General features: G+C 43.9%; 3 protein-coding genes across 7 annotated transcripts in view; 1 reads left to right on the forward strand and 2 right to left on the reverse strand.

Annotated features, from left to right (window-relative positions):
* Positions 1–1,987: 1,987 nt before the first annotated feature.
* LOC134056220 (uncharacterized) lies at positions 1,988–35,191 on the reverse strand. Of its 2 annotated transcripts, none has more exons than XM_062512874.1 (8): positions 35,105–35,191; positions 18,416–18,709; positions 17,546–17,800; positions 15,507–15,590; positions 13,181–13,243; positions 12,906–12,962; positions 9,237–9,317; positions 1,988–3,415 (listed from the first exon to the last, which is right to left on the reverse strand). In XM_062512874.1, exons 1-7 carry the CDS (start codon positions 35,145–35,147, stop codon positions 9,247–9,249), a joined length of 867 nt encoding a protein of 288 aa, XP_062368858.1. In that variant the 5' UTR covers positions 35,148–35,191; the 3' UTR covers positions 1,988–3,415; positions 9,237–9,246. The 2 variants fall into 2 exon arrangements, with proteins under 2 accessions (XP_062368858.1, XP_062368866.1); XM_062512882.1 differs by lacking the exon at positions 1,988–3,415 and adding an exon at positions 5,546–5,618.
* A 9,643-nt stretch (positions 35,192–44,834) lies between these two features.
* PLA1A (phospholipase A1 member A) lies at positions 44,835–61,972 on the forward strand. The gene is made up of 11 exons (XM_062515509.1): positions 44,835–44,910; positions 46,529–46,730; positions 48,006–48,183; positions 48,895–49,003; positions 52,152–52,253; positions 53,067–53,156; positions 54,000–54,167; positions 55,184–55,273; positions 55,729–55,837; positions 59,637–59,801; positions 61,092–61,972. Exons 1-11 carry the CDS (start codon positions 44,838–44,840, stop codon positions 61,174–61,176), a joined length of 1,371 nt encoding a protein of 456 aa, XP_062371493.1. The 5' UTR covers positions 44,835–44,837; the 3' UTR covers positions 61,177–61,972.
* POPDC2 (popeye domain containing 2) overlaps positions 61,966–71,367 on the reverse strand; it is a 12,320-nt gene continuing 2,918 nt past the window's right edge. The window contains exons 2-5 of one of the 4 annotated variants that reach the window (XM_062515506.1): positions 71,361–71,367; positions 67,639–68,084; positions 65,107–65,132; positions 61,966–64,093 (exon numbers count right to left, since the gene is read on the reverse strand). The exon at positions 71,361–71,367 is cut by the window's right edge and continues 102 nt beyond it. In XM_062515506.1, coding sequence (XP_062371490.1) covers positions 64,041–64,093; positions 65,107–65,132; positions 67,639–68,084; positions 71,361–71,367 — 532 coding nt within the window. In that variant the 3' untranslated portion in view covers positions 61,966–64,040. Of the gene's footprint in view, positions 64,124–65,106; positions 65,133–67,506; positions 68,085–71,360 lie in introns of those variants that run through there. The other 3 variants (XM_062515507.1, XM_062515505.1, XM_062515508.1) reach the window with 3 other exon arrangements.

The raw sequence follows: 71,367 nt of genomic DNA on the forward strand, positions 1-71,367 counted from the left end.
CCTAAAATTTAATATAAAAAGAAACACTTTCCAGTTTGCTCTGTTTGATATTTTTATATACTACCACCTTATGTGAGCCAAACATTTTCAAACATGCTTTTTCTTTTGAGGTGCACTTCTCTAGTAAGAAGATATAGAAAAATCTCATATTCCACACTAGACTATTACTTTCTTAATTTTTTTTCTCTAGGAAGGGAAAATCCCGTCCTCATGGCCATTTAGTAATACTGACCAAAGGTTGAATTATAAGAATTTTTAAACACAAAAATGTTCAAAAGGGACCAAAGTCCATCAAATCTGGTCACCAGTCTCTGAGAATGGTCCATAGATTCAACTCAACCCTTTTGCCATTTTCTGATGCATTCCAAACACTGTTACTTTTTTTTTTTTGAGACAAAGACCAGAACCAAAACCAGTTGTTGATGTTAATACAACATTGATTTATACTTCAGCATAATGCTGGGGTTTTTTTCTCAGTTTATTTCTTAATGATTTCTGAGAAGCACTTTGCTTTTTGAATCATTGCATAGCACCGATCTGAGACTACCACAGAAGAGTCCCAATGAATGTAATTCCAAATACCTTGAGTGGTGGGTGATGTCAGCTTTTTTTCCATCTGCTCTGTTGCTGCATCTGTGAGCACTGTATTCCTTCTCCCACTTTTTAACTATGGCTCTTCACAACTCTGCACAGTCTGTCTTTAATACTCGAAAGAGCTTTGTTTCATCATCAGATATAATCACCATGCTACTCATGGACTTTCCAGGTCTTGACAGTCCAAGTAATTGCATCAGTAGGCTTCATTCCCTCCATAAGCTTATCAGTTTTTTAAAATTAATTAACATATTGGTGAAGCATATCTTCCTTTAACAGTGTCAGAACTTTACTGATGCTTACCCAAATCACCGTATTTACGATGTGTAAAACAATACATTGTTTTTTGTAATTTCTGCTAACTGGCTCTAGGTACAGATTTCAGATTATGGCTCAGCAGTTGCCTGGAGGTCTTTGGGAAGTAGGATGGCTGTCTTGCAACTGACAGGTGCAAAGGGAGTTGAAGTAGAGGCTGATCCCTGCTGCTGCTACCATCACACTTCAAGTTACACAGAACTCTCAAGCTGAGCACTGTCTGATAGTAAAATTTAGTTGTTGTTCCCTTTGGCCAGAAATAATAGTTCCACTTGTAAATAATCCCTGATTTATCTTTAGTGAATAGAGATGCTGAAGTTAATCGTGCTTCTCTAAGAGAATTTTTTTTACCATACCTTTGCCACACCTTTAATTCTCTAATTAGTAATGGCTAACACAGTAACGGCTCGCTTCAGAACTCTCACTTTTAGGGATTAAGAAATCTTTTACCTGAAATAATAGGCTGACTGCACATCCCACACAGGAGAAAATCTAAGCTAAAAGCACCAAACAGACTTAGTAGCACTATTAAAGACTGTTAAATGGCAGTATTAACTAAAAACCAAAGCCAAAGCCAACCCTGATGTCAGTTGTCACTGAAAAAAAATATATACCAAGCCTTTCCCATATACTGTATCAGCTTTTTCTCTGTGTTACAACATTCCAGTAACACGAACTAAAGTGACTTCACCTCACCTACCTGTACACGAACAAACCTATTAGTAGGCCTATTGCTTCCAACAGTTTGCAGTCACTGTGGGGAAAAAGCAAATTGATGTGAAACATGATGTTTGCAGTCCAATGAACTAGTCTAGAGTGCAAATGAATTCTAAATCTTCAACACACCAGTAAATAAGCAACCCAACACTAGAAGAAAGTTGTAGTGAGACCACACATGTACTTAGTTACTGAATTTTTATAAATAACTTTTTCCTCTAATGTGATCACCAAAGGAAAAGAACCAGCATTCCACAAGAATGCTCTAAGTCCGTACATTATTATTTATCATGTACTCAGGAAGACTTACCACGTAGACAAAATGAACATATTCCAAATAATTTAGTATTTCAATTAAGTTACCATTTACTCAAGAAAATAAAGATGAATAAAAGTTAATTACTTTCCAGTTAAAAAGAGAAAGAAATTAAGTTTCTGTAAATTACAGATACCAAAGAAGAATAATATTAAATGACAAGCCATCACTTAATTAAGTCAACAACAAAGTCATATGCATGACTGTCTCTTGAGGAAAGCAGAGCACAAACACATAGACATTACATGTCCTGAAACACCAGAGCCCAAGAGTAGGAAGTAGCCATTTAGCATGTTTCCCGAGAGCACAGGGACATGCTGCCCATGGAGGATGCACATGGTCTCTGGAGCATGAGGAGCACTGGGCACAACCTGGGTGTCAAGGAGTATGTTTAGTGCCAGTAGCTCATAGTGCACCTACAGTGCCAGCTGCAGGTTGAACTCTTGTAGATGATAGCTTCTTCAAGACATCTCAGACTCTGCCACAGGAAACCTTGTGTTGAGCTAGTGAGAAAACCAGGTGTGACTGTGAGTGTAGGGGTGAAGGGGTTTTGATGGTGCAAGAGTGACTGCCAGAGTGGCTCCTTGAGGGTCAGACAGGGAAGCTTCCTTAATGCTTGTGATGTTATCACCTCTAGATAAGATAGCTGTGGCACTCGAAGGCTGTGTGGATGAGTGTGGTAGCAGTGCAGCCTACAGGCAGCTGAGTGCATGGCGTGGGAGGCACTGCCCCATGATAACCGCACCCAGCAGGGCATGGCAGACTTGTCACACTGATTTGTCACACTTTACAAGACAGGAATCATCTCAGGTGCCTTGGCATCACCACTGTACTTGGTCCATCTTTCCTTGGACTTCAACTTAGTGCTCTTGGCCATTGTCTTTAAGCTTTTAAATGGAGACATAATTCCAGACACTGCAGTGCTATTTAACTTAGCAGAAAGCTTAGCGCAGGGTCTGAAGGTGAAGCAAGGTCACGTGTGATCTGAAAAAAGAACACACTTAAGCTGCTGGTGATAACCCTGGCACTGCTTCATAGTCCAAGGTCCTCCCTTAAAACCAGATACTCAGGAAAAGGGGCTTTATGTTCCAGCTCTGCAGTTCAACTCAGAAAGGAAGTGCAAGGTGGAAGGGATGGGTCTCTTTGAGGAAAAACCAAGCACCAGGTGTGCCAAGGCAGGTACGCTGGCAGGCAGAAGGCTGGGTAGCTCCAGAAGCTCCTCAGTGTCATCACTGACAAAGGTTCAGTCATCACTAACCAAGTGTCATCATGTAGGCTCTGGAACTGCAGAGGTTGCCCAGGTGATCAGACCCAAGCATAAAGTTCCAATACATTTCCGTTCCTTCTGGAGTACAGTGTGTACTGGAGAGTAGGGCAAGTCCTGCAGACAGTAATTTCATGGTGCAGCTGACACAATTTCTGAGGATGCTGGGCTGGAAGGAGCAGGCTTTAATGTGCCCCTGCAGAGCTAGGCTGGAGTGGAATAAATAATGTATACAAAATAGGTATGTTAAGATAATAATACAGAATTTACTCTTTCACTAAATAGAACAGAAAAAAAGGAAAATGAGATAAAATATCCTTTAAGGAAGCTGTACATTTCCTTTAGGTTTACTCTGAAGTTAGAGGAATTAGGGAATTAATTTTCTTCTCTTGAAGCTGGAGAATTGCAAAGGGACCATTGAGAACAGAGCTAATGTTCAGCAAACCGCTGAAAATTGATTTTGTAACTGTTTCTCACTTTTCATTTAAATGTAGAATTCACTACATAGACCAGGTCTAATCTGTTATGCTGAAAGCTTCACTGCTTCCAGTGAGAGCCAACAGGAGGTAGCCAGAAGGCAGGACAGGAGGTGGCACTGGCCAACAGGAACCCCTATGAACGCTCATTTCAGAGCAGAACATAAAAGGGGGAGCAAGTTCTGAATAAGTTCTTGTGTATTTGGGACAATTTACTTAAGCATGCATCACAGCATGGGTATGGAGCCCAACCTAAAGACAAAAGCGCTGTTCAAACAATGTGAAATACATTTAGTATTAGCTCTAGGAGTCTGCCCATCTAGAGATCACAACCAAAGATGGATGCAGCTCCTGGGAGAAAACTAGGCAATGCTACAGCGTGTTGCACTGAAAAAAAATCAAAGGTACAGTCTATGCAAATTTACTTTGCATCTGAACTTCTGGTAAAGCCCAGCAGCAGCTGGGCCTTTAGGGCTGAGCATCTCTCTTCACAGCCAAGGAGGGGAGCTAATAGAGAAGACTTCATGATTATAGGAAATTATATTTGACTCCGAAAGTGTTCACTCCAGCATGGTACATGCAGCATGGGTAGATGTCTAATCTGCCAAGATCATTGTGACTATTTTCAAGTAAATCAGGCATTCCTATTTAGTTTGATACAGAGAACGGCATTTTATATGAGAAACCATAAGCAAAACACCTCTCATTTCAAAAAAAAGGAACTATAATAATTAGCAAGCAAATATTAGCAATATTTAACACCTTTATCTCTTCTCTCCACCTTCTGTTTTTGCTAAGCTTTTATGAAATTACAGGCATTTTTCCTTTCTTACCTTTACACACCCTCAATAAGTATTAGTTATCCAACCCATTTATAATTACCAAGTTATAATTGCTGTTACATGTTTTACAACTTACAAACTAAGTATTACTTATCAAAAAAGAAAGTCTGGGATTTAATGGGCAGTGATTCTCATAAATACTACACTACAAAACCAGACTCCACAATATGCTACCAATAAGATCTTCAGAGGGAGTAGGGGCTGGAGCACTTAGCTCTCAGCCATAAAGCCTCCGATGACAAACATCCACCACAAAAAATCTCCAATTAACTTTTTCCTTCTCACATTTTTTCTGCCATTATTACTCAGTGTCACGTAATCATGTAAAATTGGAATTTTAAGGGTCAAAGAAATACAGTGGGCTGTGAGATTGTAAAGCCAGCTGTGTGCATGAGCTAGCAAGGTGGGATTAGGAACAAGTAGAATGACACTGACTCTGATCTGGCTGAGCTAAGTGATATAGATGTGTCAGATCAAAGTTTCTAAGTGGCAGTTCACCTCAGACTCCATTCTATGGAAATTACTTTCGCCTTCTGGTCTAGGAGTTGTTTAGTGGTGCCCATGTATTTCCAGTTTCTGACAAGGACACTGTCCTGGTTTGAAAAACAGGTGTTTGCTAAGGAAAGCAGAAGCCTCCCTTTGAACTGAAAAATGTGATCCTTCCTTCCTACAGATTATTATTATTATTTTGAAATTAAGGGAGCTCTCAGGCAAAGATATGGAGGTAGGAATAACAGTTCTTTACTATTATCACTAACAAGACAAACAGTAACTCAGTCCCAGTCCCTTTCTGGCTGCAGGCGCCTTTTCCCTGAGCTGCAGTTCCCGGTGCTGGGGGCGGGCGGGTCCCACAGAGCTGCAGGAGGGCTGGGGGTGATGGCAGAGCTGTCCCAGGGGGAGAGAGAGATGGAGAGAGAGCTCTCCGCTCACGGTGTCAGTCCCGATGCTCAGCAGAGTGCTGGATGGTGGTAGTTCACAGCGAGAAGGCAGCAGGGCAGGGTCCGACAGCAGTGAGGATGGCTCCCGGAGCTGGGATGGCAGAGATGGGACAGAGGTGGCGATCGTCCTTCTCGATCGTCCTTCTCGTCCAAACTCTGCGGGGGAAATGGGGCCGAGCCAGAGCCTTCCGTCTACTCTTCTGGATGTCTGAATATCGAGGGGTTTCCCTCTTCCCTCCCGTCCCCTCCCCCTTGCCACCAGGGCCCAGTCAACAGGTATCTTAGCATGACAATGGGGAAAATTCCACAGAGGGAAAAGGGAAAGAACCAACCCCCAACAGACACCTGGAATGACACCAGCATGTAAAAGCGCAACTTGAGTTTATCAGCCTTCCTGGATGTCTGGAAGCAATCACAGATAGCAGGAGAGCAGCTGGAGCAGGGACAGGACAGCAGGTAGGGTCTCGCAAGTACCTGTCACACAGTACTAGAAAGAATGGGGAATTGCTGTTACAAATTCCTACATAGTACCTCTAGACTGTTTTCTGGCCTGGGAACTTTTCCAGGAGTTTAATGGTGTTTAAATAACTTTATTCTTAAGTCAACAAAATGTTATCATACATTCAAGGAAGCAAAAGAAATAAGGCTCATACTGAGTACTCTGGAAAAGGCCAAGCACATTCAGAGTCCTCAGCACTCAAACTTTCAAATTTTTAAAATCAGCTGGAATCTATAATGATAAATGCTAGAGAGACCTACAAACAAGAAAAAGTTCTTGCAAGTCTCATCCCCATCATCCTTGCTTGGTTCAGCACTTCACTGTGCTCTGTGGCTCTTCTACTGACACCTTACTGAATTCTATTTCAGTATGCATGGCCACTCCCATGGGACTTTACCCAGGAGCACAGTTTAAGGCCTATCCATACACACAGAGTTTCACTTTGATGCTTTGGTCATTATTCTTTGCCTGACATTTTTGTCCAGACCAGAAGTCAAGAATTACATTCTTTCTAGAAAGGATCTCAAAAGGTTGCCTGCAAAATACAAGCTGTGATTATAGATCATAATCGGTCTGCCTAACTACAGAAACTGAATTAGAGTGTAGTCCTGATTGCCAACAATGAAGGTGAGAGGGCTTCATAAGGCTCCTCCTGCAGCACTTCCTCACATAACAAATTAATGAACTTTTGAGAAACGTGATTTACACTTCTTGGAAGTAGCATCCTGGACCCTTTTACCCTCTGTCCTGAAGACAATACAGGAAAAAACTGGTAACAGTTTCTGCCTGAATGACCCTCAGCTGCAGGAAGTGTGTGAAGGAACTTACAGGGATTTTTATCTAGACACAAGCAGGATTAAACCTATTCTACCATATAATTCTACAATTCTACTAGCAATTGTAGTGTGATAGGAATGAGGAGGCCCAGTAGTAGGTATTCTCAGTAATGCATTAGCTCAGTAATGCTAATGATTAAGTAGATTGTGTGCTTAGCCAGTGGAATGACACTGATGGAGTTCCAGCCCACAACACTAGGGAACAGGATTAAGGTTGAAGTTGAGTTTAATGACAATTGCAAGGTGTTTAGTTCAGGTAGAAATGAGCAGTTCCCCTGTTGTTTGATGGAGAATAACCAGCTCAGCAAAAGCTCTGCACAGTGTTAGATCAATGTGCATTGTCAGCAGAGCCAGTGACATTGTACCAGGACAAAGCACCAAACACCAAAAGCACTTGCACCTTGGCAAGTGCATAACTGGTAATAAGGCCTTGAATAGATCTTGTTCTGTTCATTTTGGGCAAGACCAAATGACAGCCTGGCATTCAGCTTTAGGCACTGTTCTCAAGAAGATACAAACCACACATCAAGAAATCAGAAGATAGCCAGCAGGAATCATCAGGAAATAAAATATAGAGAAATAAACTGCACACAAACAGGGATGTCAGGGTTGAAAGAGCACACCTGAAGAAGATGTTCAACTGTATTTCTTTGCATGAAAGCCTGCAGAAAAGGAAGAAATAGTCTGTTTCCTGTGGCTGTGACTAATATCACTGAAAGGAGAGGGACTGAACTACAGCAAGGAAGACTGAGCCGTTGGGAAAACTGCATATAGTAGGAGCAGTGAAACAAAGTATTGCTTAGAGACACTGCAACATCTCAGCCATGGAAAGTCACAAGGACACATCACAATCTTTTTGGAGTGTGATTTCCTAAAAAAAATGAAGCATCAACTGAATTAGTCTAATTCACTGTGTAAAATGGTGAAAACCATATTTTTTTGACTGCAATACAGTGTAAAATTAGCAAATTCAAAAGGAACAAAAAACCCCAAGAAAGTGAAAGTTTTGCAGAACTTCACAGTTCAGGTCTGGACATAGCTCAAGACTCAGCTTTGTGGTGCTCTGGTGTTTTCCACATGGGAAGAGGAACACAGAATTCCTACAGCTTTCAAGAAAGTACTGGTGAGGAATGACACAGTTGCTTATAACAACTGTAAGTGGATGTCATTGGGGCACCAGAGCCTCCAGGCTCTGCCATTTCAGACCATGAACACAAGGAACGAACTCCTTATGACTGTGGCAGGTAAGAGGACAGAATGTTCTCCTGACAGACTAGTCCCTCAGGCCCATGAACATTTCTCACATGCCTCTGGCTCTCTAAGCATTGTACCCTAATAGCTCTCTGCCCTTCTCTCTTGCTGCACTCTGACCTTTGACATAGTCCTCTACTTTCAGCTTTAGTTTCTAGGATTCAAACACAGGGTGCTCTGACATAAAATGCTTGATCTTTTGGTCCCTGAACATTTGAAATGTACTATGAAGAATCACTCCTCTCTATGACTCTTCAGCTCTAGCAAAGAAGCTGAACAGTTGTTGCTCTGACCTCTGTCTTTATGGCCAGGGTGCTGTTTTTTTTCTGTGGCTTCAAATCAACTTCCCTAGCCATCCCAATTTCATGGAGCTCAGGGATGGGAAAATATCTAAATTCCTTCTGCACAATATCTCCGTGCTCATACAGGGCCAGGAACAGGCAGGCTAGGAGTAGGCAGGGAAGAGCACCCTGACTGAGTTCTGCACTGCACCTCTGGGGATCACAGAGGATAGATTATGGCTTGTGTGCACACTGAGGGATGTCTTCTTTTACATATTCCTGAGTGCATCACCAAGAGACAGAAAAAAACTCTTTACTCACAAGACAGAGGAAAATCCAGACATTTTTTATGCTAACTTTGGAGATCTGGACAGTTTCCTTCAGAGCTCTATGTAGGACAGTTCTATCCAGGCAAACAGCTGCAAGACAACTGCATTGTCCTGCTGTGTACATGCCAGAAGGGAGTGATACTTGTCAGTATGTTCTGTTATGCATTTAGGTGAGGACAGTATACTGCCATCATGCATACTCTGTGGTAAGACACTGAAAGACAGGTATGATCTCTTCACTTTCATAACCAGTGACAGGACTTGAGGAAATGGCATGAAGCTGTGTCAGGGGAGGTTTAGGCTGTATATTGTAAAAAGGATTTTCACCCAGAGGGTGGTTGGACACTGGAACGGGCTCCTCAGGAAAGTGGTCACAGCACCAAGCCTGACAGAGTTAAAGAAGCATCTGAAAAACACTCTCAGGGATATGCTGTGATTTTTGGGGCATCATCTGCAGGGCCAGGTTTTGGAGTCAATCCTGATGTGTCACTTCCAACTCACCAGATTCTATGAAGGGATCATGGTCAATTCACCTACTGGATCACTAGCACTGACTGCTCCATAGAACAGGCACTTACCTTCCTGATTTTATCCTGATTTAGAATTCTTAACTATCTGCTTGTCTTTCAGGGCACTGGCATCCTCATTCAGTGCAGTAGCTGGAAAGAGATAAGAGAACAACTGCAGTCTCTCAGGAACACACTCCATTGCTTCTGCCCCTCCCCAGCACAGGCCACTGCTCTGCACAGCCCAGGGCTCAGAGCACACCTTCTCCACAAATGCAGCTGTGCTATCAGCAAGAGTCCAACTTGAAATTGCTTTGTACATACATTTCAGAGAACATCACAGCCTTGCCTACTTCTCCATCTATATAGCAGCGACTGCCTGTTCTCTAGGTGCTGCTTGGTATAATGCACAGAGGTGCACTAACTCCCTTTCCTGATGCATCCATTCTATTCTGCAGCAAAGGATTTTATTTTCTGCATCTTATGTCCAAACTGACAACCTTTATCTATGGACCTGATTTCTCTCTTGCCTGAACTGTGTGATTCCTTCCTTTCTACTTTAGGATGGGCATAAAACAAGACTCTTTTTCCTATACCCCTGTATATTTATATGGAAATAGTTGCACAAGTGATAATACAATCCCACAGTACACCACACCTTCACCATCAGGTACACAATCCCTATTTCTTCGATGAAAGAAAGTTGTTCTATACTGTCCTAGGTTACAAACCAGGATGTGCCCAAAAATCTATTCTATCAGCACCTACATGAACTGTTAATGGGTCCATCAATGCCTTGTCATGACTCATAGATAGCTCCTGGAGGGAGTTATCTCTGTTAATGGGCAATCAAGGACCTAGTGCATCCCATTGTGATATGCTCCGCCCAGAGGGAGGAGCCAAGGATCCTCACGTGGATATAATGTGGGATTTGGGCCCTTACCCACTAGATCTTTCACAGAGGACAAAGGCCACTAGACCTTCTCTATGAGATCACTGCTTCAACTAGGATGCTTCATCTGGACTGCTACCACCAGCCCAGGATTTTCCACCGCTCCAGCTTGGTGCTCTCGGATTTCCACACCGGAATCAGACTGTCCCAGGTTTTGTAAAACAAAGCCCCTCAAGGTCCCTAGCTCTGTTTACTTTTAATGCTGTAGTTATTATTGTTGTTTGTTTGTCTTGCTAAACGTATTAATAAAGAACTGTTATTCCTATTCCCAGACCTCTGCCTGAAAGTCCCTTTAATTTTCTAAATTACAGTAATTTGGAGGGAGGGGATTCAAATTCTCCATTTCAAAGGGAGGCTCTGCCCTCCCTGGCAGATACCTGTCTTTCAAACTAAGACATATACCCATTACAATATGTGCAGGATGAATAAGCAGCAAACCGCAGGGGCTTCCAAATTTTTCTGAGTTCCCTTTCCTAATTGTCAGCATTGGTGATTTTTTTCATTTATATGAAAGACTTCTGACTTTTCCAACCCCTTATGATCAGCCACTTGTGAAAAATGATGGAAGAGTTAATGAGTGAATAAACCTCTAGTGCAACAAGACTAGGGAAAAAAATGACAACAATAATGTTCAATTTCACTAGCCCTTTGGAGTTAAAAAACTTCTAGGAAAAAATATAGGTCCCAGAACCTCCTTGAAATTTACACTGACTGGACTAAGGAAACAAAACTGGAGCTTTGCTTAACTGCCTGATGAATGCAGTCAAAAGACTTCCCTAAAGCATAAAGCAAATGGAAGGTACAGCAGGCTTTGTTCCTTATAGAAGCACATTTTTAGATGAATTGTCTCCCAAATATAAATTTTGCAAGCTGGTAAGCATTCCATCTCTAAATTGGTGTGCCGAGGCTCTTATCTTTCCTCCATGCTTAGCTATTTCTCCCACTGATGATAAAAAGGTTTGCAAACCCAGCAAAAGCAGCATCATTCTCATCATATCAAGAGGGAAGGTGAAGCCCTAAGGTTTTTGCTCTGTGTTCTTTACCAAACACAGCCTCCAGGTCTGTCTGATTTCTCTTCTAGAGATCTACCCATCAACATTTACTGTTCCTAAGGCAACAGGTTCTTCTAGGCCAACAGGGGAATGGTAAACTCCGTACTCATGAACATGCTAATATGGCTTAGACTACAAAAGGCCATGTGCAAAATTACTTTCCCCCTTCACCTTCCTCTGTTTTTAGGGCTCCATTTCACTTGGTACTTTCTTTGGGCTCTTCATTCTCATCATGAACAGTATATAAAAGTGCAGCTGCAAGAAAACAGAAATCCTATTCCAGAAACATGTATGGAGGTAGCACAATAGTCTGCAAAATATGCAACTCAGTGCTAAAAGTGATAACTTCATTACCAAATATTCCTGAGAACCACTGTTATGCCACTTTAAGGACTCACAACTAACTTCAACTTTTTTTCTAGCAACCACTTAAGGTCCTAGATCATGAACAACATTTTTTATATTTATGCCTACAATTTTACAAATGTCTTGCTGATGTAGATTTATTGGTAAAGCTGCACAGATTTGCCATAAAAAGACAGAAATAGCTGAGAGGAGAATCTACATCTCTTTTTTTTGACTTCATCTTTGTGTTGTACTAACACTACAACTTTAAACCTTCCTCTTTGCAGACCTTAAAGAATCTTTAATAGAAACACTCTAAAGCAAACTTAAGTGCAATACCACAATGAGGGGTTTTGGGATGTTTATTGGCTCTTTTGTCCTACCCATCCTTCTCCTTTTCTCACTTTCAGATTCATCCATAATCTTGACTTCAGCAGTCTCTGAACCATGGGCTAGAACCACAGCTTTAACAAACGTAAGGTACCAGACTGAGCACTCCACTTGAATGAAAGCACTGTGAGCTCAACACCAGAACACTCCAAAAGAGCACTGAGCCTGTCACCTGACGGCAGGAGCTTTGGCCATTCCCCACTGAAACACTGCTTGGTCTGGTAACAGAACATCTTTTAAGAATCTTCCCCTGCTCTCCCCAGTCTGCTTGACTGCCTTGGGGTTTAATTTCATTTGGTTCCTAAAAACAGACCACAGTCCTGGCAACAAAGTTCATATATGTTAAAGCAAGAACATGCTAGCCAAATTCACCCTTATGAAAGGGGCACAAACTAAAGGAGTTGTCCCTTTCCTTAGCTGCTCAGTATCTAGATGGATTTCCACACCCCAACACACAAGAAGCCAGAGAACAGTGCAATCTTGCTGCAAATTAAGGAAGTAAAAAAACCCCAAAACACTAAGAAAAAAAAACAAAACAAAAAAACAAAAAAAGCCACAAACAAATAAACAAAAAAGCCAAAAGCAAAGGAAACCTTAGTGCTGATTAGAATAGACAGCAGAAACCTAGGCAGAGTTCTGGACAGGAAAAGAGGAATGACAGATTGCCCTACAGTATGCACTTTTCCAGCCCTCATCCTGAGGCCAGACCCAATTCTCCACTATTAGAAAGTTAATTCACCTCCAAACACAGCTGTTGACCAGGAAAATCTCAGGCCATTCACTGCCAGTAACTTTGCCAGCCCCACTAACACATTCTTTAAGTGCAGATCCCTATAATCATCCAATACTGGACCTCAACTGAGACTGAGTCTGTATGTGCACAGTTTGAAAACCAATTCAAAAGCTCAGTCCCTGTAAAAAAAGGAAAGAGCAAATCAGACTCCCTGCTCCAACCAAGAGCAGGTGTTTAGAGACATTAATACCCCAATACAGGTTTCTTACCTCCCTCTGAGTTAGGCTGTTGTTGGCTGCTCCCAGAAAAAAGTTGCTCATTGTCTCCTATAAAGAAATGTATTTGTTTTAGGAAGTATGTATTAATGACCTAGAAAAAAATAACTACACTTAAAGAAAACTTTGTATCTCCAATGAAAGACTACACCGACTCAGGAAAACAAAAAAAAAAAAAAAAAAAAAAAAAAAAAAAAAAAAAAAAAAAAAAAAGACAAGCCCAGACCAAGCAAAAGTTTGATTTCCACACATTTATTATACCATCTTACCTAAGCCATTCACTGGATTGTTAAGGTGAGCTGTCATCCTTCTTGTTCCATGTTTATTTCTGTCTGCACACAAATAGAATATTTGGAGAAATTATTCAAAAAATAAAGTTCCGTTCCTTTGGAAACGTGTTGAAAGCTTCCATCCATTCCATCCCCCTCTTCAAACCCCAAACCAAATAGAAAAACAGACTTCACTGAGAACACCCAACTGAATACTTGACTTTGAGGAAGCACAAAGAATGAAATACTTTTTTAAGGGAAAGGTAGTCAGTGAGAGATCAACAGAACAGGTCTCCTACAACAGCAAGTCAGCGTACATCTAATCAAATCTAAGGTGGAGCTTAATAATAATTTCTGATTATATGTCTGTACACAAAACAGCCAACTTCTGCTGTTTGAAGAAGTTATATACCTGTGCAACGTTTATCCCACCAAGGTATAACAGGTTTGTTTTCTTGCATGTTCAAACCCTCACTGTTTCAAGCGAAGTTTCTGAATTGCTTTGATTCTAGCTGATGGTCAGTTTTGAGTGACATTCTTTGCATGTTATCCCCAAGAGCAGTGTTGTTTAACACCACCAACATGAACAAGGACATAGAAGTCAATTTCAGAAAGTTTGCAGATGACATCAAACTGGAGAGAGTAGGGGACATGCTGGAAAGATGGGTTTTCATTCAAACTGACTTCAACAACCCAGAGAAAAGCACTGGCAGAAAAGATGTGATATTCAAAGGCAAACAAAGTCCTGAATCTCTTGAAGTCACCCCATGGACCACTACAGGCTGGGCTATGCCTGGCTAGGAAACCGCTCTGCAGGAAAGGACCTGAAAGCACAAACAAGCTCAACATTACTCAGAAAAATGTGCCCTTGCAGTAGAAGTCTTCCAAATACTGGGCTGTGTTAGCAGAACTGCAGTCAGCCCACCAACACAAATAATTCCTCCTCTCTATTCAATATTTAGAACCCCACATGTGGAATACTCTCTCTAGTTTTAGTCTCCCAGTAAAGTAAAAATACCATCTTCCTGAAGTTTGTCCAGCAAATGTTCATCATGATGTCTAGGGGCAGGAGCTGTGCAAGGAGAAGCTGACAGAACTGGGTTTGTTCAGCCTCAAGAGGATGATGGCTAACAACTACAGAAAACAAAGAAAACTCAGAAGTCAGAACAAAAAGCCAAGAACAAATGACTACCAGTTGCCAAAGGGCAAGCCCTAACACAATAAGAAAATCCTTCCCTACGTGAGTGATAAACGTGCTGAAATCGGCTGGGAAATTCCCACCCTTGGAACTACTCAAAATTTTTCTGGACAAGGCCTTAAGCAACCTGATCTAGCTTTGAGCCTGGTCATGCTTTGGGCAGCAAGATAGATTAAACTTCCAGAGATGTCTTCCCACCTAGTTTATTTTATGATTCCGTGCCAACAGAAACTAACAGTTTCTGACAATGAACAGGAAAGTAAAAGGTCCACATGCAATATATATCTATTTATGTCCTGATCAGAATATCATCAGTTAGTCCTTCCCAGATGGGAAACAGATCCAGCACTCTTCACCCTTCAGCCACCTCCAAGCAGTGGCCCCATATGGAAAACAACATCAAGCTTCCATGCAGACCATGCATAGGATGAAGAAATGTATTCCTGTTTGGGACTCTCCAATACAAAGAAAAGATGGTGTGCCTCTCTTTTTCAAATCGGAAGACAATTTAACACAGAAATAAAAAAATGTGGCAGAAAAAATATACACAGGGATAGCCTATAATTACTATTTCTGATTAAACTGTCAGATTTACAAAAGTCAGTGTAGGGATGGATCGAAAAACAAATACAGAACTTCAAGACGATGACAATGCAGGATACTGGGTGGTACAGAATGTCCCATTTATCAGTTTTCCACACTGAGTTGTCAGATTAGACTCTGCATATGATATTTAGATCTAGTGTAATCCTGTCACAACAGTAAATGTGATCTTGAGGGCAGCTTTATTATGCCCTCAAAAAAAAGGCTATGAAAACACTCAGGTAGGAATGGGAGAAGCTACAAATAATTAGTAAGTAGAAACACACTGTAAATCAAACACCCAGTCTGAATGAGAGGTATGCAAATGCAAACTGCAATGTTTCCTAGGACTCAGAGCCCAGTGTCAGAATGCAAGTTCAGTGCATTATTTCCTGCAGATCTATTCATTTTTGCCTAAATTGGACTTGCTTCTTCGACTGTTTTTACAAAACACTTGATGGTCAGAAATTTTCACACATTCTACAGAACCTTAGAGGAGTATAATCTGGAAGCACATAAAGCTCTGTTAGAAAGTGCTATACATACCTTTCCTGCACAGGAATACTAGGATTCCTGCTATGGTAATTGCAGTAATAACAGCTCCAATAAGAGCACCTCTGTTTCTGTCTCCTTTTAAAAAAAAAACAGAAAAACTGGTTAGTTAAAAGCAGTTGTATGATACACTAGCGTCAGTAGAAATACAGCCCCAAATATGTTTCATAACTGTTTTTTAAAAAGTAACCTTAATAAATTAATGCACCAGAGTCAGTTATTAGCAGAACCCTAAGCCATATCCAGGACAGTTACATGTTAAGTACCTCATTTCAGTGAAGGCACATCAGCACTTGAAAGGCAATGGCTATTCCAGTTTTTGGCCAATGAAAGGCTGAGCCAGATTTCAAATAAATGAAATTTCAGCAAATATTCTGTAACAGGTTTGCACTGCAAGGTTTTGCTGTTTTCTGTGAGAAGACACCAGAAGCTGCCTCTATGACAGATGGAGCTAATGCCAGGTGACTCCAAGCTGGATCTGCTGCTGGCCAAGGCAGAGCCCATCAGCAGCTGTGGCAGAATCCCTGGGATAACACTTCTAAGAAAGGGGAAAAACTGCTGGACAATAACAACGAGGGTGAGAGGGGAGAGACAGTATGTGAGAGAATATGCCCAAGAGACACCAAGGTCATTGCAGAAGGAGGTACAGGTGCTGGAGCACAGATTCACCTGCAGCCCATGGAGGACCCCACATCAGAACAGGTGCATGCCTGAAGGAGGCTGTCACCCCATGGGCAGCCCACACTGGAGCAGAGTCCTGGCAGGACCTGTGGCCCTGAGGAGAGAGGAGCCCATGCTGGAGCAGGTCTGCTGGCAGGACTTGAGACCCTGTGGGGAACCCACATTGGGGCAGTTCATGAAGAACTGTGGCCTGTGGGAACGACTCAAGTTGAAGTTCCTGGAGGCTCCCTCCTGTGGAAGGGACCCCACACTGGTTCAGGAGAGAGTATGAGTCCTGCCCCTGAGGAGGAAAGACAATGTGTAATGAGCTGACTGCAAGCCTCATTCCCCGTCCCCCTGTTCTGCTCAGGGAGACCAGGTAACGATATCAGGAAGCAAGCTGAGTCTGGGAAGAAAGGAGGGGTTTCAGGGAGGTGTTTTAGATTTGCTCTTGTTTCTCATAATCCTGCTCTGACTTTAATTGTCAATAAATTAAATTCATTGTCCCAAAGTAGAGTCTGTTTTGCTGGTGACAGTAATGCCTGAATGACCTCTCTCCATCCTTACCTCAACCCATGAGGCTTTTTCATATTTTCTCTTCCCTGCCCTTCAGAGGAGTGGAAGTGGCACATCAGCCTGAAGGGCATCTGGCAGCCAGCCAAGGTCAACCCACCACATGCCTCATTTCTAGCAAGTTTCTCCAGTAAAGGAAGAATCCTACACTACTAAATCATGACAATTACTTATAGAAATGAGAAATTTTGTCAGTTAGGGACTACCTTACACACCCCACAAACCAGGTGGTTCTAAACATTCTCACTGTGTTTAAAAATCCCTAAAAATGCAAGCTTCAAGCTGAAGGCTGTCCCAAAGTAGTAAGCAGTAGGAAGAAAACTCTTTTCTATTTTATATCTCTCTATGAAGGAGGAAGGAACTATACTCATTGGCTCAGTCACATGCTAGATGAGAAATTATTTTGTCTTATGGGTGCTAGATGAAATGCCTGAATAGTTTCACTCCAATCCATGGAGAGCAGTACAAAAAGGACAAGTAGTTAGCATTAATTACATAAGGACAGAAGGTTCAGAAGAGATCTTCTAAAACCTTCTAATCTTTATTATTACTCAATGAAGTAACACCTAAAGGTTTTATACTGTGGAGATCGCTGCAAGAAGTACTTTTCCAGGGGGATCACACAGTCATCCTCATACTTTTGACAAACTTTAGACATACTTTTGGCAGACAAATCACTTCTGATGCTTTTTACTCTTTAAATTCAACTTCCTGGGAAGTCAGGAGAAATCTAGAAAAGGCCATGCTGCTTCCCAAACAAGTCTCTCAGACCTGTATTTGCAACATGATGCATTGATTACCTTTTTCTTCTGGAAGGCATTGAATCAAAGAGACTTCAGAACTCCTTTCGGTTTGTGAAAATTTAATGATACATGTAGCTTTGGTGGTAGTACCAACATGCTTCAAAGGGATGGAAAGCTCCTGGTTCAGGTAACTGTGTGGCTTGTTACTGAGCTTCCAAGCATAACTCAGAGACCCCTGGAAACGTGCTGTACAGTTTAATACAAGCTCATCATTACTGGTGCTGCAATTTATATTAGGTTCTGGAAGGGAATCTAGAAGGAGAAAAAACATTCTGCATTACTTTAGTTGTTATAAACTATACAGAATTTCAGCACAGGATAAGGGCTGGAGCAACAAAAGCAGCAAAGGAGTCCATAGACAAAAGTGTGGGAGTGTGTGCACATATGCATGAGGGAGAAATGTGTTTCTGAAAGTGACCTATAAACCACCTGGTTGTGGTTCTCCTAGTCCAAGAGGTTCACCATCCACAGGACAAATAGACACTGGTCACGCATATTTCCCAAAGACTACTAGTAAGGCTGAGTAGATCTGCACAGGATGATGCAACAGATATTCCTGCATGCCTGCAGGAATATATTTAATAGATACATAATGCCTGGGATTACCTGGTGATTCTTGCTCAAAAGTTTGGCCGTCTACCTGAAAGTGCAGTGTGCCATCTACACACATTCTAGAAGTCATCCCAAGATGAGTAATTATGGGCACACAAATGATACCACCTTTGAAAATTTGTTTGAAGTGCCTAAGCAACTTAAAAAATAGAACAGCCCCCTCTGTTTCTGTTTGCTTCCCTAACAAATGCCCTGTCTAAACATTCTAAAGTGAATAGTGGTTCACGTTCTTTATGCAGTTCTTCCAGTACTTACCAAACACATCAAGCTCAAAGTCTAAGTAGTGATCATTCAAAGAATCCATGTACTGTAATACATATGTGCCAGCATCATCCTTCTCCAAGTTAAATATAGTCAAGGATCCATTCTCCATAAGTACACTCCTGTTACGGAGAGGATCAAAATATGTCGGTTTGTTTTGCTCTTCCCATTCAGCCACTATATCCTTGTTTTTCTTCCAGACAGGTTCCATTATTTTTTGGTCTATTTTTACTGGAAAAGTAAAATTTTCTCCCACGATACCAACTACATTCATACAGTCGATATGTGCTATAGGGGGAGGGAAAAAAGAAAAAATTACTTCAACAATTGTTTTATAAAACACCACTTGATTAATGCCATATGCAATATCAGATACATTCAAATTTAGGTTAGAAGCACATCAAAGTTGCAAACTAAGGTACCCATCAGTTAAGAATTACCAAAACCCAGGCTGTCAGCACAACTGTATGACAGACACAGCAAAGGAATACAGTTTCCACATTCTGGTCCCAGGCAGAATAACTGTCCTGATGATCTTCCCTGTCCTAAGCCCCTCTATCCTCAGTACTTTCCTTCTGTCCACTTGAATTAGGCCTCCTGCCCATGATCTGATGAAACGTACTAAATGAAGAACTGTCACCACAAAAATCTGTTTTAGCATCTTACTGCAGAACACCCAGACTGAAGTTCCTGCTGATCATATAAAGGGCAATTTTTCAAGTATGTATATTCACAGTTAGTAAAAAGCACACTTTTGATACAAAACTGATTTCAAAGCACCTGCTCTGAAGGCATGGGGGTATAAGGGACTTCCCTTGAAATATCACTTAAATAAGTTTATTTCACAGGCAATATGTATGAAACAGCATCCCACCCTGTGAGATCTAGCAGAGCTGTCAGCAAGAATGAAGCTGTTTAGAAACCTCCACTGCTTTCAGTTTTGAGTCAATTACATTCTGGAAAAAATGTCCAGGCATTCAATATAAGTAAATAAACCACAACAGAAGAGATATAAGAGATTTTTCCTAATTTTAATTGAAAACAGAAGAGATTTTTCCCTAATTTTCACTGAAAACAGCTACACTTGTGAGGTGAAAAGAAAACGACTACTGATCTAACAGACAAAATCCTACTGTGGGGAAGGAACCACAACATTTAAACCATCAGTATCTCAGTGTCTCTGCTTCAGTCTTCAGCACTTGCCTCCCACTTCCAAATAGCTCCAAATGGTTTTAAAACAATTGCAAGATCACTGTCCTAGCAGACAGGAACATAGACAAAAGCACTTTGGTATTGACCTCAAGTTAGCTCAAGCAATTACATTTAGGAGTTGATTTTGGTCCACAGTAGCTGGTAACTTTTTATTTCTAAGTCGAAGGAAGGGCATGTGTAACAAACAATTGAGGTCTCATATTACGGCAGGATTCCCAATGTGCACCATGTAAAACCTCCCTTTAAACAGCAGCTATGCATGGTGAAACAAATATTTCAGACAACTACTCCTCAGGCCAACAGGCTCCAGGTGACAGCTAGTATTCTGGGTTTTATCATTTTTTATTTATTCCTAAATGGCATCCATTTAAAGACCCACCAATTTCTATATCCTGACAGACAGAATGCCAGATAGGCCTTCCTTTCCCACTGGCAAAGGACAGTGCTCATCAGCTCTTCTGCCACACCACAGAAACACAGACTTTCTCTGACAGCGCTGTGAGCAAAAGCAGTAGAAACATGCTTCCATGTGTTTAGCAAGAGAACAGCACCCACACCTTCTCCATGTCTTACTTTTTATGGAATATCCCATTTGTTTGCAATTTACCCATGAAAGCACTCTTCTCTGGCCACTGAAGTTGCAGTTTCTCATTGTCTGCATTTACACGGTCACCTTTTCCAGGCATAGGAATTGTAAAAGTAATCAGGGTAAGCTTTCAACTCCCACATCTTGTCAACACAACCTACCTGCTTTCTTTGTAATCTACCCTGTTCAGGCAGATTTAAACATTTTGGTTGAGCATCTCTTTCCACCCATCTCAATTAATGATTTCCAGAAGAAAAAAAAATGCAAAAACCCCAGACTTTGTGTCTGGAGACCACAAGATTGCAGGATGCTGGGTAGGGTGGGATGCTGTTTTGATCTGATAAAGCTTGGAGTCTTTTTAGAGATGTTTGTTTCATAAAGACAATTTTCAGAAGCACATATTCCTCAAGAAGTCATCCCTCATCGCCTAAGGACCTATGGTACTCCTAGTATGGAGAACAATACTGCTCTTCCCACTGTGAAATTCTACCTCTAGCTCTGGCTCACAGACACAACCAGGCTGCGGTGGCTTGACATCAGCAGCAGCTAAACCACAGTGGCTGTTGACAAGAGCCTTCAGCAAGGACAGCAGCTGTTTGCTGGGCACTAAGAACACAAGCAAGGACAGCCACCACTGCTCAGCCAACCACTTATAACTTCCTACATTTGGGTGTTGATCCAGGTAAATGCTCCATGTCCTTACTCTTTCCTTTCAGCTAGTCGTAAGTGCCAGGCTGGAGTTATAAGAACAAAATTGATGCTTCTTCAAGCCCAGGAGTGAGACTGAAGGAAAGCAGAGCTGAAAAAAACCCACATTTTCTCTCCACAGGTTCTACATGGCATAGGGGGGCACTGCTGTCTTCAGCTCTGACTGGTGGCAAAAAGGTTTGGGAACAAGGAACTGATGAGTTCCTGCCCAAGGGCATTCAGGGCTCCCGGTTATTCTTCAAGGATAACAGTCATCTACTCCCTCCTTAAAACATCCAATCTCTGAATTTATTTCCCTGCTTCACTGGTCTAGTGAAAATGTGAAGAAGTCTCCCATTCGGTGTCGTCAACTTCCTTTTTTCAAAGAAATAATACAGAAATGTTGCATAAGGCATAACCATGCATCTTTGAGCTTCTGGGAAAAGCATGTGTCATCATGTCTTCTAAATTCCTAAGAAACCCTTCCCCATCCTTTCTACTTCATTTTATATGGAAACATATTTCCTATTTCACTGTGGTGAGCAAAGAAAGAGAAGTGACAACCAAACATTCTCTCACAACTCTTTTTGGAAGGCTAGAACTGCCTTTTCTTTAATTTCTCTGTTTTCTCCCTCTCTTCTTATTATAGTCTATTATTCCAAGATAAAGTTCACACAACAAAATAACCCTGTGCTAAGGCCTCCAGAATCCATCAGACTACCTTCTCCTGTACCTCCTCATCCACACTCTAAATTCCTTCTTGAGCCAAGTCTTGATGCTCTTTCCTTTCAGTTAAATTAAATGCTCAAAGTGGCACAGACAAAGAGGAGCTAACATTGTGTAGGCAAAGCCTATTCTGCAAAACCGCTACCTCACCTTTTCTACATCAACTTCTGCTCCCACTTCTCCAGCAGCCAGACCCACACAGATCAGTGCTGTACTCAAGTTTTAATGCTCCCCAGACTGATTCTGACTCTTTCAGCATTTTAGCAGACTAAAGGTAGCCATATTCAATTCAGACTAAGCAGAACTTAATACTCCATTTATCAGCAATAAATGCTTCATTACTGTATTTGTCTACCTGATTTGACTTTCTTCATAATTTTTCTTGGAGCTGACGTAAAGCCTAGTTATTTTGGAGAACATCTGTAAACTAAGCCCTTTTAAATGCTGTCATTAATATCTTTGGTCTCAAATACCTATTTGAAATGCATATAGGTGTATGTTAGGTCTATATAGGCAGCAGCTAGCTTGTCCTATTACATTAACATTCCTCCTGCTGAAACAGGGTGGAAAAGTCTTACTAATTTATGGAAAGGAACTATTTACTTCAGGAGTAGGGCTTTCTGAAAGGAAGATATTTCTTTTACTTTTTCTAACTTCCCAACTGCCTTTCTCTTCAGGTTTTTTTTTGTTTTTATTTTTAATTCCCCCAGCAACTGTAACCAGCAGACAATTCTTTTCCCTCCTAACCCTCAAAATCACCAGGTGCAGAAAACCCTGAAATGAATGTTCAGTCCAGGAGGACTAGGAGAAAATTCCCCAACCATAGTCTTCTTAGTTCCCCCATAGGCCACAAATACTACTCAGTTCCCAAACTCCAGCAAGAAAGCACTTAAACCCATGGTGTAAAAGCACAGGCAAAAGCTACAGCTGGGAGAGAGAGAACACAGATGACAATAAGCTGTAGCAGCAGCCCAGACTGTTGCAAAATCAGATTTTTGCAGGAATGAATGCAAATCCTACATGGACCATCCAAAGCAGAGGTGTTCTCCTGCATACTATGGCACACTCACAGATATGTGTGTTGCTCCCCTGGACAATAGGGGGCTACATTTCCAGAGCTCTACAGATCAGCAAAGGCAGGACCCAAGAGTGCCACCTACCAATAGGCCTGGGTCCCTCCCCACCACAAAATCCATACCTTCAGTCATACCCCTCAACAAGGGCCCAACAACAGGCAGCATTCCCATGTAGAAGCTACACAGTCATTTTTTAATTATGCTGGAGACCAAAAGCATGGGGATGACTTGGTCCTCTTTCTCTCTTTTTTGTCTGCCTGTCCCTGCAGGGAAATAGGCATGCAGACAGCACAATCTGCTGACAGATTGTACTTGACACACAACCCTGCTCCAACTAGAGAAACAACAAAAAAACCCACAGAAAGACTAATTTCCAGATGTGACTCACTGTGGAGACAGCAGTGCTCATGCATGGAACAGAGCAGAAGAGAGCTAAATGCAGAAGAACAAGAGTAAGAGCATAGAGGAGGGGCAGGCATTGATCTCTTTTCTGTGGTGAGCAGTGACAGAACCCAAGAGAACAGCCTGCAGTTGTGTCAGGGAAGGTTTAGGCTGGATATTAGAAAACAGTTCTTCACTCAGAGGGTGGTTCGGGCACTGACACAGGCAAGGGAGGGAGAGGACTGAGAATCACCACTTTTAGCAGCGGTAAACTACTACAGAGGATCATTGTGTCCTGCAGATTATTGAATTTTTAGTCTCTGGGCTTTGCTTAGGGACAGAACTGACTTGCATCTAAGTCTGCCTTGGCCTATGAAAAAAAGCAGCAGTTTAAAAGCAGTCCAGAGACACTGGAAAAGGTTACCCAGAGAATGCATGCCCCATTCCTGAAGTGTTCAAGGCCAGTCTGGATGAGGCTCTGAGCTATTTGGTCTAGTGGAAGGTGTCCCTGCCCATGGCAGAAGGTCGGAACTGGATGATCATTAAGGTCTCCTCCAACCCAAACCATTCTATGATTCCAAATCCTCTGGTCACTTACTCCCAGCATCCAGACAGCAGCACCTCCTATGCCGTACAAGCAGTCTTCATGCAGGCTCTGTGATCAACAGCACTGAGAAGATCATCTGTCTTGGCAACTCTTTCCTTCAATCAGATTCATTTTCAGCCAGATCATCTTTGCAGTTCTACTTATAAAGGATGGCACAAACTGATACCATAGACATGGACTCTTCCCAACCTGTGGCAGCACCAGCTTAAACAGACTCCGAATTACAACCTGTCTCCTACAAACCCTGTATCAGCCAGCCAGCCCACAGTCACACTACCCTGAACACAGCCAGTAGGCTCTCCTGAGGCTCTAAACAGATAGGAGGACTGTCACAGTTATGTCAAGACAGATGGGGTTGGTATCACCACTAGCCCTTTAACTGGCATTCCCACCAGCCCTTTATTCACAAACTCTACGTGCCTTCTTTTACAGATCTTTTTCTCACACAACTCTGACTTCTTCTTTCATAGACCCCTCTCTGATAACTCTGACTCCTTCTCTTATTAGCAGCTTCACACTGTACTGATTCTTTTCCTTATAGACAGTTGCACATAGCTGACTCCTTCTTTCATTCTGCATGACTGGCTAAACCAAAGCTGTCCCTTTCCCAGATGCCTAACCCTGACTGTCCCTCACACATCTTCTCAGCATACATGACCCTTACACAACCACGTCACTTACCTCCTCACAGCACAGCCGAAAGACTCCTTCTCTTACTCCAGCAGATTCTCAGTCTCATGCTCTAACTCAAACCGCAAGTGCCTGTAAGGGGTGACAACCTATCTCACTCCTTCCTACCATCCAAACCAATTGGCTGGACACAGACGTTGCCACTCCTTGGTAATCAGTACAGTTGCAAATCATTGAGGAAGATTCCCTCCTGCACTATCCTTTCAGGCTAGCTCTCCACAGAGGGCCAGTAAGGAAAAAACCAAACATAAACAAACCTACACCCACTAACCCACTTTTCTTTTTTCTTGTCTCTTTTCTATTTTCTCTTTTCTTTCCTTTCCTTTAACACACCCAGGATCAACTGAGTCTGTGTATGCAATCCAGAGATGATCTTGGCTTTCTAAAGTCTAAGATCATTAATTACATTAAGGAGCAAAATTTACAGAAAAATTTTTCACTGTGTTCATCCCATAGTGTTAAACTGCAATAGCAAAAATATTGTTTCATTTTGGTTTTAATATGACATAACAACCTCAGCTCTTATCAAGAATTTTTATGCAGAGGGTGGAGGTTTGGTTTGATTTTTTTTCTCTGTAAGGAATTTATAACTTCCTCTGCTTATTCAAGAAGATTCAAGAGTAAGGGGACAGGATGACACAAGCAGGTGTCAGCTTCACAATGCTAATAACTCATTTTTTCCAATTTAAACCATTAAAACTGTGTTTGACATTTCTATTAGCAACACACAAAATAACCACATTCCACAAACAACCTGAATTTCTTAGGAGTCCAGATTTTCCCACATTCATCAAAATGCCTTGTAGGGTAGCTCCTATGACACGTCTCATGAAGTGAAGAGACACAAAAGAAACACTGAGCAATCCTAGTGTTTTTCTGATCAATACAAATGTAGAAAGTGTTGGGGGTTGGTTCTCCCTTTTCCCTCTGTGGAATTTTCCCCATTGTCATGCTAAGATACCTGTTGACTGGGCCCTGGTGACAAGGGCAGGAGAGAGAAGACAGAAACTCCGAGAGATTCAAACAGCCAGAAGAGGAAGCGGAAGGCTGGGCCTCAGCCCATTTCCCCCGCGGAGTTTGGACGAGAAGGACGATCGCCGCCTCTCCCCCCCCCCCCCCCCCCCCCCCCCCCCGCCATCCCAGCATCGGGAAACCACTATCGGACCCTGCCCTGCTGCCTTCTCGCTGTGAACTACCACCATCCAGCACTCTGCTGAGCATCGGGACCCACACCATGAGCGGAGGGCTCTCTCTCTCCATCTCTCTCTCTCCCCCTGGGACAGCGCTGCCATCACCCCCAGCCCTCCTGCAGCTCTGCGGGACCCGCCCGCCCCCAGCACCGGGAACTGCAGCTCAGGGAAAAGGTGCCTGCAGCCAAAAAACACTGGGACTGAGTTACTGTTCTGTTTGTGGGTAATTTCATAGCTGTTGTTGTTCTTGTTTGTCTTGTTAAATATACTAGTAAAGAACTGTTATTCCTACCCCCATATCTTTGCCTGAGAGCTCTCTTAATTCCAAAATTATAATAATCGGAAGAATCACGGTTTTTTTCAGTCCCAAGGGAAGCTTCTGCTTTCCTTAGCAAACACCTGTCTTTCAAACCAAGACAGATTTTGGCCACCCAACGTGGGGCCCAAGGGCATTGAGAGAAAAGGGTGAAAAAGGAATAACAGCTCTTGAGTTACCTCAGTTTTGTGTTAGGTGGCATCATGTTGTCCAGCTTACCGTGGTTTGGGCTCCATGTGGCCACAGCTTTATCTCTCCCATTTGCAATCCCTTACTTGAACATGGGTCCTATAACTCAGGCTGCTGTAACTATTATCCAGTTCCTTTTGTGGGCTGATAACATGAGAAATTAATGGATTTTTAACTTCCTCTGGAAGGTGGGCACATGGATTCGGAGCTATCACACTCTAACTGTATGTTTTTGGGGTTACTTTAATAATGGCACATACTGTGAGGATATGACACCAGGAAAAATTTTGTCCCAACCCCTTACACAGTTTTTTGGGTCTGCTCCACCAGCTTTTGAGGGGTTCAAATCTCTTCTAAGCAATAATGATGTCATACAGTGGCTGACATTGCTAATAGGCCTTGTAAACCTGTTCTATTTAACATTCCAAGATGAGGGGAGATTGACTTGGATGACAACCCTGATACGTCCCCTAAGAAATAGGGATTCTTCCCCAGAGCCTGGCTCTGCCCCAGAGACTAAGGATTCTGCCCCAGAGCCTGACCCTGCCCCTGCCCCAGAGACTAAGGATTCTGCCCCAGAGACTAAGGATTCTGCCCTAGAGGTTAAGGATGTTGCCCCTGAGCCTGACTCTGCCCCAGAGCTCACCTCAGAAAGGAACCATCCAGAGTGGGTGGGGTTTCTAGTGAAGGAGATGGCCCAGATGCTGAAGGAGTACCTTTCCCCAGCTCTTGAGAAACTCTCCCCCTGCCTTAAAGAGGGAGAACCTGATGGTGCAGCAGTGGAACCCACAGATGTTACATCTCGCCAGGTTCCAGCTGAACTGCAAGGGCACTCACAGCCAGCAGCAGTTGCCCCTGTGGAAACTAAAAAGTCTAAGGTGAAAACAAAGCACCTGGATAATAAGGATAAGAATGCAGGGCCCTCACAACCAGCAGGGGAGCCAGAGGTTGAGATTGTCACAGAGTCCCTGTCATACGAGAGCCTCCGTAATCTGCGTAAAGATGTTGTATGAAGGGGCCGTGAGGCTTTTACAACGTGGTTACTGCGGATCTGGGACCTTATGGGTACAGGTGTGCAACTGGATGGTACTGAGGCAAGGAATTTGGGACCCCTGACCCAGGACTCAGGCGTGGATCACATATTTGTAAGGGAACCAGGCCCCCTTTCCCTCTGGGAGCGGCTTTTAATGAGTGTAAGAGAGAGGTTTGTCCATAGAGAGAGAATGCAGGAGCACCACCATAGAATGCGCTGGAAGACCGCTGAGGAGGGGATCCAACAGCTGAGAGAAGTAGCAATACTGGAGGTACTCTTTGGGAGGGGTGGACAACATGACAATGACCCCGACAAGGTCAGGTGCACAGGGCAGATGTTATGGAATCTCACACACCTGGGACCATCTCAATACACCACATTCATTGCAGCCATTAATGCTGACACCAACCACGAGACAGTGGGTTCTGTTGCCAATAGGCTCAGAAATTTTGAGAGTATAATGAACAGCCCAATGCAGGCTCAGGTCTCTGCTGTGATTAGGGAACTCAAAGAGGAGATGAGAGAGATGAGGGAGGAGATGAAGAAGGTCAATGCAGCACCAGTGCGAGTCACAGATGCCAGAGTTTGAGCCCAACGCCCCCCAGCTAGGGATAGAGGGTACACTCCACGAGCTGACCTGTGGTTCTTTCTGTGTGACCATGGGGAAGACATGAGGAGGTGGGATGGGAAACCCACTTCTGCCCTGGCAGCACGGGTGCGTCAACTCAGGGAGGGAAACACTAACCAAAGGAGCTCCACTAAAGTGAAGGTAGCCTCAACTTCCCATAACCAAGATGCAGGGTATTACAAAAGGGAGGATGATTTGTCAGATCCCCTTGAGGGAACCTCCAACATGTATGCCCAGGAAGGAAATAATAACCAGTGCTAGAGGGGCCCTGCCTCTAGCCAGGGAGAGGCACGGGAAAACCGGGTCTTTTGGACAGTGTGGATCCGATGGCCTGGCACATCAGAGCCACAAAAACATAGGGCATTAGTTGATACTGGTTCACAGTGCACCCTAATACCATCAGAACATGTGGGGGAAGAGCCTGTTTCTATTGCTGGGGTGACAGGGGGATCACAGGAATTGACTTTGCTGGAGGCTGAGGTGAGCCTGACTGGGAAGGAGTGGCAGAAGCATCCAATTGTGACTGGCCCAGAGGCACCGTGTATTCTAGGCATAGACTTCCTCAGGAATGGCTATTACAAAGACCCAAAGGGACTCAGGTGGGCTTTTGGAATAGCTGCTGTAGAGGCAGAAAACATTAAGCAATTGAACACCTTGCTTGGACTGTCAGAGAACCCATCTGCAGTGGGACTCCTGAAGGTGAAGGAGCAGCAAGTGCCAATTGCCACCTCGACAGTGCACCACAGGCAGTACAGGACAAATTGAGATGCTGTGATCCCCATCCACAAGATGATCCGTGAGCTGGAGGGCCAAGGGGTGGTCAGCAAAACCCACTCACCCTTCAACAGCCCCATCTGGCCTGTGCGCAAGTCTGACGGAGAATGGAGATTGACTGTGGACTATCGTGCATTGAATGAAGTGACTCCACCGCTGAGCGCTGCCGTGCCGGACATGCTGGAACTCCAGTACGAGCTGGAGTCCAAGGCAGCAAAATGGTACGCCACCATTGACATTGCCAATGCATTTTTCTCCATTCCTCTGGCAGCAGAGTGCAGGCCTCAGTTTGCTTTCACCTGGAGGGGCGTGCAGTACACCTGGAACCAACTGCCCCAGGGGTGGAAACACAGTCTCACCATCTGCCATGGACTGATCCAGGCTGCACTGGAAAAGGGTGAAGCTCCAGAACATCTGTAATACATCAATGACATCATTGTGTGGGAAAACACGGCAATGGAAGTATTTGAGAAAGAAGAGAAGATCATCCAGATTCTGATGGGAGCCGGTTTCGCCATCAAGAAGAGCAAAGTCAAAGGTCCTGCCCGAGAGATCCAGTTCCTGGGAGTAAAGTGGCAAGACGGGCGGCGCCAAATCCCCACTGAGGTCATCAATAAGATCACCGCGATGTCTCCACCAACCAACAAGAAGGAAACACAAGCTTTCCTAGGTGCCATAGGCTTTTGGAGAATGCACATTCCTGAGTACAGCCAGATCGTGAGCCCTCTCTACCTGGTCACCCGGAAGAAGAACGAATTCCACTGGGGCCCTGAGCAGCAGCAAGCCTTTGCCCAGATCAAGCAGGAGATCACTCATGCTGTAGCCCTCGGCCCAGTCAGGACGGGACCAGAGGTGAAGAATGTGCTCTACTCTGCAGCTGGGAACAAGGGCTTGTCCTGGAGCCTTTGGCAGAAGGTACCTGGTGAGACCCGAGGCCGACCTCTGGGATTCTGGCGCCGAAGTTACAGAGGGTCTGAAGCCAATTACACCCCAACAGAGAAGGAGATCTTGGCTGCTTATGAAGGAGTTCAAGCTGCCTCAGAGGTGATTGGCACAGAAGCACAGCTCCTCCTGGCACCCCGACTACCAGTGCTGGGGTGGATGTTTAAAGGGAAGGTCCCCTCTACCCACCATGCCACCGATGCCACATGGAGCAAGTGGATCGCCCTCATCACACAGCGCGCCCGTATCGGAAACCCAAATCGCCCTGGGATTTTGGAAATAATTACAAACTGGCCAGAAGGTGAAAATTTTGGTCTTGCCGATGAAGAGGAGCAAGAACAAGTGACCCGGGCTGATGAAGCCCTGCCATACAACCAACTGCCAGCAGATGAAACTCGCTACGCTCTTTTCACTGACGGTTCCTGTCGCATCGTGGGGATGAACCGGAAGTGGAAAGCAGCCCTATGGAGCCCCACACGACAGGTTGCACAAGCTACCGAAGGAGAAGGTGGATCAAGTCAACTTGCTGAACTCAAAGCCCTTCAGCTGGCCCTGGACATTGCTGAAAGAGAGAAGTGGCCAAAGCTTTACCTTTACACTGATTCATGGATGGTAGCCAATGCTCTGTGGGGCTGGCTGGAAAGATGGAAAAAAGCTAACTGGCAATGTAGGGGAAAACCAATCTGGGCTGCTGATGACTGGAAAGACATTGCCAGTCGGGTAGAGAAGCTACCCGTAAAGGTCCGTCATGTAGATGCCCATGTCCCCAAGAGTCGGGCTAATGAGGAGCACCAACACAATGAGCAAGTAGATCAGGCTGCAAGGATAGAGGTGTCACAGATAGACTTAGACTGGCAACACAAGGGAGAGTTGTTCCTGGCTCGATGGGCCCACGATGCCTCAGGTCACCAAGGCAGAGATGCTACCTATAAGTGGGCACGAGACCGAGGGGTGGATCTCACCATGGACAGTATTTCCCAGGTTATCCATGACTGTGAGACGTGTGCTGCCATCAAGCAAGCCAAGCGAGTGAAGCCCCTCTGGTATGGGGGGCGGTGGTCCAAATATAAGTATGGGGAGGCCTGGCAGATTGACTACATCACACTGCCTCAGACACGCCAAGGCAAGCGCTACGTGCTGACCATGGTAGAAGCCACCACTGGATGGTTGGAGACCTACCCTGTGCCTCACACCACTGCCCGCAACACCATCCTGGGCCTGGAAAAACAAGTCCTTTGGAGACATGGTACCCCTGAGAGAATTGAGTCAGACAATGGGACTCATTTCAAGAACAGCCTCATAAGCACCTGGGCCAGAGAACACAGCATCGAGTGGGTGTACCACATTCCTTATCACGCACCAGCGGCTGGGAAAGTGGAATGGTGCAATGGGCTGCTTAAAACCACCTTGAAGGCACTGGGTGGGGGGACTTTCAAGAACTGGGAGATTAATCTACCAAAGGCCACATGGTTAGTGAACACCCGAGATTCCACTAATCGAGCAGGCCCTGCCCAGTCTGAGCCCTTGAGAACACCAGATGGGGACAAGGTTCCAGTGGTGCATATGAGAGGTATGCTAGGAAAAACTGTTTGGGTGAACTCTGCCTCCAGCAAAGACAATCCAATTCGTGGGGCGGTTTTTGCTCAAGGGCCAGGTTGTACCTGGTGGGTCATGCAAAGGGATGGAAAGACCCGATGCATACCCCAAGGAGACCTTGTTTTAGGGTGAACTACCTACAATACTGTGCCTGTATCTGTAACTGTATGGATGTCTATAATTTGAAGATTTTAATTTGATTTAGCATGATGGTAGGGGAAAATTCGGGGTGGATAATGTTGGGGGTTGGTTCTCCCTTTTCCCTCTGTGGAATTTTCCCCATTGTCATGCTAAGATACCTGTTGACTGGGCCCTGGTGACAAGGGGGAGGGGAGAGAAGACAGAAACCCCGCGAGATTCAAACAGCCAGAAGAGGAAGTGGAAGGCTGGGCCTCGGCCCATTTCCCCCGCGGAGTTCGGACGAGAAGGACGATCGCCGCCTCTCCCCCCCCCGCCATCCCAGCATCGGGAAACCACTATCGGACTCTGCCCTGCTGCCTTCTCGCTGTGAACTACCACCATCCAGCACTCTGCTGAGCACCAGGACCCACACCATGAGCGGAGGGCTCTCTCACCATCTCTCTCTCTCCCCCTGGCACAGCGCTGCCACCACCCCCAGCCCTCCTGCGGCTCTGCGGGACCCGCCCGCCCCCAGCACCGGGAACTGCAGCTCAGGGAAAAGGTGCCTGCAGCCAAAAAACACTGGGACTGAGTTACTGTTCTGTTTGTGGGTAATTTCATAGCTGTTGTTGTTCTTGTTTGTCTTGTTAGATATACTAGTAAAGAACTGTTATTCCTACCCCCATATCTTTGCCTGAGAGCTCTCTTAATTCCAAAATTATAATAATTGGAAGAATCACGGTTTTTTTCAGTCCAAAGGGAAGCTTCTGCTTTCCTTAGCAAACACCTGTCTTTCAAACTAGGACAGAAAGGAGCATTTATTTGTGTGTACAAAATAAAAAAAAAAAAAAAAGGACAGGACATTTTTTAATAATAATAATAAAGCCCAAACTTGATGAACTGCCAAATCACACAGACACAAAAAGCCACATTGAGGGAAGTTTGTTTTTTATGCTGGTCTCTCTCAGAAGAAGCGTGAATGAAAAATCATTTTATCAGTCTATGCTCAGTACGGGAGATGGCAACTGCTGCTTTTAGGTAAATCAGGTTTTCTCAGTTTAACTCAATTTTTATGAACAAGCTGAATTGAAAAATGAAGCAACCATTAATGCAAACATACAATGAAAATAGCATTGAGGAATCCATCTAAATATGCAAGAACTAGAAGGCAGTAATACTGCATAAAAGAGAGTCGGTGCTCAGAACACTGAAAGAGTTGTGTGGCTTTCAGATGAGCCTTACTACAGATGCAGAATGCTTCTAGATTCTCTAGTTCACATATCCAGCTTACTTCCCATATCCCCTCTGCTTTTGGGACAGGATCCTGATGCAGCTAAAGCAAGTAGAAGTTTGGCTGCCATCTGCACTGCAACAGAACAACCCCACAGGCGTAGCTTGCACTGTGATCCTCCTGTTGGCATGGTATTATTTATTCACCTCCTCCACATAGAGGATGCAAAGATCTTTCTGTGGGTTCCTTCACCAAACCAGGCCACAGATACCACATTGACTTTCTTTCCACCCACATATAACACCCAGGATCCCAAATCTGAACAGTTTTGTCTTGAACTTCCAACAACTGAAGGAGCATGCTCTTGGTAGGTCTAAAATCAAAGTTTTTCCTTAGCCTTGAGGTGAGGCTTTGTGCTATAATTGACAAGTCTGAGGTTTCATCAGACAAAAACATCACTTGGCCTGGCATTGTGAAAAGCAGGAATCCCTACGTGGCGAGTAGGAATTTTGAAAACTCCAAAGCTACACTGCAACTTCTGGCTTCCACAGGGAGGACTGGAATAACTACAATGATTTGAATTTGGATGGAGAAAGGATTCTGGAGGGGAAGGCTGATAAAGGATGAGGATCTACCAACAGCCTCCTAGAGCAGGTGTTTGCAAGGCTAGAAAGTTGCATGTCAATTTGAACTGCTACTGATTTATTTCATGAACTTGGGCAGATCAGTCTGACTTTCTTGAGTCTCACATAGAGAGATGATGGACTATTTTACCTTGTTAAAATTAACATGAAACAATTACACACATTCAACACACACATAACAACAATAATGCAACGATGCAAACAAAACCATGGTGTGAAACCATGCCCATTTAGTTAAGTGAAAGGCAGTAAAGTGTTTGCATTCCTGATCTCCTGCCCTAATCAACCACTTTAGAATCCAAGTTCTACAGAGAAGACAACAGAACAAGCTATGTTTTTCATTAAAGTAGGACATTATTATGTCACAACCACAATTACCCTCTCCAGATGTCTAAGCATCATCACCTCTTCCTTTCAATTATATGCTCTTTGGAACCTGTAATCTTTTATTTCCAAGTAAGTCCACAGCACGTGGGCTGAGATGCACAGAGTAGTAGCAGCATGCCAATTTACTTAATGCAAGGTAACAAAGTTCCTTGACTCACAGAAAAAGTTAATCTATTAATCATGCCTTAGTCACACTCATTTAGAACTCTCAACAAAAGCACTGCAGGTAACCTAAGAAATTGCAACTATAGCTTAAAATAGGCTAATTCATGCAGGTGTGCAGTGTCCTGGATTCTCCACTGATCCTCCCTGCCCAGCTGGATCTCTAATGCTCTCTTGCAGAACTGGATCTCTCCATATCAATTAAATAAAGCAAGTTGAAAGTCCCCTGGAATAGTATGAGAAAGAAATAACAGGGAGTTGTTCTGAACTCTCAGCAGCAGAGAAGTTCCTTTTTAAACAGGGGGATACAACAGCCCCTCTTTTAGGCACATTCAGGAAACTCCCAATGAAAAAAAAAAACAAACAAAAGAAAAAAAAAACCACAAATCCTAAATCAGAATAAATCCCTTAGACTAGAGGAATTAAAGATCTTCATAAATTAAATCATGCTTTTTGGCCCATTTAGCAAAAGCAGCTTGCTCTGATGAGAAGAAAGTTTTTACATCCATCTTCAATTTAAAAAATGAGCACATTTTGTTCATACTTCTCATGTTCACAGCCCACTGTAAGGGCAATGCGTGTGAGGACTATGTTCCTAAGGCACAGCAGCGGCATTTGGATTAAGAAGGCATTTGATTAATATTTAAAAAGCAGTTAATAGTAATAATGTACTTCTAGAAAAACAAACAAAAAACAAAAATAAATCGAAAACCAACCAACAAACAAAAAAATCCAAATAAACAAACCCCATTGCTAAAAAAAAAAAAAAAAAAAAAAAAACAAACCCAAACTACCATAAAACGATTGAGAACTTCGATGCTTTGTCCATGAGCAAGAACGAACGCAAGAATACAAAATAAACAGCATTTTCACGTTTAGGGATGACAAGAATACTTCCACACTACAAGCTGGTCTCCTGACTGCTCTAACACCTCAGGACCCAGAGGGCACTGCTGCCCTCGCGCAGTGACGCCGCTTCCTCAGCGGCGCGGGGCAACCTCGGGGCAGGAATCAACACCCCGGGCGTAGGTGCCACAAAAACCGCACACACCCCCACCCCACGCCTCCTGTTAGAACCAGTTTGAAACAAACGGGGCGCAGGAACCTTCCTAGAATTGGGTGGGCAGTTCCTGTACGTGCTGATGGACGACGACGTATTTCTACTTTTAGGTCTAAGCCGAGAGGGAAGGCAGGAGCTCGGCTGCGCCCGCCGCCCCTGGGCAGGGCCGGGAGCGAGCGGCCAGGGGCGGCCGCCCCGCGCACGGAGCCGCTGTCGCAGGGCTCGTGAGGGGCTGGCGGCGGCTGGGGCAGCTCCCCGGGTACCTCGGAGCCCTCTGCCGCTCCCTGATCCCTGCCGCGCCCGCTCCCACCGCTCCCCTCCGGGGCAGAACAAGCCCGTCCGAACGCCTGGGGAGCGGAAGCCAAGGGTGTCCCGGAGGCATGGGGAAAGGGAGGAAGAAAAGCGAAGGGGTCGGGAAGGGTCCCCGCCGCCCTGTCACAGCTTACCCTGGAGGGATGCAAGGCACAGGAGTGAAGCCAGAAGCCACATCGCTGCCCACACGATCTCTGCCCGGGCAGAAGCCCAAACCCGGCAGCAGCTCACCCCATCCCGCCCCGCCCCGCCCCGCCCCAGCCCGGCGCCCCGCGCTGCCGGCCGCGCTTTCCGCTGGGAGGTCCCCGTGGGCGCTTCTGGGAACACCGGAGCTGTGAGGAGAAGGGGTTTCAGCCGCCGGGCCGCCTCCGTTGTGCCCTGTGTGCTGTCGGATGTCACAGAGGGGCTTGGAGTGCCAGGCGGTGCCGCCAAGGGGGTTTGTGGTTCGTAGGGCGCAGCTTCAGCCAGTGCTGATGACCGAAGCTGTGTTGCTCTTACATCAGGGAGGTTCAACTCTGATAATTGAAAACCTGAAAGTAAATCAATTTAGTGTGGAGTGAGAACCACGCAGGTTAGGTGAAGAGAGACCTTCAGCAGGCGGCGTGCGGCTGGCCCCCTCAGAAAATGATCGCAGAATAGTTTGGGTCAGTTCTAACCCCTCTGCCACGGGCAGGGACACCTCTGACTCACAATACTCCCTGGAGCCAGGTGTTTGACACTCGTGTTCCCAAAAATGCCCTCTGTTCTCTTCAAGGGACACCTGGTAATATCACCTTTTGAGGGGTGGGCTCAAGGCTAAGCTTGGCCATGCTCTCCTGTTCCACTCAATTTGAGGTTGTCTCTGGAGGTGGTGAGTGAAGGTAAAGAAACAACAGAAAACAACTGTGACTTCTAGGGGTTTTCTTTGGCACAGCTCAGCAGCATGTTCAGAAAACTCAAACACACCTAGATTGTGTTTCATTGATGACTGGCCTCTTGACACAGTTGAATATTTTTGAGGAAGAAAGGGAAAATACCACAACAGTTTGGAAAACATAAATGTGGTAGTCAAAATGGCTAAGATGGACTGGGGCTTAGCCCAGATTCCCTACATAGGGGGCATAAATCTGAAACTCTGGGAGGCAGGCTGTTAAAAAGTGAAGGCCATAGACATAAGGTCAGGCCCCTGCTCTGAAGATGGCTTTGGCCTAAAACCATGGGACTTGTGGGAATATCTTGTTATAAATGACAATACAGTACTGGCTTTCACATTTATGTATTAGCCTTTGCAAGTTATTATTAACCACAAAGATTTTGATACAGTACAATTTGTATTTCCTTTTAACTGCGGTATGGTATGGTATGGTATGGTATGGTATGGTATGGTATGGTATGGTATGGTATGGTATGGTATGGTATGGTATGGTATGGTATGGTATAATCTGTCCGTTTTTGTATGTACCATATAGTTTATATTAATAGTAGTGTGATAAATATATATATATAAGGCATTAACATAATGTGTCATGTTAAAATGTTTTCATTTGTGTAACTAACTCAAATAATAGTGTGAAATAGTTATGCTCTTTCTCACATTTGTGGACTATCTTATCTGAATGATAGGAGTAAGAAAAACCAGGACACAAGAGAAAAAAATACTGACTATTATCAAGAAGTGTGAAAACAAAAGAAGAGAGCTGCAAGAAGAAATAAAATATATTGATTTAATCCACAGAATGGCATGCAGACAAGTCAAAGGTTAAAACCAAGAAAAAAACTCCTAGAACATCTAAACTCACTAAAAAATTTAAATATGTATAAACGGTCATAAATATGCATTAGCCCATGTAAATGAAAAGGTATGCAAGAACATTGTTTTAAGCTAACAATGTGGTTTTGGCAGATTGCAAAACACCCTGGCGCTGGATATTGTCCCTTTTTATCCCCTATTAAACTTCAAAAAATTCTGACGAGTGAACTTGGTTTCTCACAAAGGTGGTCCCAGCGAGATGAACCTCGAGTCTCCGGGGCAATCTCGGGCGAGGGCCGCCCCGCTGAATTTAGCGGCTTGCCTAGGGCTTCTGCTCTTACTGGTGACTGCAAGTTTAACTCTCAGTAGGATAAAAGGGACAAAAAGAAAAAGGGAAGTTAAAAACTCCCTAAGAAACCGCAGCAACTCCTAAACTGTGCACGAAAACTTAGGCGGGTAAGTACAGTGCAAGGGGGTCGCGAATGCCGTGCGAATGAATGGGGTGTGCGTGTGTGAGTGAGAGAGAGAGACGCAGACTGGACCATCCACACCTGCCGAGCAATTGTGGAGTCCTTCTAGCCGCGGTTCCGCGTTCTCTGCCGGGAGATCGACCGGCGAAGGGACGAAGAGGATGGTAAAGAATGAGTGATATCCTGGAATGATTGTGGGAAGTGACCATAGCTCGATTGCGCGTGTAGGCAAAACATTGCTCCAGTTAAGTATTGCACCGGGCCCGGACCTGATGTACATTGCAGCTTAAGCCTGATACTGTAAATCCATGTTTAAGTAGACAGACGGCCGGGTAAGTCACCGGAGTGATTAAGGATGTTTGTGTGTGAAAAAGTAGTTGGAAGAGCGGACTGCAAAGGGCGGGACGGGCAGGGGTTCTCATCCTGGGAGACCCGAATCGAGAACGCAGTGGAGGCTAATCTGCTGAGAGAGGCATTAAAAAGAAAAAAAAAAAGGTTTGAGGAACTTTAAAGCATTTTATTTGATAAATAGTCCCTATAAAAATATTAACATCTAATTAAACAACAGAGGTACCTTAGTATTGCATGAATGTAAGAATAGAATATATGTATATACGTCTTGTGCGTTTGATGAGTGTAAAGATTTTGTGCTGTAATTTTGTGTTTAAGTCGTAGACACAGATGTGAACCTTGAGTGTAGTGTGAGATCTGTCATTATTGCAAGGAACAGGACACATAAGACAAAACAGCCCATACAGGGATCTGCAATTTTTCAATGAGGCTAGAAAAACTGACAGATAGGGATCTCAAGAGTCATTCTCAGTCTTCTCTCTTTTCTTCCAAATTCAAAGCCCCAAGTAGCATCATAAGTTTTTGCCCTTAAAGTCTTTTTTAATCCTTTAAAAATACAATAACTCAAAATAAACAACTTATTAAAGGCAATGCTTTTAGTTCTTCTTACTAACTATCAAGAGTAACCTTTATTTTGTTACAAAATTGTGTAAAACTTAATTATTTGAATATTCTGGCAACCTGATGAAAATTCTATGTATTAACTGCATACTGTATTTGCAAAAGGATACTTTAAGAAACACACTATAGTTCCATTGAAAATAGTTCCTTTAAACTATGTTTATTGTTCTTTACTTTTGTTTGTGATACTAAGAGTCCCCTTTGGAACAATAGTTGAAAGCTACTTGTATATGAGACCTAACCTACATTTTAAAGTGAACTATACAAAGATTCAACATAAGCAAATGAAATAATTTTAAATAGCAGTACTGTATAAAAATTACTGTAGAAACAAAAAGTATATTCAGTCTCTGTTTTATTTGTTTTGAGCTTTTAAAAAGAATTGGCTTCCTGTTGCTAATCTTAACAGCATTACAAAGAACAATCACAGCAATTGTCAAGCCCTACCGTAAAGCCCAGAGGTATTGTATTTAAGTGACATATTTTAGATTTTATCTAATTTCTTGTCAGTTTAGAATTTGTTATCAAAGTCTTTGACAAGCTGTCTATATAATCCAAAGAAACTTTATCGCCTTCTAAATTCTCTTCTTAAACAAGTTGAAAAGAAACTTATTTATAGAAATCACTAAAGCAAGCAAGTTGTCTTTTCTTGATATAGTCTATTTTTACTCCCTCCCTTACCATCTCTTTTTCTCAGAACTAATATTATTTTTAAAGACACCAAGTTTATGCGTCATTTAAACATTCATTTCTTTTGAAGCAAAGAAATAAACCATGTAAAATCCATAAATTTGTGTAAAGTATGAAAGTGATACTATTTGGTTATCTTAAGCATTAACAGCTATTTAGCATTTTGTAGTAAGTCTGTTATAATCTTACCTAACATTACTTTAACCTTTTTGCTTTCTTCATGCACATAGAAAGGTACCCTAAAAAGTTTTGTGGAATTACCTAAGATAGTCATCAGTGTAACAAAATGCAAATTTTTCCCTAAAAAACTGCTTATTTCTTTCCTAAATGCCTATTATAGGGCATTAGAAGAGCAAGTTATTGCCATAAGCATAGATTTATATTTTTAAAATTACTCTTGCTACATTACTTAAGTGATACTTTCGCTGTAACCAATGACAATATTTAAGAGATGCTGTAAATTCTACATCACTCTTTGCATTTGGATCAGAAAAATTATTTATTGTATTTTCAAAATGTTTTTCCTCCCACATAGCTATTATTTTCTTTTCCCTTGAAATATATTATTGTGCATTTGTTCCAAATTAAACCAAACAAATCAGAACTATTAGAATCCATTTTCAATCTTTGTGATTTGTAAGTTTGTGATTTGTAACTTTGTTAAACACTTAGTTCTCTCGAGGCAAAAGGAGTAGGACCTTAGAAAACATTTTATAAGGGGCGTCACTCGAGAGAGACTACTCCCTTGTTTGTAACTTTAATTTTGTTTAGCTTAGTATAAGAGGCCCCTTCCCCGAGAGAGGGGTGAAACTTTTAAAAATTAACTTAACATGGGGCACACCCTGGGGACGATCACTTCGACTTTTAAAATAATAAAAAATATAATGCAGAAGCTCTGTTTTCTTTGTTGAATGAATGTAGTGCCCAGTTATCTTCTGCAGAGATGGTCTAAGCACGAAAATGGTCAATATAACGTCCAAGTAATTACTTAATTTTCTACCCTGCTTGCAAGGAAAGAGTTAAAAGAAGGATGTAGGCGAAGTCATTGCGTGCTGCCAAACCTGATTGTCATGTGCAAAGAAAGCTTTGGAATGCAAATGAGAGAGAATTTAACCGGGAAAATCTTCGAAGTTTTGAACCTAAAATATTCTCTGAAATCTAGTCCTATAACTCAAATTTTTGTGGTGTTCGGCAGAAAAATTGAAGAAATGTAACAAAACTGTTCTAATAAAGGGCAAAATGTTTTCACTGAGATCTGATGACAAAGAAAGATGTCGACCCTGAAATAAAAATAGGCAAAAGTCAACAAACTACTACCAAATAGTGCCATGTTTAGCCACTGAAAAATCAAAACCTGGCCATTAACCTGGCAAAATTAGAATCCAGTCAATAAAATACAGTGAAATGGTATACAGACTAGATGAAGAGCAAAATTAAGATCAATTACAAGAAAAGGAGCGACTGTTATCTATAAAGTTGATAAAACTAATTGCTCCAGGCAAAAAAAAAACCTGCTGCCCTGAAAGAAAGGCAACTCAAATACCTGAACCACTCTTCCACTGAACATGAAATCAATTAGAAGCCCTACTGAAAAACTGTGGGGCAAAACATGAAAACTAAAACCCTATCTAAATAATAATAATAATAATAATAATAATAATAATGTGATGTAATTAACAACTTGTTGCACTTAGGCATACTCTTTCTCCAAGTAGTTTCTTTTTTTAAGCATTCCAAACATCCCTGCACTGAAAACAAGGAGAATGAATTTAGAAGCAGGAATACTGAAAGCATCGGATTCATGCCTTGATGTGATAGGCTCTGTCACGTAGTAAAATACTACAAGAAGTTTTTGTTTTAATATTGGTCTGCGGATGCTGAGTGGATACTTCAACCTCTTCAACCTCCTTCGCCTACATCCCACTCACAGTGCATTACCCTCGCTGAGAAAAGTCCAGCTGCAGAATTTACAGCCTCAAAGCATGCTCAGCTCCCAGCAGCTTGTCTGTCTATCCTGGGGAGCACCAGAAAAGCACATTCTTGTGAGGGAGGCCGTCACCACAGGTTTATCTCTGTCAGATCTCTCCTGGTACACTAGTCCCCCACATTCATTGGAGCAGCTCTGGAGGGCTATTCATCATTCTTTTGAGAAACCGCAGCTTTGCAATTCGCACAACAGAATCAGAAAAAAAATATTGGCAGCCATGGATATCTCTAAGAAGAGGTCCTTTCATAGTAAACAGTGAAGTTACTCCAACTCTAAGCAGAGGTCCTTTCACAGTAAACATTGAAGTTATTCCAACTCTGAGAGATTTTTTTTCCATCTTCTTATAGGAGTTACTCTAAGCTCCTTTAACTCATCATTGAAGGCTGCAGCATGAGCTAGAATGACACTGCATCTTAAGCTGAGCAATGCTGTCTCCTTCAGTTCTTACAAAAACTGAATAATACTGATCCTTTCTTCATAGCTGTGTTGGAACATCATGACATGTAACTCACAAGTGGAGACAGGCCCATCCCATAAATTCCTGTTGCTTAGTGACAGAAACCCACATGCAGCTTTTCTGTCTCTCAGTTACCTTTCCCCCTCTGTTCTTAATCTCTGACAAGTGTCAAAGGGAGCTCCCTACCCTATAGAGGCTCCAAGTCACAGTGTTTACACCAGAAATACAGCATGGCCATCTTCCTGCAGCACTGTCATGGCAGGAGCACATGTTCTCTGCTGTTGACTCATCCTCTTGTCAGGCAAAATGTCCTCCCAAGTTGTCAGAGGCTTTGGATTGAATCGTGTTGCTGGGAGGATACTTGCATACTACAACTTTCCTGTAAGTCATGAAATCTTGGAGGTTAGGAGAGAGAAATCTGAAGCAGACAGTTTCACTTTGAAACATGTTATTTTAGGGTAGAAGAAACCTCAGGAGGTCACCCACACAGACTTAAGGCAGGCCTATGTTCTTCCTACTGAGCTGCTCCATGTTGTAGAAGATGATTAGGGCTTCATAGGGCAGAGAAACTGAGAGAGGAAATTGAACCTGGAGGCTGATGCCCTCACCTAAGCTCTTCTACTTGGCAATACATGGTAAGGATGCATTTTCCTTTATGCATACTTATACAGGCATACCAGGTGGAAGATCCATAAAGTACTCAAAAAAGGCTCAGATGGCTGGTTTTCCTTCTTCCCTGAGAGAGTACCCAAGCAGACTTGCCCATGTTTTCCCTTCCTCAATTGCCAAGACAATCTTTAATGTTTACTACCTGCTCTGTCATTGCTGGGACACACTTCTGAAAGTGGGGAGTTCAAATTGCTTTATGTTCAGGTGAAAACTAGTCCTGGTTCCTGTCAATCCTGGCCACAATACGTAGGAGTCTACATGCTTAACACAAAGCCATGGTTTCTACTTCACAGGCAAATGACAGAAAATACAGGAGCTCTGAGACCAAGTATTTCAGCAGTAGGGGGGATCCAGAACTTAATGAGCAGTGAGCAAAGCTCCGAGTGTATTTCATGCCTTTCTTCGAGTGCAAAGGCCATACAGAGAGGTTTTAAATACTCATAATTTGCTTAGCTCATGTGGAGACCCTAAAAGGCATTCCCAAGTTAGGGAGACACAAGAGGCTTCTCTCATAGCATACCCTGTTCTGTCATGGCAATGTAGCCTTGTTCTGTTCCCTCGGCTGGCCCTGTGCCCCATCCCTGTCTCTCAGTCTTTCGGTCACTCCCATCCTGTTTCCCTGTTGGCTCCCATGCCCTAACCCTACCTTTGTGCTGCCCCCATGTCCCCTGGTAATTGGTCTCTGATGTTTCCCCCTCTCCAAACATCCCATGTACTTGAACCTGGACCTTCACCACGAAGCCTGCCTTTGACTTTGCCTCAGACCCTGGGCTATCCACATGCATGGCAAAATAAACATCTCTACAGAACCCATACAAAGGCCCTTCCCGCTTCTTTACTTGCAACTATCTTAACAGATATCCAGGATTCTGCAGCAAGCTCCACTTGGCTTCCCCCAAGGTCTGGTGCTGCTACCCCAACTGCATTGTTTCCAGTATCAAAAATTAATTTTCCAGGCTAAGTGAATTTTCCTGTGATCAGATTTCCACTTGACCACTGGGTATTTGCAGTGCTTATATGCCCCTGCTAGCTGTTGCTTTGTTGGTGGGGACTCAACATTTTCAGCTGAGTTGGGAAATTCCAGCATTTGCTTGAATCCCTAGACAGCACAGTTTCAAAATTTTCTTTTTAATTAAAAGAATTTGTGTATAAAATCAAGTTTGATTGCTTTCGCTATCCCTGACATTCTCAAGCAAATCACACTGTGTTCCATGGCTATGTGCTGTAAGGGACTGTTAAAATAAATCTAAAGTGGTTTGAAAGTTTTTACAACAGTGCTCCCATTGCCATTGTAATTACTCCCATTGGGAAGCAAAAAGGAGGCATTAAGTTTCTGAATTAATATAAGTGTAATTACTCTGTAATTAAGTTCACAAGCAATAAAAAGAAAACCCTTCATACCAAAATAATTTCACTAGTAAGAGCACAGCATTTTAAGCACAGTGTAACTTGAGTGACTTTTGCTGTTCGCATAAGGCGATTCGCCACAGTGTGCTGCTATAATTTTAAAAAAATTCTGGAATTATTAAATCTGAGAATTCAGAAAAAAATACGGCTCAGGAAACAAAATTTTCAATTTCATTAAGACATTTATTTTTTAAAAAAACTCCAGTTTTGTGCATTTGCAGAGTTGTTAAACATCAGATCTGCACATCTGGGCTGAAGTTTTGTTTAACTCTAGGGCTGTTATATTGATGCCTGATTTATATTATATGGCATTTCAAAATTTCCATAGGACTCAGCAAAGAAGGAATGGGTCCATTGGAATATGCATGCTTTATCTTACAATCTGAGAATTGTAAGATAAAATAAGATTAATCTGGTTCTGGGGATGGAAAGATGAAGAGTGGGCTGGAAGCCAGGACCTGGCTATTGGATTCCAGTTTTCAGTCTTGGAAAATTGATTGGGTTGACAAACTCAGTCATATATTTGTAAGACACTGAGGACCTGCTTCTCTGACAATAAGCCAGCTTGGTCCTGGAGGCAAATACTTCAGGGTCAGAAGGTATCTCTGTATGTATCTCTGGGAAGATGCAGTTGGGGTGGCACTTCAATAGTCCTCCAGGCCAGGCAGCCGAGGCTGCCTAACTATCAGTGAAAACTGGAGAAATTTATCTCAGAAGACTTGGAAATACAATTATTTTCTGCCTAAAACAGCCCCAAAGCCTTCAGATGGAACAAACTGGGGTAAGGACATTACTGCTATTGCCAATAGTTCTAAAGAAAAGTAATATCTTGTGCTTTTCTATTCAAAATGTCTTTTTTAAGTATTTGCATGCTTAGGATGCTGGTGCATTACTGAAGGGTGCCCCCACCCTAAAAAATGTAGTCTGGGCATGTTACGGTGATGTGGCCACATTGTAACCTGTCTTTCTTTTCCCTCTCTTTTCCTATGTAATCCACTGTTCTGCCTTATTTGGACTGCTATGGGTATCTAACCAAAAGCAGAAATACAGGAAAGACAGCAGTGCAGTAGGACAACGTGTTGCAAGGCTGATATGAATCTTCCTGGCATGGACTGACTGTGAAGCCTTGTGATAAACCAGCATCCCTAGTCAGAATGGTCTAGGTAGCAAGGATAAAGCACTGTAACTCTATCGCTTGCTGGGACTGGTTTCACTGGCTGATTTCTGAAGTGAGAAATTTCCCTTGAGGAAAGGGAGGTAGGGAGGAAAGGAAGGTCAACGACTCCTTTAACCAAAAAGTCGGTGAAGCCTCTGCTTCAAATTTTGACTAATGGTTAAGAGCAGAGGCAATTGCTCAAAATCCAAATTTGGGAATTTTCCCAAAAGGGCACAGGCTGATTGATCATTACAGAGTCATTAGCTGATCATTAACCACAGCTGTTTTTCCTCTGTACAATCCTTATACTTGTATTGGACAAACAGGAAGATGGTTGAAGATCCTAAGAGAAAACTGCTCATTATTCTTGCTGTCTTCTTGCTTCCCAGCTCAACACAAACAGGTAAGAAAACATGAGTGCCTGGCAAGGGATTAAAGGTTTTACAGAGAAGGATCTGAATTCAATTCTCCCTAAACTAGCTGTGTGTCAAGAGGTCCTTGCAATAATCCTTTTAGGTGCCAGGGAGAAAAAGTAGTGCAAAAATGGTCCTTCCTTCTCTTATGCTTTGATTCAATCACTGTCAGTGATTTCATTCCATTAACCTGATTTAGAAGAATGATCCATGTTTACCCTAAAGAAAAAAGACGCAGAAAAAGGACCACTTGGCCTCTGGCAGTGGCATCTCCTGCTTTAAAAGCTCAGCAAGTGTGATCTGCAATAGCTGAGAGAGAATAAACAAATGCCAAACTTCCATTTCTTTCTTTAACTGTACTGTCAACAAGACTGCCTGAGTGATCACATTACAGTTCCATGTCACCTGGAGCTTCACTGCCATGCATCTCCTGCCTTGCCTTTACTGATGATCCCCCTAATCTTATGTCACTTCTGACACACACCGTGCTGGCACTGGACCCACTTTTGCTACTTAGGCTGGCTCATGACAAACATTTTTTCCAAGCTGATCTCTAAAAATATTTCCTTCTTCCTTGTCAGTGCACAGGAAGACCGAAATTAACAACAGTAAGGGATAGTCATATCTTTCTAGGGGAATCTGACTATTGAATCTCACCCCTTTGTGCTGACCTGTAGGCCTTGTTTTGTCTAGCTGGTGTAAAGTATCTTCTGAGAGAAATTGGGAAGCTGGTTGTTTGATTTAAGAATACATAAATTAATAATTATTTTATCATATGTCAGATTCAAGGCTGTATCACTTCCTCCAGTCCAGAAAGGGAAGGTACATGTATTGTCATTGCAGCAGGACGCCACTACCCCAGCTCTTAAAGGAACACTGCTAGTGACACATCCTGCTGAACTTCTGTGCTTGCTTTGTAGCCTAAATTTGCTCAGGCGTTTTACTAGCTACAGGTGGGATGTTTATTTTTTTGTATCTAGGTCAAAGTGCTTTCCAGCAGCAACCTTTTCCTTCTCAAAAAGCATTTTCAATCAGTAAATATATCAATTGTGAAAGTATCATTGGCTTTCTCTTTTTTTTTTTTTTTTTGTCAGCATTCTCATATTTTATCATCAGCATTCTCATACTTATTTCTGGGTTTTTAATGCAATTGTCAGTTAGACCTGTACCTTCCACAAAGCCTGCCAGAATTTGAATAGAAATTTCCCCATTCAGTGGTGACTACCTGCCAGCAAACAGTTTCTTTAAAGATCTAACAGCCACCTCATAAATGTGCTTAGTAGCTGGTGTAGGTGGCCAATCTGCTAAAAAAACCCAGCAAAATACCACTCACCTCATGGTACAGCAACTCTCAGAAGTCAGAACTGGTATGACATCCATGGTTATTTTCCCAGACAGAGCTGGAATTCCATCAAAGGACAGAAACAACTTAATCAGTCAGGTAATGTTTCCAGAATTGTCTCATTTTAATTTATGCTCCATACTTTAAATCTTTATCAATAGAAGTGAAGTTGCTACATTCATTTTCCTAATGAATTAAAATGAGGGGTTTTTTTTTTCCTGTTGCACAGACACAGACCAAAAATGCCACTCCCTCCCCCTGTGTAGGGAATACAGGCAGAGTCTCAGGACATCACTGCACTGACTTCCAGACAGCCAATTTCCTACGGGGCAGCAAACTTAAAGTTCAGTTTCTTCTGTTCACTTCCTCGAGCCCCAGCTGCGGAGAGCTGATTTCAGCTGATGATGGCATCAAGAACTGCAGTTTCAACAGCAGCCTGAAAACCAAAATCATCATCCATGGCTTCAGGTGAGAGAAAGAAGAGCACTGTGGCTAGGTTTTCACTGGTAAATCAAATACTGCGGGAGCATTCCAAAACACTGGATGAGCTGGCATGCAACTCTCCTGCTTGTGTGACCTTATCTCCCCAGCAGAATGGCTGCATGCAAAACAACTGCTAAGAACAAAGACTGAGATTCTCAGCCTCAAATCTGAACCAGGAATTTTCTGGGAAGCTATTGGCAGAAAATGCTGCTGACACCCCACATTACAGCACAACTTCAAGTCCTTTAGTTTGTGACCAGTTGCCTTCTCTTGTGTGTGCTTCACACTTTGGAGCCTAAAAAAATTTAGAACTTTGTATCGAAATCCTTCCTCCCTCCCTTCCTCCACTCCCTCCCTTCCTCCCCTCCTCTCTCTTTCAACTCTCTCTCTCTTCCTTCACATCTTTCTATTTCTTTCCTTTTATCAACATTTTTAGTTAAGTCTTTTCTTTAAGATTTTTGTCCTTTTAAATTGTCTGCTTGGGTTTCATGCCCAATAGCCTGGATTAATGAGCCATTTAGAACCCCAAGAAGACAGATTATCCTTCTGTTCTTCAAAGCATTGCGATTGGAGCCGAGTTTTTTTAAAAACCAACATCATTTTGCAAGCTTCTGTGCCGTTTTTCAGGTGTGACCATATAATATGATTTGTTCTGAAGTGCAAAAGCCTGAATAGAAAGAGCATAGAAAACCAGGATGATACCACAGCAGATATTGCAGGGTCTTCTCAGAAAACCAGCTGTTGCCTTCAAACAAGATAGCACACTCTTCACCAGAAGGCATTAGGGAAACTGGGTAGAACAGAGCCTCCTCGGTTTTCCTGGAATTCTTTGGTATAGATTCTTTTTTGTGATTATCTAGAGATGAGAAAATGTAGCAGTGAAAGACCAGGTCATGTGGCCAAGGACTTCCAGCCAGTGGCAGCAGAGAAGGATCCAGGTGTTCCAGTTACCTCGCTTACTCCAGGTGGGCTCTGTGGTGGCTTAATGAAACACCACAGAGAAAAATCTCAGCCTGAGTCCTGCAAATTTTATCTCATTCATTAAAATATCTGGTTCTCTCCTGAATCAGAGCATTCTAGAAAGTGTTATCACACCACTGCAAAAAAAATTTCCAGGTGTGGGTGTCTGGTAACAAAAATAACTTTCAGCCACTGTCTGGCAGCCTCTTCTGAGACACTGCTTCAGCACCAGTGAACAACACAGTGGCACATGCCCTGCTTGGAGAACACCTAACATCCTTGTCTCTGGTGAGTCCACAGGGCTTTGGGTACCAAACCTTCCTGGATTGAAGGGCTTGTCCAAGCCATACTGCACACCAGCCAGGTGAATGTGATCGCAGTAGACTGGGTTTATGGGTCTACAGGAGCCTATCCCTCTGCAGTGGAAAATGTCACACAGCTGGCCCTCGCCATCTCACAGTTCATCAGCAAGCTCCTGGTAAGCCATTGTACATTTCCAGCGCAGGGAACACTACAGTCTGCTCCCAGCCTGCGGTATCCAGGAGTTGCACAAGTGGATTTTTTATTCCAGATGTTTCCTTTTTCCCTCTTTCAATCCAGGTTTGAGCATGCCACCATTTTTATTCTTCCTTTTGAGTTTTGACATTTTCTGGAAAAAGTCCCAGTTGTCAGCTGCCTATCTAGTTCAGAATAAACCTAAATCCTGCCTTGGGTTTTCTCAGATCCATATTCACTGGACAGTCTTCCTCTGCTGAGAAATTTTGTCCAGGAAGCTGGAGGGAGGGAGATTTGAGGCTACATTATATTTGCTCTGGGCTTCAGATATACTTCCCAGCATATGGAAATACCCAGATGTGTCCCATTCTGTTCATGCAAAGCACAGCTGAACAAGACTTCTGCAGTCAGGTTGATGAAGCCTTGTGTTAACCAGCCACACGTAAATTCTCCATTAAATGTTAGCAGTGCTGACCAGCCTGTTTAGGACTGGGTTTGCACCTGTGGACCCGAAGAAAGGCTCTGAAAAACAGAAAGGGCAGTACCCATAATTTCCTTAAGTATTTGGTTTTCCACTGTACACCTCAAAAGCAATCCTACATTAGGAGAGGTATAGAGGTGCTGTGTGGGCTGGGACAGGGTATTTCACCTTTCTGCAACAGAAACAATAATTTGTATTATTGTCACCCTGCAGGCCCTGGGAGTCTCAGGGACATCTATCCACATCATTGGGGTAAGCCTCGGAGCACACGTTGGGGGCCTGGTGGGGCACTTCCATGGTGGTCGCCTGGGACAGATAACAGGTATCATCAAACTGATTCTAGGGTCCTCACCCGTCCTTCAAGAGAGAAAATGGAAGAGGTGGAAAGGGAAGTCATTTAGAATAGCCTTTCAATTTTGTAAGGGCTCACTGGATCCAAGGTTTTGGGCTTCTTCCTAGATTCTGACATCACCTTTTCAACATCAATCCCTCCCCTGCTGGCAAAAGAACACAAGTATTTGCAAAAAGGTCCTTCCACCTATGCTACACTCTTCAAACTGGTGCCAGCTTAGCAAAGTATGAGCCCTCACAACTAGTGAAAACCCACAACACCCAGAAGCTTTCCTTCTAAATTATAGCATGCACATGTGATTCTTAGAATTAAAGCCCATAATGCAGTTGTGGGGGGAGCAGCAGAGTGAGCTTCTCTACAGGAAAATGTGAGCTAACAGTCAAGGAGACAGTAAGGTGGGCACTGTGAGGCAGTAGCCTCATAGACAAGGCATACAGTCCTACTGTGTCTGGGTAAGAAGAGCAGAGCAGGTCCAGTGAGAGGAACCAGGGTCATCTACACTCCAGTGATCACCCAAGATCAAGCTGGGAAGTCAAGTCAGGACCGAGCAGGACCAACAAGGCAAAGGCCAAAGCATGGCATCCCTAACACACAGCTCAGGTGAGGGAGAAAGGCAAGAGCATGAGCCAGCATTGGGAGGACCCGGATGAGACGCCTTGCTGTTCTCCCCCACAAGCTGTCTGTTTTCACAGTAGGCTGGTCTAATGCCACTCAACTGTACTAAATCAGAGCTGACCTTAAACACAGCCAGACTCCAAGGTGTGAGGAAAAGGCTGCATTGGGGGAATTGCAGAGCAAAATGGTAATAGGCGGATCCTTCATTTAGAGCTTTTGGTGCACTCAGGACCTGTTCAGCCTTTAGGTGTGGAGCATGAATAAAGTCACAGAATCATTTAGATAAGAAGAAACTTTGGAAGGTTTCTAGTTCACACACAGCCACCATCACCCCTCCTCAAAGTAGGGCTGCATTTTATGTCATATCAGATTGTCAACGGTTTTACTAAATTCTGGGAATCCCCAACAGTAGAGATTCATTTTGATAGGAGAGGAATGCCACTAAGAAGGAACAGACAGAAAGTCTGCAGTAGTGTGGCCTCAGGTCCCAGTCTGCCTCAGTCCATGCTGGTCTGTCTCACAGAGGTATTCTCAGTGAGAGGTCTCACTGCATTCTTGGCAGGGCTGTCCAGAGAAATGTTGGTTCAGCTTTCACATCTACGCATGCTACATGAAATACAAGCATTTCTTAAGAGGAAGTGAATTTCATGGTGAGCCCTTGTTAAAGCTGTGAATCAAAGTTTACATTAGGAGAAAACTGAAGTAGCCTCTATTTTGTGCCATAATTTTATGATCAGTGATGTCTTCAGATGAGCAGAAGCAGACACATTCCATGAAACCACGGTAATTAACTGCAGAGTTAAACACTCTTTCCCTTTATGTTGCCACATGTAACAGAAGCTCAGTTATTTATTCAATTTTTAATTCTGCTAGAATACAATCACTTTTCCACATTCCTGTTTATCCTATGATTTCATAGGAACACTGGGCATTGCAGATTCCAGTTCAGATTTATGAGTCTGAAGACAGGTTGGGTTAGACCCAAGATATCTCCTGCTTCTTCACACACATGTGTACACTCACACAGGAATTTTGTCCCAGAGCCACAATTTGCTGAAGTGTTTTTCAGTTGCCTAAGAGCAGTGTGGAGCAAAACCGGATGGAGTCTTGGGTATCAGAGCACAGACTTTATTTTTCCAAAGTGAGTTTCATTAATCCATGCCCGTTCCAATGGATATCTCCCTGTGCAGGAAAGAAACTGGAATAAACAGCACTTACCAAACTTAGAAAGAAGACTTTGTTTCAATACTTGCAGAGGAAATGAAAATGCTTGAAGGAATTAATTTGCATGCAGAGCTCCACTGAATAGTTTCCTTAGCAAAGATGTACATCTCAATGGAGTTTATGGAGCTTTTGCTTGGAGAAGGAAGGGATAGATGAGAAAGGATAGAAATATTCTGGCCTTGCAGCTGAGCTAGAATTGACTGCTGTCCATATTAGGTTTCTGCCTCCTCACTAAGAACCTTATGCCACACTAAATAACAATTTTCAGTATCTTTTAATTACAACTTGTTCTGCAGAAGTGGGTGGGGAACCTCTCAGCTTTTTGTGCATGTCAAGATAAAAGAGCATTAAATTCCTATTTTTGGCTTTTATTTACAGAAAGAACAGGAAATAAGGTTTTTCCTCCTTTTCCTTTTCCTCTTTCCCTTTCCCCTCATGAATGCAGACATGCCCATTTGTATATTGTTGATATTGCCTTCTCCATAGAGAATTAATGAGACTGAGTCCAAAGCTGTGAAACCAGCCAGATCCGAGGTTAAGTGGCATGTGGATCAGACTTGTTAAACTATTGTTGCCTAGGAAGTAAAAAAAAGTCTTGTGAGGTTACTTTTCTATAAAACAAGAACAGGATAAACCTCAGATTTTTTTTTAATCTGCTTCTTGGTATTGCCAAGGATGCTTTTCTGTGTTCTTTTGAGTCCACAGAAGCTGCTCTAGGAGCAAGTTTTGGGAAAAAATGTAGACGATTGCTAAAGACTCAATTTTATTTATGGAGAAAGGGCTCAGAAGCCTCTTCGGTTTAAAATTATTAGGTAATGTGAAACGTTTGTAATTACTGAATTGGTTAATGCCTGGGGTGCTGAATTCACCGCCTAACAGCTGATCTCCAGTGACATTTCTCAGACTGTAGTGCTAATAGGCTTGACAATACAATTTGGGAAGGCATTAAAAAGTTTGATTCTCTTTCACCAAAACTCCGAGAGACACTATACACCCACTCTGTCAGAGCTGTTTAAAGCTCAGTCATGGCTTTACAGCCTAGAACCTTGAGTTAAAACACTGCTGAAAGGGTGTGGAACAGCGAGGACAAAACAAGGAAGCTGTAGTGGAAATTGGCTCTGGCAGAAACTATTCTGGACCTTAAGCGCTGAGACCTGGGAATATTTTTTTATTTCTGCCTTGCACTATTTTTAAAGTTTTAGATAAAATAACTGGTCCAGAAATAAGAAAGAGAAGGGCTGAAGAGTATTTGTTGTTGAGGTGTTTGATTTTGTTACAGCCCTGGATCCTGCAGGCCCTAAGTACACCAGAGCCAGCCCTGAGGAACGCCTGGATCCTGGGGATGCCCTCTTTGTGGAAGCCATTCATACAGATGCTGACAGTAAGCTGGCTTCCCTCTTCCTCAGCCTGGGCTTCTGTTCCTCCTGACATCATTATTGCTAAGCCATCTGTAGGTGGTTGTCCCTTTTTTGCCAGACTACCATGAATTCACTCTGAGGAAGCTTCTTGTTAAGAAAGGCTTTGATGATGTATTCATACCCCAGAGCACTCCAAACAACAGACAGGTGGAGATTGCTACAGCTGAGTGAGTTCATGCAGAACCAGCTTGGCATGATTTTTACTGCCAAAAGGGAATTTATAAGTCTAGTCTCACTTTGTTTCTTCCTACCTTATGTAAGAAAGGTGCCACTGAGAGTGCTGCTGGAAAGTAGCGGAGTCAAACCAGCAGCTGGTGCAACAACAGAGTGACATCTCTAAAGCACTGAGGATCTACACAGGCAGAACATGTGCTAAAGAGTAATGTGGCACCTTTGAGTCACATTTTTGTGCTCCTTTTGCCTGGAGAACATGAAAACCTCTACCAACACAACTCTCAATTATCATTCATAATCCCACATTAAGGCTGTGGTCAGTTTAGTTCTCCTATACATAGAATCAAGAACCAGAGTCACTGAGGGGGTGGTTAAGACACAGTTTCCAGTCATTTTGATGGCAGGGCATAGAGCATTTTCTGCTCCATACATCACACCTGCACATGTAGAAGCAGGAAATCTGACCTTGATGTCGCCAGCATTAGGGCTGGCTGCAGCACTACTAATACTCAACCAATTATTGGGACCTGTCATCAACATGTAGGGTAAAGCCTACAGAAGAGCCAAGCCTGAGGATGAAGTGGCCTTTCACCTCCTTTCAGATTTCGGGATCCGGATTCCAGTAGGCCACATCGATTATTTTGTCAATGGAGGCAAAGATCAGCCAGGATGCCCCCGATTCATCTCTGCTGGTAAGAACACTCTCCAGCCAAGCAAAGAGTTTTCATGGCCCTTTAGCAGACTGTGAAAATGCTGTTTGGCAAGCAGCTCTTGCTACAGCCAGAGCAGTCAGAAAGTGAGACAAACATATTCACAGCCCACATCTTTTCTCAGCAGTACAAGAAGCAGGAGGAATTAATCTTGTACTGATCAAGAGTCTTGGCAGCACCACTGTCAAGAAATGTGATTTTGGTGATGCTTCTCTGTGACACAAAACCCTAGCTTCAGTAGAGATGACACTTTGCTAGAAAGGCTCTTAGGTAGCACTAACAAAAGCTGCTTTTTGTTTTCATGCTGGCAGTAGTGTGTGCTTAAAGAGACAGTTCATGCAGTTACTGTCCTTGTCTTCTAGAGAAGAGGACTTCCCACAGTAAACAGTGTGGGCTCATTAACATTCACATATGTTCTGCATGAGTCAGCAGCATTAGAGTCAGCTTACCTGGGATACCTATGGTACGTTATTTCTCATTGCTGGGGTTTCAGTGCATGTGGGAGTCAAAGCTGCTGCACCCCCTTACAGAGAGCTTGATTGATGGCCTGATTGATGGGACACTGACAGAAACATGACAGTCCTGTGGTCCCTCTCTTCTAAGGGATTCAGTCGGAGAGATAGATACACTTCTAACTTCCTGCAGAACTTTTCTTGCAGTGGGATCTGGGCTTGTAGCACACAGAAATGCCCTGCAAAATATTATTAATGGGAAGGTGATCACTGCAGTAAGAGTGTTCCTTCACTCCCAGTTCCATGGGAATGAGCAAAAAGCCTGAAGCTAACAGTAAGACTCATTTTGTCTTGTTAATTTTTTTCCTTGCAGGCTATAATTTTCTGATCTGTGATCACATGCGGGCAGTACATCTCTACATCAGTGCCTTGAACCATCCCTGTCCCATCGTGGGGTTCCCCTGTGCAAACCATCAAGATTTTCTAAATGGTCATTGCCTGGACTGTGTAGAACCCTTCCTGTCCTCCTGTCCCAGAATAGGTACAGTATCAGTATGAGTCCTTCCTGGAGCAGATGAAAATACATTCCTGATGGTGTCAGTGCAAAGCACAGGATGCAGTCCAGATTTGACTGAGCAATATTTGCTTTGGATCTGTTTGGGAAAAGTGAGAAGCTGTTTCATTTTCAGGCTTCTATAGATACATTATAAAAGCTCTTATCTTGTCCAAGGTAGAACAGCAAAACCTTGAACATTTCTGATCTTTAAACATTTCCTAGGGCCCAAATATGTGCTGAAAGAGAGTTTCTAGAATCACCTGCCAGAATCAGTAGGCAATCAGCTCCAAAAAATGTCTTGTTTAAAGAAGCAGATGGAAATTTTAGTTCAAGCCTGAAGTTCCATTCTTCTACACCACTCAGTGTTGCTGAGTCACCTCCTTTTCATAAATTTCTGCCATGGTCACCCCAAAGATGAACTCCTTGGACTGGGAGAAGGTAATAGATGCCTCTTTTTAGCTTCTGAAACTGGGCTGTGGTATGAGGAAAGAAGTGTCTTCTGCTGCTATTTGCAGTATGGTATCAGAGGAGCATAAAGAGAGGCCTTTTTGGGTATAGGTTGTCTCAGAGCAGCCACCTCTTCTCCATCTCACCAAACTATTTTGCCATCTATTCAGTGATGCAGGCCGTGAGTTATGGTAGTTTCCTCATTTGACCAAGGAATTATATTTCCCTTGTGTTTGCACTGCCATTTACATCTGCACTGTTTCCTGACTAGATAGTCTTTAGTCTTGCACAGATTCAACTGATAACACAGTTTGTTAGCAGAAGAATGAAAAGAAAGCCACCAAGAGGTTCTCTGGTGATGATTTTTTTTCGGAGGGAATGTTAACCTGTCAAACAGATACCACAAAACTGTATTTGCTCTGATTTGTACTGGTATAAGAAAGGGACCTGTTCTCCAAGACAGGGGAGTCAAGCAGGATGAAAGGAGGTGACTGATTATATTTCTGTTCTGTCATTCATGGCTTTCCCTGCACTGACTTTATTTCCTCCCGCAGGCCTGCTGGAGCAGGCAGGTGTCAACATGAGCAGGCTGCCACAGGAAGTGAAAGTTTTTTTAATGACCAGTCCTTCACCTCCATTCTGTGGTAAGTAGCATGAGAAAAAAAGGAGCCAGAAGGGTGTTTGCCAATGAGGCAGATCCTGTGAGGAGCCCCGGTAGTTACAGTACACTACCCCATCAGAGTCAGCTGCTATGGGCCATGGGGTCTGAGACACACTCACTGAAGCAGTAACCCTGCACATCTCCTCCATAAAGTCCTTTCCAACAGATTTGTTAGTGTAGGCACAGCCCTGAACTAACACAACCACATGGTTTCAGGGCTGAAGTAAAAGGGATTGAAAATGCATGTCTGTTCACACTGGGCTATACAGACATGCCCCCTGTGACTCACATAGCACAGAGACTTGATTCTTTCTTATGTCTGTTTAATCTTTTCTGCTGGTGGGGCCAGGGAATGAGTGCTAGAGCCCCTCTTTTGTCATGGGTAGGTCCAAAAGATAGTACATGTCCTCACTCCCACATTCTTTGCTTCTTGCTCAGTCTACCACAGCCTGGTTGAGTTCCACTTGCAGAAGAAAAGAAACAGAGTCACCAGCATTGAGATCAGTTTCAGCAGTAACAGCACCAAGGACACAGCCAAGATCACCATGTGAGTGACAGTGCATGTTTCTGGCCTGTTTTTTCCCCAGCTCCATGAGTAAGGATGTTTATCCTAGTCCAGGAGAAGCACAACAGTGGTGTATTTCTCTGAGTGATGAACCATAACCTTGTTTCTTGAGTCCATCCGCATTTTCCCAAAATGTCCTCAAGAATCAGGCATGTGCTACCATTACTCAGTAACCCTGACTGGGTCCATATCTTTCCCAAGTGTACAGAGCAATAGGAACACCCTGGGAGCCCCAGATCTGAATACTTCTGTATGGCTACGCTGGTTCCTTTTTCACACCATACCCTGACCTGGTGCCACTTCAAACTGCAATCACTGTTAGATAGTTATTAGCCCTGTTCTGGCAGACAGGGGTGGCTTACAGAAAAAACCTCAATCCACCAGAGGCTCCAGATGGATGGACTTGGTGGTTTAGACATTTCTCTTGATGCTCAAGGAGACAGCAGTTGCAAAGAGGAGACAAGTGCACCTCAACATAGTCAGAAATGTGTTAGTAGCTTGTTGCCTCTGCAGTAATGCAGCAATGCTCTCACTCCCATTGCAGGCAAAAGCAAGGGGCAGAGGACCAAGATCCACTGTGTAGACAGAAAGATGCCTCTTGAAAACTTCACCCTCTGCCAGACTGTGTCTGAATTAAAAGATCAGACTCCACAGCTTCCATAGCTCTTGCCACCAGGGGATCTCCCCACCACAAAAAAAGTTCCCCAAGGTCTTCCTCACTTCTTCCTACTTCTTGCCCATTTCTCTGGACTGGGGACCACTATGCAGCTAGCACATGCTGCTGGCTTCCTCAGGAAGCAGGAAAGCAGTCTGCTAAAGAGTTCCAGGCAGCTCTCCTGGGATCACAGGGGTTCCAGTGCTGAGTCCCACACAGTCCTTACTGCTAAGCCAAAATATTGTAACCTGGAGCTAATTGTTTTGCTGATTAAGTCGTGGGCACCAGGAGGTAGAGGGGAGAAATGGGAAAGGGGAAGCCCCACACTAAGGTACTCTCCAGAGTGACACAGATGCTTGGTCACAGATTTCCAGCCATGCACCACAATCTGGCTTTGTGTTCCGGCTGGGTGGAGCTCAGTCTTGTTCAACTCCTCCTGGTTTGGAAGCCAAATCTGCCTTTTCCACAGATGCATGAGGGAAGAAATAGTAATACCCAGGTCAGACCAGGACCCATGCGGTGCTTCCATTGGCAGTTGCCAGACATTAGGTTTGGTAGGAATCCAGCAGGAGGCATATGAGCCCTAGAGGGAAAGGCTACCCAGGGAAATGAGCCAGATGGGCAATCCCGAGGCTTTGCTGTACCCTCCCGTTTTAATGAGACAGTGGAGTTAGAGCAGGCTAACCTATCCAGAGATGCCCTGTGGAGGATGGGGTGGGGGGAGGAGGGAGGACAGCAACTGTGCTTCTTTTAAATGCCTCAAGGCTAAACTGAAAAATTTGCTTATACCAATAAACCTACAGATTTGAGAGCATAAAATTGAAGATATCCTCTTTTATTTCCCACTAGTTAGCAAAGGGCAAATTTCCCTGCCCTAGGCAAAGCTCTGCCTTCCAGTGCAGTCAAGCTCAGAGTATCAAATGGGCATCTAAACATAGATCCTCACATCACAGTTCAGACACCAATCGATCAGTGACTTATCTCAGATGATCTGTCATGTATATCATCCTGCAGTTTCCCAGAAGTGCAGAGGGACTAACTTGGGAGTGTTCAGCTAGTCTCAGACCTTCAGCAAAAGGACTCACATGGTTGTGTCTTGCTCACACTGCCCTTCTCGTCTCTTCTCCCAAATATCCATTCCAATCTCACTCCTCCCCACCAGTTGCTCAGAACGCCCCAAGAGATATGTCCCCAAGCTTCAGTAGCTGACGTGGGCCTGATGAGTGAGGAGCTTGTTACACAGGACACTTCCCAGCTGCACTGCTGTGTGCTTACACATCACATGACATCATCCCCCATATCCAAGAAATCATACCTCTAAAGGCAGCCAAGTCTCCTAAATCCATCCAAAGGTTGTGCAGGATCAGACCAAGTGTTAGTCCCAGAAGTGGCTCTTTCAACATGATTCTCTGTCCATGGACAATATGCCATAGAGAGGTGGCTTCCATTTTCTAACCATTATTCACTTTTTTGAAGGCACAATTTTGCCATGCTTATTTTTAGCAGCTTCAAGCCAGACACAGACACACAAAACCCAGCAACTACTGCTGCAGTCAAGCGCATGGACTGGGTGTGCTGGTGTGGGTTGGCTGCTGTGAATGCTGCTGACAGCCTGTGCCTGAGTTACTTTGGTTAGCAGAATTGTAGGCTCTTCCTGACCCTTTCATCACCTCTTCCCTTTCCCTGCCATCATGTTTCTGGTGAGACCATCACTCAGGTGATTCTGGTGATGCCTGGAAAGGCTGACCTGAAACAGAGACTAAGCAGAGCAAAAGGAATAAAATAGGTATTTACTGAAAGGATACACCTTAGGCAATGCAAGAGCCCAGCTGGGGCTACACCCAAGTCAAATCCAAGATGGATTCCTGTCATGAGTTTTTACACTTCTATGAGTTTCGGTTCATCTACATGTTGGGGTCAATTATCCAACCACAGCCCCAAGCTATGAAGTATCAGCTCCCTGGCTTGCCCCTTTCCCTTAGCTGTTGTTTATGCTTTTTGGGTAAAGGTTGTCCTTGATTTTCTAGCTGAGAAGGGATGTTTTGTCTAACTATCCTGTGAAGAGAATTCACTAACACCTAACATGAAGTTTTAGAGTTACACAATAAGCAGCAGAGAATTTGAAAATTAGAAAAGCTAAAACCCAAGGTATCACTAGGACTATGCCAAACCAGCTGATTTCAAGGGAATCAATTATCTCCATGCCCTAGGAGGTGCCAAGAAGGTCAAGTGTAAGGCCCACTGGATGGACTCCATAAAAGGGACTTAAAATACCTGGGCAGCACATATCTGTGGCACACAACTCACTGGGTTCTGGTCATTGGCTCATTACCAAACCAAACCTCTGTCATTTCTCAGTTCACATTGCCTGGGTAAGAGCATAAGGATGGACAAAGGTCCCTCTATCCAAGCATCCTACCTTCAGTATGATCAAAAGCAAGTAGCTAGAGAAGAGTATAAAAAATCTCTGTGTAAGCATGTAGCAATACTTCCCCAAAGAGTTTCTCTGTGTCTAGTTACGTGTCAGAGACTTTCAGAGTCAAAGATGAGATCTCTATTCTTACTAGCTTTTGTATTCCACAAACGTGTCCAGTCCCCCTCCCTGGACTTGTACAGTCATGTAAACTTCCTGGCATTTACAACATCCCAAAGCAAGGATTTTAACGTCTTGAAAGGACTGGTACTCTGTGCAGTGTGCATTCTTTTTGACCCTGCCACCTCTTAGCTTTATTTGAGGACCCCAGTCTGTGTACTGGAAGAAATGATGAACAACTGATCCCCATCCATGCCATTCACCATTTCATAGATGTTGACTTATCTACGACTTACCTCTCTGTGGCAAGCTGAGCAGTGTTTCAATCAATATGCAACAGTAAGAAGAGTTGGTGATGGAAGGAAGGATATTTATACAAAAATATTCCTGAATACAGAGATAAAACGGGCTGGAGAGACAGCCTGTAAGATGCTCATGCATCTTACTTGTTTTGACAGATGACTCTTCTTACTCCATTTTATTATGTGAGGGCTTCACAATAATGCTGCAGGTTCCTCCAGTGTTTCCATGGATCTGCACGTGGACTGTATCTGCAAGTTGACTGAACACATTCCTCACATCCTGCCTTGCAGACCTAAGGACCAGGAGACAGGCAAACAGCTGCTGGCCCACCGAGTTCCCCTCTGCCAGATAAATAGTGTGACCCTGAAGTATATCCCCAAGAATCGTTTTTGGAGCAAGGATGAGCCATCCATTATTGGCAAGTTCTGTGTAGCACCACTGCCTCTCAATAGCAGGTAAGCCTCAGGAATGTCATACAGGGATGCACTGAGCCTATGGATGCAGCCTGGGGTTTGAAGCAACGCATTTTTCCTCCTATTTAGGGAAACACATGAAGAGGTCTTTCCCATCACCTCTGTGTCCCTATGTAACTCATTTTGTATTTGTGAAAGAGAAAAGCCACAAAGGTAGATTTCTAAGAGTTTTCTAAAATTCTTTCCCCAGGATAAAATTGTTGTGCCATAGAATGAATAGGGCTGCAGTTTACATCACCTTGAAGATACTTAAGTTACAAACCATGGCAAAAACTTGTACTAACTAGAATTTATTCCTTTGTCCTTGTTTTCCCTCTCCATCTTCCCGTCTACAATGCGCTCCCATCTAAGACACGGCAAGTGAACATTTTTCAGGATGAAACAACAGAAGACAAATAATATATTCCTGTGTCTCATACAGCAAGGTTTATAAATCACTAAGGCTATATAGACAACCATTTTGGCATTTTCTAGGTCAGACATGTTTGAGAATATACCTTCAGCCATAGTTACCTTTCCAAGAGTAAAAGCAGCCAAGTCCTTCTCATCCTGAGAGAGATAATTGTCTTCTCCATAATACAATATTCTTGACAGGAGTGTTGCAGATCTGAAGTTCTTGTAGGCAGGACAAAACAGCTGTGTCTATACTGACACATTAAAATGTCCATCCACATTGCTTCTGAAATGCTGGCTCAAGGCTGAAGCAAGTGAGTGGATGCTTCAAAGCAGGTTCAAATTTTGTTCTGAAGGACAGTAAGGAGGTTGAAGTTCTAGGCAGTAAAAATATATCCAGTAGGCTCAGATAGGGGAAGAAAAAGGCATTCCTACATAAATATCAGGTACTCCCTTGAGTATAAGGGCTATTCCTTACAAGCATGTTTTGCACTCCAGAGTTGGGATGGATGTGTTTTTATCACTTATGAATGGGACAGCAAGGCACATTGCCTGAAAGAGGTGCTAATCTGCACTCCTGGAAGCACTGGACTTGGCTTTGATATAGATAGAAAGCTGTAGAGTTGCACAGGCTCACAACTGTGCTCCTGTCACTGTGCTGGGAGCACTCAGAGCAAGAGCGGTGCTGTTCAGATCAAGGGACAAGTGAAGGATGCAAACCCATGCACACCCTTCTAGCCAGTTCATCCCAGCCAGGGCACAGCACCCCATTCACTATCTCTTGCAAAGCAGTGCAAAGTCCAGAATCTTGCTTCTGTGTTAGGATAGCAACCTCCACCTGCCAATGCCCAGTCTAACTTCTCTGTGCTCTTCCCACAGCAGGACAATGTCATGTCTTCCCTGGAGTCTCACCCTACCCAGCAAAACAGACATCTCATATGACCTGCCTACTGCTTGTGCCTAGCTCTGCCTTCAGGATACAGAGAATCAGAAAGGAGTCCTAAACCTTTTGCTGCTCTCTGCTCCCATATGATACATTCACCATAAAACTGGATGGGTTTTTTACTCCCTGCATTAGGGGCAAGATGTCAAGGAAAAGAAGTCCGTGGCAGATTGACAAATACAAGGGTAACGGGTTACAGCAAAATCTTCCAGTTAAAAGATTGGCTTGACATTTTGTCTCACAGGTTATGTACCCAGCTCTCAAAGTGAGACAGGAAAGTAATTTAATCTCAATGTTTGAATCTGTATAAAAGAATGAGTGGATAATATCACTCTTTGTAGTGGAAATATTAGTATAATTCAGTAGTGTTTTATATGAAATTGTCCTGAAATCTTCATATTAAAGGTGAGAGGTATTATTTTTCCTCAGCAAGGGGAACTGTGGGTCCAAGTTTGGCACAGGAAATAGTCATTCTTAGCCACAGCTCCAATGGGAAACTCACTAGTCCCATCTACAAGGTACTTTCAGAGTGAGACCCTATTGATTTCACAGCATATAATTCTCTCTGAAGTTCACAGGAAGTGAAGCAGGCACCAGGAGCAGCACAGAGCTCTCACATACAATTTTGCACTGCTTTCACTATCTGCCCAGAATAGAAGGCAGTAGGAGAATGGAGCATTGTAACCACAGGGCCACCTAACACAAATTAATCCCAGAAACTCGGCACAGCCGTTCAGACCTGTACAGGTAGTTGAAGTCTGGAAATAATGGGTGAAAGATTACAGTGGGATGCATGACAACAGAAACAACACACCCACACCTTTCCCACACCGTGATATATTTGCAAATTAAAGAGGTGACAAGTCCTTCATAATTTCTGCCCACAAATCATATCTGTTCACCATTTTCTCTGGTTCCCTATACTGACTTCACTGAGCAATAGAAAAGTGCACCAAGAATTCCACGATCAGGAGTGAGAGACATGCTAAAGCATTTTTGCCATGAAGAATTGTCTCACGTTGTTTTCCATGAGCTGTCACTCCTGCTCAACTAGACAGTGTCACAGCAGGATTAGCTTCGGCTTTCAGTTAACATCCAAGATTTTGGGCCCTGCCTTATGACTGTTTGGAAGGACAGCTAACAAACACCATCTCTAACACACACTTGGGAGGGGGATAGAGCTGGACTTGGACAACCTGAGAGTGATCCATGTTAGTTGGCACCATGTTTGAAGAGTTTCCTGGGAGTTCCTTGTTGAAGACTGGAGTGTAAGCTCAGCAGACACCTGTGAAGAGTGGTGTGTAATTCAGCCCAGCCTGGTCCACTGCTTCAGGAAGGTGTGTAAAGCAGATCGACAGATGGACCCAGTTCCACTGTGCATTTCAGTTCCTTTGCACAAGAGATCCCGGCAGCTCTCGTGTCAACCTGCTGCAGACATTTCCAAAATGTGAAAGGCAATGGGGTCAGGCTGAAGCACCAGTATATTGACAGAGCATGGTAACAACCATGAACTGGATGATTCCCAAGCCTGGAGCAACCCAGTTCTCCTGCTCTGGTGTGGGAGAAAAGGCAAGCAGTGCAAGGGGCTGTGTACATCACAGATCCCACATACTCACCACTCCAGAGGCCTTTGGTGAGGGTGTTGGATCCTGAGAGCACAAGTTTTGAGACTTGCAAGACAGGCCAAACTGGACACTGGGCCACAGCCCCTGTGTGAGCAAGGCAGGGCAGGTGGGACAACCTCCACCAGCCCAAGCCTGACACAAAGCCAGCCTCACACACAGAATGGCTGTGCCCTAGCATATCTGTGCCAAGAGGCACTGAAGGACACCCTTCTCTGTGCTGACAGAAGGACAAACATTCCTTGCTCTTTCCCTGAATACCTGCCCTGGAGAGGATCCTACTCTCATTTCTCAATTAGATTGCACTAGGCTCTGTGAGACACAGGATTCCTCCACAGGTACTTCCAATTCCCTGACCAAGGAAATGGCTGGGGAAGTTTATGAGACAAATCCTGTTGCAACTGAACTTGGAAGAGGCCTTCCATCTCTACACTATTAAGGCATTGTCCTTCCTACGAATGGCTGCTCTCTTCACAGATATTTTGTATCCATCCCTTTTTTTCATTTGATGTTTGTACACCCTGAGGTCACGCCCCCTTGAGCACACAAAAAAAAGGGTTCTTGCCTACACCTGTTCCCAATCTCAATTCCTTCTCTTTCTTATTTCAAGAATCAATGCAAACAACCAACTAGAAGTCTTTTTTCACCAGTTTCTTTGAGAAGTTGTGCTTGTCATAAATGAGAAATCCTGGAAAAGTAATTTCTGGTCTTACCAGAGTGGATGCCCAGTGAGATGCATATAATCAAACTCTCCATCGCAAATCCTTTACCAAAGCTGTCAGCTGGCCCATTTCCCCTTGCCCTATCTACTTTGTGCCTTGAGATCACTTTAAGTGATCTCCCTCTTTAAATTCTACCCCCTCCATCTGTTTACTCCCTCTTCAAATTCTCAAACACCAGAATTTTCATCTCTGACTTTAATGGGAATCATTGAATTAAAGGGAACACAGATTCTGCAAGCAGGCTGGTATTGCTTGCAGGATATTGGTGCACTTTAGTGACAGAGCTGCTGACAACCTCAGAAGGTCAGGACTAGAAAACAAACCGTGGAAGCACACTGGGGAAGGCAGCTCTGGTGAACAGCCATGGGATAGGAGGTGCTGGAGTGTCACACTGCAGTCTTAAGCATGTGCTTCATGTGCTCCTGAGTGTAGATATCTGCTGGCAGACGTCTCTGCATGCTAAAGAGTGTCTCTGGTCAAAAACCTCTGTGAGCATCTGCTCCCTTGGAAGGGCTTCAGGATCAAAACAGCCTGTTGTTCCCTAGAGTTCAGGGGTCTGAGTGGGAGCCAGAGGGGCTCGTCCTTTGCAGAGAGGGTGAGAACTCTGGAGATGGTTTTCAGAGGCTGCAGAAGGAATGCAGTGGAGGAGGAAGGAAAAGGGGGCCAAGGAAGGAAGAGGGGGGGGCATGGGGAGAGAGAAACAGAGCACACCATTACTATCATACTTTCAAACTTTTCCAAGACACAAACCTCATGGAGCCCACTATTACCTGTTCTTCTCCCCTCCACTCCAAAATGAACATGCAAAACTATGTAATTCTTCAACAACTGATAAATCAGGAAACAGGGTTATGCACCCATTCCAAGATGGCAAAAACAAACCCTTCCAAAGTGCTTTCTGTGATATTGATTAAACAAAGCCCACAGCTCCTTTTCCTTTGCTCTCAAAGCAGGTACAAAACATTAACTACTAGCTCAGATACCAAGTTGCAGACCATCAAGCATCCATTCACCCATTTCACCTGTGAAAGGCAGCCCCAAGATATAACTGTAAAAAAACAGGTAGCAACAGCTACATACCCTGCAAGCACTTGATAGCAACAAACTAGAACAAATGCAGTATGAAAAGGAGAAAAAGCAGGTTGTTCTTTGCTGTTTACATTTGCATGCAAGGAATAAAGCTTAGTTTACTCTGGAGCTATACAGCAGTACACTGTTAAAGCAAGTACTGACCAGAACCTTTTTGAACCTGCCTCCTTCAAACAGGCAGCATCCTCCCTATAGAAAGAATGTGCTCATCAGTGGGATATCACAGTCCATCTTACTCATAAGCAGACTAGAAACACTTTCAAGGAACTAGATGACATGAATACTAGGCCACCATATCTTCCATGAATATTTCTTTGTGTGTGACCTTTGTAGCACTTTGGGTATTCAAGAATAGCCCTCCTGAACTGTAGTGTTGCAAGGTGGCTGTTTTAGTGATAGAAAATGAACATGACCCACAGCAGCACTTCAGCATGGGGAATTTGGAGAACTGCAAGGTGATTACCCACATTAGGAATTACTGGGGAAGGAGATGAGACCACAGACCAGGGGAAAGCCCCAGGGGAGTTCTGACCTTAGGGACTTACTCTGAAAAATGACAATTCAGGGGGTTTCCCTGTTTATTACAGATGTAGGAAAAAGTAATGAAAGTGCTTTACCTGAGTCATGGCAGACCTGCTCAGATTATTTGCTGAGCTGTGGCAAGTATTTGGACAGAGGGAAAGCCTGCAGCCCTTCTGTACCACTAGTTTTTGTGGTGAGGCACTCAAGTCACTGTGGAATATTGTCCAGATGTGACAACTGCTGTTGTGCCACTGGGATGTGATGTGGTTAGGACACACAAGTGCCAAGTAGGGTAACAGGGAAGTTCTCATTCCACCATTATGAGCACACTAAACAGAGTTTTTGATTCCTTGTCTAATTACCTTAAAAATTAAAATACCACATTGTCTATTGTCTCCAGACTGACAGACAAGGAGGATCATCTTCTTCTCCCACCTCAAATGCAAACCTATAAACATCTAGGCTTTTATTGCAGGTCTCTACTACCAGTAGGAGCACTCCTTGACACTGTCTCACTCACAAGATCTAGAAAGACAAAAGCTTCCAGCTCACAACAGGAATGTGTGAAAGAAAGAATAGCTTTTTGCTGTGTAGCAAAGTTTTGCCCAGCACACATGCACTTCCTGTGCATATGTTCACAGTATTGCCTCACTGCCAAAAATGGGTGGATTTTTTTTTTTTTTAAAGCTACAATGTTACTTGGCTCCTTCCCTTTTTAATTGCATTTGAAATTCTGGGGTTTTTGAGCTTGATTAAGTAGGGGAATTCTACCAGTGATGGTAGAATGGATATCCTCCTTCTGAGAAGGCAAAATAGAATCAAACCACAGGCAAAGTGACTTTGCCATGTTCCCAACTCTACTTGCTTTCACTTGTGATTGCATGTTTTCACAGACACTCTGACAGCTAGGAGAATGGATGCCTCATAAGTGATTCAGTGTTCCTGCCTCTCCAAGTAAGGACTGAAAAAGCTGCAAATTCATATCTCCAGCAGACCTACCAGCAAAACCAGGGGCTTCACATTTCTAGGACATACTTTTTTTTTTTTTCTCTCTGTGCCTCCTTAAAAAAGAAAACGACAACAACTAACTACACAAAACCAAACAACTTCAAAAACAAAACCCTAATCAAAACTTTTGCTAACTCTTTATCTGATTCAGCCAAAACCAAATATACTCTTTCCTTCCCTGGCTACTTTTTACATATCCCAGATAATATGAAGAATACTGCAGACTTGTCAGGGCTCACACCAGGAATCAATGCTCCCTGCCACTGAGTCCACAGCACAAGTAGAAGTAGACCCAAGCAAGCACAGAGATCAGGATGCAATGCTGCTCTGTGTTCAAGGCTGCCTGATGGAAGGCAGGCACCCCAGCTGCAGCCCAGCCCTGCAATTTCCTCCCTGCTGTGCAGACCCAACTGAGACACATGCAGGCGTCACTTCTACGACAGAAATCCCAGTCCCAAGCTTGGTGCCTGGCAGCTGGATTATTGTGGGTGGCAGCAGGAATGCACATTTTGGGATCTGCAGCTGGTATGCAGCAGCTGGCATGCAGTGGCTAGCTAAAAGTAGCTCATGGTGGAATTTCTCTCTTGGCCACTAGGATTTGAATTTCAAGTACAAACCACTCTCCCATCTATTTCTGTTTGCCTGCATTGTTCCTCTGCCTCAACAGTCACCAGGCACAAAAATGTTTTTCCCTTGCGGAGTAAGGAGCTGGCATTCTGGAAGAAAGCATCTCATTCCCACTCACTGGAAAGCAGAGTTTGGGGTATAATAAACAATATTTAGCCTGTCAGTCCACCCCAGGTGACTGAATGTAAGCCCTACAGCACCCATTACAAACTTTTCAACACCTTGCTGATCTGGCAGAGATGAATCTTAGTAGAAACAAGGAGGGCAGATCAAATGCTGGGATGAGCTGTGGTGAACAGGGAGAGAAATTACTCTAAGCTTTCTCCCCCTGCCCAGATTGAGCACTTACAGGATTTATAGCAACTCCTTGCTACCAAACTGCTATAAACCCTGGAGCTATTTCTACTCCTGTTAGCATCCCCTGGCATGTGTGCTCTCTTACCTGCAGAGCTCTTGCTCAGCTCAGTACTGGAGTATCTCCTGGCATAGCTCTACCTCATGGTTTCTGTGACCACTTGTGTACCACCTGCCCGCCTGGACACAATTTCAGTGTTTCTGCCCCTCTTCAGGGATGGGGAGAGAACTGGGTAGGGAAGAGCTTTCTATGGCCAGGTTACTGGCCCTTCTACCCCACAGCACAGCTAGTGACTGGAGTCAAGCCTCTGCCCTGATGCATTTCCTAAGGAAAACCACATAGCTTGAGTCCACCTTCTGGGATTCCTTGGGGCAGCATGCCAAGAAACACTAGAGGTGCAACCCCACGGCAAATGGGGGCCAGTATTCTGTCCAGGCAGATGCATCACAGAAAGACTTGCTCTGCAAGTGGGTACTTACACAAGGGTCCCACACAGGGTGAGGTGTGCCTGTGCCAGGAGTGCCCTCACTTCATATACTCCCCTTCGCTCACATAGTCCATAAAAGACCCCGGCAACTCAGCAAAATCTTCCAAGACAAGACTGGTGGAGTCCTCACCCAGCAGGTCACTGTCAGGCCGGGATGCTCGGGGGCGCGGAGCCAGGGGTGGTGGTGGCGGTGGCTGAGGTGGCGGCTCAGAGATGCTGGCCTGGCCAGAGCCAGGCAGCAGCTCCTCACAGTCCTCCGACTCTCCCTCAGAGGAGGTTGGCCCAAGGACATGGTAGAGGCTGGGCAAGCGGATATCAAAGCGAAGGCCAAACTTGGCAAAGAGCTTCTCGTTGAGGGAGTAGAGCTTCTCTGAGATGTCATAGCCCAGATGGGAGGAGAAGAGCCGGGCGATGTAGTGGTCCTTCCTCAGGAGGAGATACAGCTTCTTCCTCGGCCAGGTGATGTAGCTGCAATCGGTCTCAGCTGTCAGGGTGACCTGTGGGGCAGGGAGCAAGTGGAGTAAGTCCCACTGCCTAGGTGGGGGTCACCCACCTTGGAGCCATGTGCTTCACTCCAGGGAATACCCTCAGCCCCTTTGAATCCTATTCTCCTTGTAGTTGGTGGGGCTGGAGAACCAGATTGTCCTGGCTGAATGGCTGGATAAATCCTTACCTGCTGCTGTTTCCTTTCCCTAAGGAGGCAAAGACCCCACTTTGCTATGCAATTAGTAGCATGTCCTCATTTAAGCCAGCCACATGGATGGCTACGATCCACCCTCTTGCTTTCAGATGACGCTCCCTATTGATATCTGAGGGATGTAGCTGAAACGGGGCAGCACGGACACCCCTATCATTCCATAGAAATGCTATGGAGGGGGATATTTTTGCATGCCCAGTCAGTCTGAGTTGCCGGCGAGTAGTCCTGGGGGAGGCTGCTGACCCATTCTGCTGCTGGATTGCACAGTCCCACAAGCCCTGCTCCAAGAAGGCCCTGAGTGCTCGAAGGGCCACCTGAAAGGCTTGCCTGGTCATCCTGTGCTTGAGGGACATCCTGTCTCAGCAGTTCTGAGTTCTATTCTGTAGGCCTGAATAGCCTTGAAGAACATTGTACAGCACAGCTCAGTGAGAGAGGAAATAAAAATGTATATGTAGAAAACTCATGAGGATTTATTGGACTGATTTTAGAGAACATTTTATTTTCCTTCTGGTTTTGCCAGTGTAAAGAGAGACTTTTCCCCCTATGCATAGGACAAGAACAATTTCAGTAAAAAAATATTATATAGGATGTAAGTGTATATTATTATTATTATTATTATTAATAATAATAATAATAATAATAATAATAATAATAATAATAATAGTAATTACAAGAAATGCAGGAAGGGTCAAACTGCCCTGGGCCAAAGAAGAACATCTAAGTGTAATGGAGACACTGGCATACGAACAAGTGCCGGAGCCAAAATATCCTGGGGGCTCCCTTTCACTTTGTATCCAGGGGTCTCCTTGGTCACCCGCCATGGCAGGGAAGCTGAACATGGTTTGGCTGCATGTATATGTCCTTGGGGTTGATATTTAATGCCTTTGCCCTGCAAACAGCTGTCTGATGAAAAAAATATAGGAGATAAAACCTGAGAACTTTCCCAGGCCAAGCAAGCAAAGAGTAGGGTCACACGGAAATTGAAATTACTGTAATCTCATTTTCCTAACCAATTTCTGGCAGTGATCGAAAGTGATCCTTTCTTGTGATGGATTGAGATGCAATAAGCAAACCGGCCACCAAACCAAGACAGCAAGACATTTCACTCTTGAATCCCCCCTGACATAAGTGCTCTGGCATCAGCAAGAGCCTGTAATTTAGCCTTCTGGGGAAAAGTGCCAGCCCTGAAACCAAACTCCTTCAGGCACTGGGACCCAAGAGTCCTGTGGGAAACAGACAGCCAAAGCAGAAAGCTCAAGGAAACCAGCTATTCTTATAGACTAAGTCATGCTTATACCATTTTTCAGTGGGCTCAGAATTGAAATTGTTCAATCCATAGAGCCATGGGGCAAGAAAAACCTTCCATGCCCTCCTGCAGCAAAGACCCAGAGTCCAACATACACTTTTTAAACCAAAATATTGTGTTGCTAGGAATAAGGTTGAGATAAGTTACAGAGTTTTTGTTAATTACTCAGGTGAGAGGGACTAGTGGGTTAAACAGCTGCCAAAAGCAGCACATCACCATGGTTAAGCATGGCCACCACGAGTAAGGTCCTTCCAGGCACATGGACTGGTCAAGTCACACCTGATGACAGCTGCTCTCACACAGCTGCTACTTCTTCATGCTCCTCCGTAAGCACATGTGGGGTTTAGGCATTCCCAGCATATGGCCTTCTCTTCCTGGGGCTCTACCTCCCCATCTTGATGCCAGGCACAGCTGACCTCACTGACCAGCCCTGTCTTGCAGAGCAGGAGAGGTGTCAGAGCGTGGTGCTGGCAGGGCTGGTGCAGCCTGGCACCAGCCTGCTCCCAAGCCATCTCATGCACCACAGATAAAGACCCTCAGAAAGTCTGGGAACATTCAGCTTTATGGAAATCAGCTCAGAAAATGCAGTGGATGTCTTTGCAGATTACATTCCTGCAGTCAGCCATTGCAGTTAGCCATTTCCCTGCCTGTAGCACTGGGCAGCCATCACCCTCCCTGCTAGATTCTTGGGCAAATACAGCCCAGGAACTAGCAGCAGTCTGCTGCCAGATTGAAGACCTGTGCAAAACATGAGACACCACTAGCCCTAGCACAGCCATGCTGTTGTGGCCTTTTTTACTTCATTACCTTGGTCTGACATCCTTATTCCTGCTCACAATCTGTAGCCCTATGCCACAGTCATACAGGCAGCTATCTCTTGCAACCATAATCACTGGTGATGGCACTTTTCAGGAGCAATCACCATGACCCTTTCCACATGAGCCAATTTCAGACCCTAGGAAAGCAGATTTGGAGAGCTGCCCTGGTTTAACCAAGTCTGCTTGGGGCTATCCTCTTGAGAAAGTATAATTTCCTCATGACCATCGCACGTTCCCAAGGGATTAGCAAAATCCCTCCTCATATGCCCTAATCAATATAATCAGGATTGACATCCTGACAGGTATCAGGCCATCCTGGGATGTGCATTAAAGACAGAGGGATGTAGGCTTAAGTAATCTTCTCCAAAAGGAAAGCCAAAGTAACACTGGGGTGTTGACAGCAAGGCCAAAATCCCTTCAGTTACTGCAAATGAGAATTGGTCTGGCCTCACAGCAGGGGATCCTTCTGCTCAGACAGAACCATATTCAGGTGTGAATCATCCTTTCTGCTTCACCACCCTAAACACATGACCATCAGAAACTTCTGTGGGGAGCAGGATGTTTATTGATTTACATCACTGCTGCATATTGCCATCGTGATGCTAGGACAATGCACCTTGCTAGCAGCATGCAGGGCAAATGAATCAGCACAGATACTAGAGAACACAATAAGGGAGGGAAGGCTGCAATCTGACACCTTGATTCCCTGATAAACTGGAAGGAGCACCATGCTCCACCCTCCTTGCTATCAGCAGATATTAGGACCATGCCCTGAGGTCTTCAGAACAGGGCAGGAAAAAATGTTAAATCAGCTGATTACACAATCCTGTGCCAGCTAAACCACCAGGAAGGGAAGTATTCCTGGTCAGATTTGAATGGCATAACGAGGCCTCTCTACCACCTTCTCAGCCATGCAGCAAAGCACCAAGGAATGAAGCTGAGCTGGGGTTACCTGGAAA

Source organism: Cinclus cinclus, chromosome 2, assembly GCF_963662255.1.
Source record: "Cinclus cinclus chromosome 2, bCinCin1.1, whole genome shotgun sequence".
NCBI lineage: Eukaryota > Metazoa > Chordata > Aves > Passeriformes > Cinclidae > Cinclus > Cinclus cinclus.

Coding starts and splice junctions, on each gene's coding strand:
- LOC134056220 (XM_062512874.1), bottom strand. CDS start 35,147: ATGTGGCTTCTGGCTTCACTCCTGTGCCTTGCATCCCTCCAGG. Junction 17,801..18,415: donor CTTTGAGCTTGATGTGTTTG/GTAAGTACTGGA, acceptor TTCTCCTTCTAG/ATTCCCTTCCAGAACCTAAT. Junction 9,318..12,905: donor ACAGCCTAACTCAGAGGGAG/GTAAGAAACCTG, acceptor ATCTCTTTCCAG/CTACTGCACTGAATGAGGAT.
- PLA1A (XM_062515509.1), top strand. CDS start 44,838: ATGGTTGAAGATCCTAAGAGAAAACTGCTCATTATTCTTGCTGTCTTC. Junction 48,184..48,894: donor AGTTCATCAGCAAGCTCCTG/GTAAGCCATTGT, acceptor GTCACCCTGCAG/GCCCTGGGAGTCTCAGGGAC. Junction 55,838..59,636: donor GACACAGCCAAGATCACCAT/GTGAGTGACAGT, acceptor CCTGCCTTGCAG/ACCTAAGGACCAGGAGACAG.